We start from the raw sequence: 72,089 nt of genomic DNA, 5'->3' as shown, positions 1-72,089 counted from the left end.
ACAAATGTTGCGATCGTTTAAAGTGGTCACAAATACGAAAAATATATAAAACAACAAAAGTTGCGACCGTCTAAGGCGGTCGCAAATACGAAAAAAATATATATAGTTTATGGCTTACAAATCGGTATCAAAATTAAGGTTTAAATATCGGTCTGAAAAAATATTAAAAAGATATATAGTTTATGGTTTGCATATCCATATTAAATTATAAAGTAATTTATTTATTTTTATTAACTTTTTTTTAATTTTAATAAAGCAACATACAACTTAATTTATATGAATTTACTAATAACATTTTTACTTTAGTGAATAACTCATTTTCCATTTCCACTACCACCACCAAATCTCGCGCCTTCCCCACCAAAAATACCCCGCCCGTTCTAATATAACATCGCAAAACACCACATTTTCCCCCAAATTCTTATCTAGGGTTCCATCTCCATCTCTCGCTCTATCTTTGTGAATCCATCGGTGATTCTCACAACCGGAGGCTCTCACACCGGCGACTTTCACAACCGACGGCTCCCATTGGCGACTCTCACAACCGGCGAATTCTTCTCACAACCATGATTCTTACAACCATAGGCTCTCACAAACGACAGATTCTTCAGGAATTGAAAAGCGGTGAGTGTTTTTATTGTTTAATTGTGTTTTCTATGGTTTAAGTGAGGTTATTGAGTTTAATTTTAGGTTAAAATTAGAATTGTGAGTATATTTTATGTTTGTTAGTTATATACATCATTACACAAGGATTAATTAGGGTTTACTGTCAATTTAATGTTTTATAAACTCTTATTTCGAACTATATGAGTATATGTTACGTTTTATGGTGAATTGATAGGCTAAAAATCATTTTAAACAGATTCTGGTTAATCGATGGCCGCTTCAACCTCCACTCCTCCGCTCACAACGCAAATTTTGGTTAATTGATTACTCCGCTCACGATGCAGATTCTGGTTAATTGATGGCAGATTTTGGTACAAATTCGGTATAAACTTTGTCTATCTCGTTGATACAAATTTAGCTGAAGGAAGAGATTAATCGTCACCAAACAACTAGAAAACCACATTATAGGATTCATGCTAGTATCCGAGCAATAGCTTGTTTTGTTTCATGATATTCGAACTTTTGATTAAAGTATTGAACATGCTTACAACTGTGATATATGGGTTGTTGATGCCAAGTTGATTATGGAGCATTTTTGGCTTCTTCGTTATATATGCCTTCTTAAATCTTTTTTTATTAAAATAATCAGATTATATTATATGGGAAGTTTTACGGGGAGCTGTGTCTGAGGCAACAAGCGATGTCTTACGGGGAGCAATGAAACGACTGACATCAACACCTTTTTATGGGTACATCATGTTTCACAAAATGGTTACTTGGTATTTTAGTCTTTTGCTATCACATGCTAACTTTTCACTTACATTTAGGTGCTCGTATAAATTTTTGATAACAGTTTCGACACGAGAGGTAATTCTTATTTGAATTGCCACATGTTTCCTTCCTCCCTAACTGTTTATTTTTTGGGATTTTGTATATACTTCTTATTTTTATGATTTTGTATCTATGTACAGATTAAAACAGCTAGCTTGAATAATGGAACTAGATATTATATTATGGTGTTTACTCCAACAGGCTTTATTCACTTACTGTCATGTCTCCAAAGGATTCGAATGTTAGAGCAAAAATATTCATCATGACATTAAACCATCCGGCCATCGGTGATCTGTTAAACTGATCCGAGCCTCTTTCCTAGAACTAATTGTAAGTTTATTTTATTTGTTATTGTTGCTGCTCATTTACCTTCTTTAGTTAAAGTTGTTGATGTAATTGCAACCAAGTTTTTATGTGTAGGTACATTTTGGTTACCTTTACCTGGTTCGTTTTTAAGTATTTTTGTCACATGTAGAGGGATTTAGGTATTTGCACGATTTTGAGCTTGTATTTGTAAGTTTTCCGCCTTTTTTAGGGAAAAAGAGGGCAATAGTTACCCTATTGCTGTTTATGAATAGGCGTTACCGCTTTTGACGTTTAATGGCTGAGTGCCTTCATTGATTATTTGCAATAGGTTAGAAACAAGTTGCATAAGTTAGTGATTGGGCGTGCTTTTGCTTTTTCAAGATGTGATAATTAGATAATGGTTGCCTAAAGGGTATTTTTGAAGAATAATAAAATGCAGTGTTTGTTGTTCTTCCTTTCTTTCCTGTTGTGGATTTGATCAATCTAGTGGAGAATTGTTTTTTGTTGTTCTAATAAAGCACTTTTTTCTTTATTCTTTAGCTATAAAAGTTCAACGCAGTCGTCAAGGAAATCATGAAAAACAAGAAGAGAAAGGAAGATTGAACAAAAGAAAACGAAAAGGCAGAGAAAGATATTATGCTCAAAAGGATCACAAACATTGAAGACTGTCTCAAACCATACTTTATTTTGAATTGTTAAGTTAGAATAACTCTAGTATTTGACATTATGATTTGTAATTTTAACTGGAATGTTTTATACAATTTGAAATTTACATACGTGTTTGAATTAAATGTATAGCAGGTTTAAATAAAAAAAAAAAATAACCGAAACCAAATAAATGCTATCAAGGTAGTCGCAAAAACGTCGCAAGTCTATAAAAAGCTAGCAATCGCAAATTGGTCGCAAATTTGCAGTCGCAAAACGGTTGCAAGTTTGCGGTCGTAATACAGTCGCAAAAAAATCTAGAAACTAGCAGCGGTCGCAATATTTGCGATGATTTTTATGGTCGCATAATGTGATTGCAAAAATATAGTTGCGGTTGCAAAACCATCGCAACTGGGCAATTGCGAACAGTGTTTTTCCAACCGCGTGATCAGTTGCAAAACAGTCGCAATAGGGCAATTGCGACCATTTTGCAACAGGAAATGCGGTCGCAAAAACCCATTTTTCTAGTAGTGAGATCCATCTCCACTAGACATAATGCTTATACACCAATTTAGGAGAAAACTCAATAAATATGAGAAAATTCAGGGAATCGAACTAAGAACCTATTGATCCAAAAACTTTATCCTACTGTTCAAAATGAAACTAGGCTATAAAGGTATGGGATTGTAAATTGTTTGTTGGCTTGTTGCTGCATGGGACAATAATGTCACTTTATGGGAAAGGGGTCGTTGGAGAATGGACAACTATGAAACGTATCTTAGGAAATTGGGAATAATTTATTATGAGATTTATTTTGGGTGTTAAAAAATATATAAAATATTGGTATAGTCATGAAAAATATATTAAAAATGGTTTAGATAGCTTGGGGCTGCCTAATCCTATGGTTGTCTGGATTGTTTTGGGTGTTCTTTTGCTAGTGACCCGCTAGCGTTTATATGATTAGTTTCATTATTGTTGTTACAAAAATGGCATAATCAAAGGATGTAATTAAAAAACAAAATTGATGATCTCATCAATTAATATTGCTATGAATTGATAGATTGTCACTTGATCCGGAATTGATATCATTAATCTTCTTATTCGTTAGAAAAAAATGTCTGAATAGTCCTTTTAATTTGGTGAAATTTCATCTATAGTCTCCATCTTTCTAAAATTATACGTATAGTCCCCAAAATGATGGACTAACAGTTGTTACTAATAAAAAAATGGTGGACTAATAGTTGTTGCTAATGAGAAAAATGAACTCATTCCATCTAGAACGGTGACAAGATGGTGTGTGTACAAATTATAGAAAATTGAATGATACCACACAAAAAGATCATTTCTCATTACCTTTTATTGACTAAATGCTTGAGCGTCTAGCTGAAAAGCAATACTATTGTTTCTTGGATGGTTTTTCGGGATACTTTCACATTCCTATTCCTTCTAAAGACCAACACAAGACGACGTTTACTTGCCCGTTTGGAACTTTTGCTTATCGACGCGTGCCGCTTGAGTTGTGTAATGCGTCAGACACATTCCAAAGGTGCATGATGACAATATTCCATGACATGATTGAAGATTCTATAGAAGTTTTCATGAATTATTTCTCTATTTTCGAAGATTCTTTTGATTGCTATCTAAAGAATTTAGAACGAATGCTAATTTGTTGCAAGGAAACCAAGCTGAGATTAAACTAGGAAAAATGTCATTTTATGTTACTGAAGGCATTGTTTTGGCACGCAAGATTTCTAAGATTGTTTTGGAGATAGATAGAGCTAAGATGCACATTATTTCTAAGCTTCCATCTCCCACATCTAAGATTTTTCAAAGTTTGTGTGACCTATGGCACAACTTTTGGAAAAAGACGCCACTTTTGTCTTTAGCCCAGAGTGTGTCTCGAGGCCTTTAAGATGATAAAACAAAAATTAATTGAAGCCCCGATTGTCGCAACCTTCGACCCCTCCCCTGCCCCGGGAGGCGGGCGGTTGCGGCCTACTCAGATTTGGTGGTATCGGTGTTTATTAATTTGGCAACGGAATTTACATCAGAACCGTAGTTAGAAAATATTTTATGTAAAACACCACTTTTTTATAATAATAAATGTATTGGAATAAACCCAAGTTTCCATTACAAACATGTTTATAGGGATAAACCCTAATTTATTGAAATAAAACTTCTTTATTTAGGTAACTTTTATAGCCACTTTTCCAAGCTTTCAGTGTTGTCCAGCTGGCTTCTATTTGGCTTTCACATTTTGTTACCTGAAACGCGTTTAAAAACATTTTATTAGCAAGAAATACTGGCAAGTGAATCACAGTTTAATCAAAACAGGTTTTATCATTTTACAGTATTGAGGGCAATCCATCAATTACATTTGTTTATCTCTACTTTAATTACCACCCACGGTACTGTCAATCCTGACTGGTGGTAATGTTAGTACTCACAGTGTAGTAACAAAATTTGTATATAAAACCCAACATACCGACGATCATTGTAGAATTACAAATACACAATTACTGTTAATCATAAGATAAAAACAATTGGGATTTTGTAAAAACAATCTGTGAAAAGAGGAATCACTCACATTGCTATTTTAGGTATTTCCCTGTGACTTCCTGGTTATAATCTATCAAAATTAAACAATGTACACGCGTTAGTATAATAACCCAAATTTACATTAGCTATACCCTCCCCGAGACAGAACTCCAACGAGAGAGTTAGGCAGAGGCTTGACATGCGTTACGGAGCACTAGATCAATCGTGCAGCGTATCTAATACGTAACCGGAGGTCATAATACTTACAACGAGGCAGAGCTTCGCTAATTAGGGGGGTATAATACCCGGGTATTACTTCTACTATAAAGAAATTAAGAGAGAGATTCGAGAACTGAGCGACGAACAAATAGGGATGGCAATGGGTCAGGTTCGGATCGGGTATTGGTAATCCCATACCCATACCCAGTTGTAAAATCGTGTCCCATACCCGACCCAATACCCGTTGGGTATATGTCGGGTAATTACCCGTCGGGTACCGGGTATACCCGCAGGTATCGGGTATACCCATTAGTTTGTTAAAAGATATACACTGGGATTTCCAAATACATTTTTTTACTATTTTAATTATTATCTAATTTTATTTATGCAACAACTATTATAAATTAAAATATACATTACACACATAAGTTTTATCATAAATTATTAATAACTTTATAATATTTATACAATTATATGTATAGGATGAGGATCATTACAGACATTAACTATTGCGAGAACAAAAAGAACAGCTCTAAAACACTAAATTTTGGGATTTAAGTTTCATGTTTTTTTAAATTTTATGTTTCTTACATTCATATGTGTATTCTATATTCATAAAAAACCATATTTTTTTACCTACACGTAGCTTACATACATGTTGGTAATTTAACCCACACATAACCTACATATGTGTAGGTTAAAGAAAAAGTGGAAATTTTTCATATTTTGTTTTGAATTCTAGTGTAATAAACAATAAATCTTACATTTTCATTTACTTTTTAGGTTTTTAGGATTGAAAAAATAGGTGATTCATTGTGTTCTGCGTGTTCTCGCAATATTTTGTGTTCTGTAGAGAACCTTCCCCTGTATGTATATACTTCAAAACATACAAAATATAAATACTATCGTCAAATACATATGCTAAAAGAAAAGTTTTTTTTTTTTTTTTTTCACATTATAAACATACTAAAATAAATCACTAATAGATAAGGGTTAATGGAAAATAAAAATATAAACTAAAAACTTCGCGTATATAGTTCGGGTAAACAGGTATGTGGTTTCGGGTAATCGGGTCGGGTATCACCTAATCCCATACCCGACCCATACCCGCGAAAATTTTTAAAACTAATCCCATACCCGGCCCAATACCCGTCGGGTATCGGGTATACCCGTCCCATTTGTGTTGGGTTTCGGGTATACCCGTCGGGCTTAGGTATTTTTGTCATCCCTACGAACAAATGAATCTCGAATTCGCTATTTATAGGACTGATCAGAGGGTCTCTGGCGCCCCGCGACAGACACACAGGGATGTGTCGCGCCCCGCGAGCTAGGTCCAGTCACGAGATAGCTTTGACACGAGTGTGGACACGTGTCAGCATAGGGTGCGGCCTGGTGTCAAGGGGGTCGCGGCCTGCGACAGCCTTCCTTGGCTCTGTCGCTCCGCGCGAGCGAGTATATATATTTTGGGCAAGACATTCTTTTATCCTTATCACTCTGTAAGTTCACCAAGTACATAACAAAAAAATGATAAATTTAACTAGGATTTCACATCACAACTCTTTGCTCCGGCATCATAGCTCTTTGCCAGAATATTTAGCCGGGGTTGTTAAATAATAATAGCGTTGTGAAAACGGTGCTAACCACAGTTCCATTTTGGCCAATCATCAAGAAAGGAACAAATTAAAATGTTTGAAAGAAATATAATATGTGAACGAATATGAAACTAGGCAAAAAAAAAAAAAAAAAAGAACAAAACAACAAAATAAGATTCACAAAGGGAAGCCGCCATGTTTGGACACAATCGACACAATATAGTTTATTAATATTAATTAAACTGCTCAGAGTACAATAGAAAATAAATTAAGCAGAAGAGAGGATTGATCGAGTTCTTTAATGTAGGAGGGGTTTTTTTTATAGTTTTAAAATATTTGTACACAAATAAATATATAAATTCATCTTCACACCTTCAAAACGTATTGTTCTATTTTGATCTTAAGGCTGGAGGGTGTGGGATGGAGCCCCTAGGGGTTTTATGAGGACACGTCAGCTAGGGGGCTTTATCACGCCCTCCTTTAACTTGCAGGGTATGGAATGGAGCCCCGTCATCTTTACCTAATTATTTTTTTAATTTAAAAATTTAAAAATTATTTAATTTTGATATATTAATTTATAACTCATAATTTAAATAATATAAATAAAATGCCATAATTGAAATAATATAAATACAATGGCATAATTAAAATAAAAAAAAAATACAAAGTCACTCGTCGTCTTCGTCGACTCCTCCTTGTTCACGATAAAACCATAGGTGCTCGGTCAGATCGGCTCGAATGTTATAATGTGTGTTTCTGGCTCGTACCTTCGATCAGATAGCTTCTTTTTCAGCGTATGTTAGTATTGGGTTCGTCGGTTGGTTACTTTCATCATAACTTTCTCCACAAAACGCTATACCCGAGTCCTCCAATATCATGTTATGCGAAATGATGCACATATACATGACGTTTCTCATTTTACTTTTTTCAAGTATCCTCGACGGCTGGGCGATGATAGACCATCTCTTTTTTAACACACCGAAAGCCCGCTTGATATCTTTTCTTGCTGACTCTTGTTTTTCTTGAAATACAATCTTTTTTCGTCATCTGGACAAGAAAGAATTTTTACCAACGTCGCCCACTCGGGATAAATACCGTCTGTGAGATAGTACCCATACTTATACTCTACGTCGTTTGCATAGAATGAAGTATCTAATGCAACACCGTCTATGACATCGTCGAAAAGATTCGAGGACATTAAAACTGCGATGTCATTGTTCGCACCGGTCATGCCAAAGTACGCATGCCAAATCCATAAATCTTGAGAAGCGAGCGCTTGTAATATTAGGGTAGGATCATCGTGGTCACCACGATGATGTTGCCATTTCCAAGCGGTTGGACATGCCGTCCAATCCCGGTACGTGCAATCAAGACTACCCAACATCCCAGGAAACCCGTGTATGCGCTGATGGGCCTCGTATAGAAGTGGAACGTCGGCGACGGTTGGCATCCTCAAATATCGTCTCCCGTACAGAGAGATAACACCTAATAAAATAGTGTTAATAAAAAAAATAATAACAATGTAAATAAAAATAATAATAATAAGAATAAAGAGTAGTGTTAATAAAAATTACCTTCACAGAAATTTTCAAGAGAATCACGACACATTCTTGACGACATCCTTAAATATTCATTCCACGCATCACTCGATGTGTCTTACGCTAGTAGCCTAATTGTTGCTGTACACTTTTGTATTCCAGATAAACCAACTTTGTGACTTGCACTTCTCTTTGCGTGAAAAAAGGGAATTCGTCCGCAAGATCATTAAAAATTTTAACGAAAAGAAGACGGCTCATACGAAACCTACGCTTAAACTGACCATCATCGTACGACGGATTTCCGCAAAAATAATCTTGCACTAGACGTTCATGAGCACCTAACCGATCCCGTTCAAGAGCCGGTTGTCTGGTACACGATGTAAATAATTATCGCCTCCTGCGTAATTGCGATAACCATATCGTCAAGAACACCGTCGGATGAAGAGCTCGAAGAATCGGATGACATTTTTTAGTTGTGATTGCTGTGTGTTTGAGTTGTGATTGGTGTGTGTAGGATCGTTTTACCGACCAAACGAGTCTGTCAGAAGAGCTCTTATCAATTCAAGAGGCGGAAACTAATGAATTGACTTGGAAAACAGCTTGATTCACTTCTAATTGTCTTATTTTATTGATTTGACACGATTACAGATCAAACGACATGTCGGCAGCACTTCGGTACCAGAAACACAAAAGTTACAAATGATTTCGCACAAAGGGTATTTATAGAGTTGTAATTTCGCATGGAATTAGCAAGAAGTAATTTCGTGCGAAATTACCAGATGTAATTTCGTACGAAATTACCAAATGTGATTTCATGCGAAATTACCTCATCATACTCAAACCCTAATTTCTCGTACAACGTGCCCTGATCTAACAATTCTAATACAAGACTCGATACAAGACGAAGTCGACAGACGTATGCACCAACAGACTCCCCCTCGGATGTTGACGAGTCTTCAGTGTCGAGTCTTCACAGATCTTCAGCCTTAATCAGTCTTCGGGCTCTTTTCAAAGTATCTGACAGTGTAAGCATCCATCAAATTTTATCTTTTCTCTTCTATCTTCAGGATCTGGAGCTGACTCTATTCTTCTACAAACTCATCCTCAAGTTGTGCTGCCACTCTCTTTCACAGGATCAGGATCGAAACCTAGCTCTCACTCAGCTTAAAATTCTGACTATCCTGCACATCCTCTACCTCACAATAAGATTTACAAATTAAACAATTTGACAAATTTTATTCTTTGCTTACCACTTGTAGAAATAAACCTCAGAATGATTTAACATTTTAAAATTTTCTGATGACCTCTTGTAGGAAAACATCTTTTTCAAACAAACTCTTCCCAAACCTGTTCGTCATATTTAGCTCTTGGAATTTTGAAAATCAGCTTTTCATCATCAGTTGTCGAAAATCTTTTTGTATTTTCAAAACTTTATGCTAAAACACACTAAAATTCTTTTTGGATTTTTTATAATGAAATGCAGTACAGAAATATTTACAGACACTATTTTTGTGAGTTTGTGTAAGAGGATCATATCAGTTTATGAGACAAATCACTAACCCCGTTAAGCTTTAAACATTTTAAGTTCTAAACGATTCACTTAGATTGTCAGTATATTGGTCCACTTAAATTTCCACACAAAGTTCAATTGTTCCAAGATACGAGATTAATGTTTTAAGCACTTAAACTTATTCGCGTGTCCCATCTCAGAATATACTCCCGTATCCAGATCCCAATATTCAGTCTTACAGGTGAGTATACCTAGATGATATCTGTAAAAGGGTAAATGCGAAGCCATGAGAGCTCAAGGTTAGAACTTCCGTTCGTACAGAGAGATGATGGCTCGACTTTTGGTGTGTTCCCTTTAGAGAATCTTTTCTTCAACAACACATGATTAGCATTTTGCAATGTTTCATCATTTTTATGCTGAGGGTGGTGCTTTTATTTCAAGCAAGCGAAAAGTATTATACGGGGACTAGGCCATTGCTTCCGCAAAATCAGAAGTCCCGGGATAATACCCCAGATATCACTAAGCATAAAAACCTAGTATCTCAGAAAGAGGGATCTTTCAAACAAGATTTCGGGGGTTACCCATATATCCGAGAGATGTTCCCCACGAGATAAGTAAGCATTTGATTTTATGTTTATATCTCGAAAACAATCTACTGAATGTGCAAAAACCTACTGACACATCCTTAGTGAGACCGTTTATCACATTTTAACTTTCCAATTCTTTAGCGTGTTGTGATAGTCCACTGATGTACTATCATTTCCTCTTTTCTACAACAAAACTCAATTTTTGATTTTATCATGTTTTTGGCTTTTTCAAATTTCTAATGTTTTTGGATTTTCTGAAATTTTCTTACTCCTCCTAAAATTCAAAATCATCTAACGAAAATTTGAAAACAAACTATACAAGTAAAGTGACAACTGTTGAGAATTGCTTCAATTCACCATCCTCTTGGCATAAACAATCAGAACTCCCCCTTACAACAAACTATTTTCTCATTATGATTTCAAAACACTTAAGTTTGTTTTAATCAAAATGGTTTTTCCGGAAAATAAGTTTTGTTGAATTACCACTTGTAAGTTGGGGATTACTTCATCACTTTGTTTTATTCAACCTATTGAAAATTTACCAATTTTAAGTTCTTCCAACAAATACCATTAGTAGAAAATCAAGTACAACTTAATGTCCGTGATTAACCACTTGAAGATCGAAATATCACATTTACCAATCTGTGAATTTCTCAAGAAATGTGCCGATTCCTGCTCCACTCTTACCAACCTGGGAGCTCCGGCAAGTCAGGATTTCAAGTAGAAAATGCTGTCACCCAAGCCTGACCAGCCCTGGGTGATTTTGCCTCACATCTATCCCACCATATTTTCGATTCATAAAATTCTTTGGCACCTTTAACTTTTCCATCAACCATCTTCTCGAAAATATGTTTAATATTTCCATTAAACACCTTTTCAGCATCAAATTCTTTCTTACCAACAAAGAATTGATCTGAAATCTCAAATCTACCTTTTGATTTCAGATTTTCTTCCCGCAAAGGTGGAAAGTTAGCATCATCCAATGGCGGAACAGAATTTTCAACATTTTTCTCAACAGATTGCACCTCTGATTTTATAGAATCAGATTCATCGCTAGAACTTTCATCTGAACTTTTGACAACCCATTTTTGTTTGTTTAAATCGACTTTTCTTTTGTAAAAACGTTTTGAAGTTTCACCAACTTCAAAAGTTGAATTTTGAAACATCTTAGATTTCTCAGTTGGTTGTTTCTTTTCATCAACACATTTTTCTCTCAATTTTGAGTTAAAAGTAACTCCCTTGTGACATTTGAAGCATTTTCTTCTCTCAACTCACTGTTCAGATCTCATCATCATATTCTTTCTCTTCTCAGCAAGAAACTCTCGATTTGACTGTTTCCAAAACGGTTTCTTCTCCTCTTCTTCAGAACTTGTTCCTGAAACAAATTTAGTTTTTGGTTTATAAGTTTTCTCATTTTTATAATTTTCTGGGGAAATGAACCCTAAACCATTCTTTTTGTAGTTTCCGTTATGGTTTGGTTTCTTTTGAGGTCTATAACCAGAATTGTAACCCATTTTCTTGTTCAATCTTTGTTGAATTCTTGAAGTGTACTTTTTATATTTTTCAGAAAGATTTAGATATTTTATTTCAAAAATATTAATTTCTGTCAATTTGAAAACCTGTTTAATCTGTTCAGTTTTGACACTTCTTATTGGGAATTCCTCATCAGAATATAATTTGTCTGAATCATTCAAAGTATAAGCTACTTTGATTGGTCCATCATTCAAATTAGATTTTGATAACAAGAATTCTTTATTGTAAACCCGCTTAACTGATGAACTCGGACTCTTTTCTGACGAACTCGGACTTTCAGATTTAGACTCCGAATTTGACTCTTCATCCATATCCAACACCTGATCGACCACTTTCTTTAACAACTCAGACTCATGATCAGTGTCAGACGCTGTGAATGTGACATCAATGTTATCTGGTAACTCATCAATGGTTTCAGACTTTAACTTGATGTTGAGAGCCTTACTTAAACGTTCCTCATTTGGCTTTCTGGGAGAATAACTTTAATAGATCGGGGGCGGACACTTGTTATACTTGACACTTTGTTTCTTACCAGTATCCGTTTCTTCTTTCTTTTGTTCTTGAAAAGCTTCAAGACCTGCAACAGTAGGATAAACTCTGTCAATCAAATAATCACATGTTGTATAACTCAACAACAAATGTTTGATTCTTTCACTCTCAATCTTTTCAAGTTCCAAATCCTTCTTTAGCTTTGCACAGTCTTCAATATACTCATTGATGACTTTCTGCTTTGTCATTAAAGTTGATCTCATCATTGTCATAGCAGCATCAACTTCTCGATTTGTTTTGTTCAATCCATCAACCGTCCTGTTTAAAACATCATACGATTCCTTCACATACTTCACATCAGACAATAATTTTTCCTTCAAATCTTCAAGTTCACTAATCTTCTTGTCCTTCTCCTCACAGTCTTTGCATGATTCCAGACATTTCAGAAAAGGTTTCGTTACCTCAATTTTCTTTTCAACCTCGATAATCTTCTCAATTTCAACAATTTTTTCTACCTCGACGACTTTCTCAACTTCAACAAATTTTTCAACTTCGACTATTTTTTCGACCTCGACAATTTTCTCTACCACTTTCTCTACTTCAACGATTTTTTCTATCACTTTCTCAGTCACTGGTTCAACATTTGTTTTTTCAGCTTCCATCTTTGCCTTTTCATCAGTTATTCTTATTGCTTCCAGTTCTCTCTTCAATCTGGCAATCTTCTTCTCATTCAGCATCTTAACTTTATCTGTAAAAAACAAATTAAAACCATCAGGATCTATACCTTTTCTAGCTTTGTTAATGTATTCTTCTTCATCATCAGTATCTACATCACTTCCAAAATCTGGAAAAATTGGTATTTTTTTCGGACTAGATTTGACTTCATCTTCTTCTAGAATTCTAGCAACAAGACCTGAACCAGGTGGAATATATTTATCCCAGCTAAATCCCTCTGCAACATTTTCTCGTCTTGGTCAATTATACTATAACAAGCTCTTTTCTCTTTTTCTTCAATGGCACGTGCATGTGCAGTTTGTGGTTGTTGAGCAATCTGATGAAAAATTGATTTTTGATAATAATTGTTGTTTCCAGATGAGTTTTGGCTTTCAGTTGCTTCTTTGTTTTTGCACTCTCATTTAAAATGACCTTTTTCTTTGCAACGAAAACACGTAACCTTTTATTTGTCAAACCCTATCGGAGATTTAGCTAATTCACCAAACTCATCTCTACCAGTGATTTGTTGAAACTTTTCTGCTCTTCTAACAGCACTGGCTAAACACCATTTCACATCCATCAACTCAAGTTCCTCCGCATCAATTTGGTCATAATCCTCTTTGGTAAGCATCAGATTTCCAATTCTACCAGCAATCAAACTTTCATATGATTCCAACATAGCAACGAGCGATGCCATGTGTTGCTTAGCTATTTCCGGAGACAGATTTTAACCATTTTGAATGTTCAATGTAACATTGCATTGTGGATTCGTAGAATTCTGTCGTTGAGGACTTGGTGTTATAAAATTTGGATCAAAGCTTGAATACGAAGACGAAGGTCCACCACTTTGAGTCACATTACTACCCTTTGTTCCAGAAGAACTATCAGCACTGAAACCAGTTTGGATCTTTGGGAGTAACTTCAAACTTGTTTCCTCTGTAGTATAAACTGACATCTTGTTGAGCATTAGGATTCTTCATAATTGCTGTTTTCTGGATATCCAACTCATGCTCTTCAATCTTCTGAATAAACTGTGCCAGATTCATATTTTCAAATTTTCTCATGTGTTTAAGAATTAACAAATAAGTTCCCCATTTCTGCTGTGGTAATGCATCAGCAAGTTTATCAACCCATTCATCGTTGTCTTTCTTTATGTCCAATCTTCCCATTTCCAAAACAAGATGACAATATCTATCAATTGTCATTTTTCTCGTTTCATGATCAAAAGCTACAAACATGTCAAATGATTTCTTCAATAACGCCTTTTTGTTCTTGATCATATCTGCACTTCCTTTAAACTTTTGAATTAACGATGTCCATATCCATCTAGCAGTACCCTCATGTTGGAGTAAAACAAATATATCTTCTTTAATCGCTTGTTGAAGAATACTGATCATCATTTTTTCACTTGTATATTTCAATTTATCACTCTATGAAAAATCACTAAAAGCCTTTTCAAGCCCACGTTCATTTTTCGGTTTCTCGTAATCTTTCTCTAATGAACACCATGCGTCAAATTTATAAGCTTGCACCCAATTCTCAAACCGATTCTGCCATCCTTTAAAATCTTCAATATACATAAGCTTTGGCGGTTTCTGGTAAGTTCCTGTCTCATTCTCATTGTACAATGTTTCAGCAGCTGTAACTGGTGCAACTGGTGTAGCAAACGCATTGTAGAATTCCTCTTCCATGATTCAGTAATCTGTATCACAAAGTCAACAAAGTTCAAACAACAATGAAAGATCACAAAAACTGAAATTTCAAAATGAAACGAAATCAGATATGATGCGAAATAACCAATTTCACACGAAATACAACTTTTGGTGCGAAATAACTTCTTTCAAACGAAATTGCTATTTCGTGCAGAACTAGTCACGTGAAATTACAATTTGGTGCGAAATTATGTAATTTTATGTGGAACTCTCAAACGAAATTACACTTTGATGCGAAATTATCTATTTCGAGCGAAATTAGGTAATTTCATGTGAAATCAAGCAGGTAATTCCGTACGAAATAGTGCTGACGTCATCATGTTCGATCTGATTTTCAAGCGAAATTACAAATTTTATCAATTTTAGATCAAACTTAAGTCCAATTCTTTCAAGGATTCATTAAAACACTGTTTCGCATGACATGTATGAAATTCAATCCATTTTGACCGTGAAATCTTGTGAATTTTGTAAAAGAAGGTGTAAAAGTCAGATTTTATGGCTGTTTTGGCAAGAACTCTTCCTCCTGAGCTCTGATACCACTTGTAGGATCGTTTTACCGACCAAACGAGTCTGTCAGAAGAGCTCTTATCAATTTTAGAGGCGGAAAACTAATGAATTGACTTGGAAAACAACTTGATTCACTTCTAATTGTTTTGTTTTATTGATTTGACACGATTACAGATCAAACGACACGTCGGCAGCACTTCGGTACCGGAAACACAAAAGTTACAAATGATTTCGCACAAAGGGTATTTATAGAGTTGTAATTTCGCATGGAATTAGCAAGAAGTAATTTCGTGCGAAATTACCAGATGTAATTTCGTACAAAATTACCAAATGTGATTTCATGCGAAATTACCTCATCATACTCAAACCCTAATTTCTCGTACAACGTGCCCTGATCTTACAATTCTAATACAAGACTCGATACAAGACGAAGTCAACAGAAGTATGCACCAATAGTGTGTGTTTTAGTTGTGACTGGTGTGATATTTAGTTTGGGATATGTTTATATTTATATTTGAATAAAAAAAGACTTTTTTTTTTAAATCAAGCGTTTGGCAACGGCTACATTTGACCACCAACCTCGATCCTCTCAATTTCATCCTGTTAACATCCTGGCGAGGACACTATAGCGCCCCTTCTTAAATCCGTGGGTGTGGATGTATGGCGCCGGGGGTGCTATAGAGGGTGAGGTGGCCTTGGTGACACCTCCATACCCTCCTCACACCTTCAAAACGTACTATTCACTTTTGATATTAAGAGTCCATGAATAATATATATTAATTTGAAACATTGTGATTAATAGTGATTATCTTCTCTTTTAGTTTATTTAGTCTTTATTGCAAACTTTTATTTGAGCATTCTATGGTTTAATTATTCTATTTTTTTTTCAATTTACTTTACTGTTTCTAAACTTTAATAAATTTATCACAGAGTCTTTAAACTTTGATAAAGTTGTTGGTTAATTCGATTCCGTCTACGTTTTATGTTACTTGAGTCATTGATGTTAGAAATTAGTGTTATTGTTTTATGCTTTTTCCCAGTTTTTGCCGTCATTCGGTTCGCACTGGTTTCACGCTCCTCCAATGCTTGTAGCATGGTTTTACGTCCCACGCCCCACAACACAAGTGGTTTAAACTAGTTATCATTATTATTCTATAACAACTTAAAACACAAAGTCGGTGGGTGGACTTTGTGTTTTAAGTCCTCAACATTTAAAAAAAATACACATTTAGTCCTTTTGTGTATTAAGTCCTCAACATTTACAAAAAAATACATATTTAGCCCTTGAACATTTATGTTCTTTCAATTTTCATATATTATAATTCTAACTCCAATACTTTTACTTTCTAACCTCTTATACTTTTAATTTTTTCACTTCACACTTTCAAATTAAGTAAGTTACACATTCACTTCTAACTTTTGGTAATTGACAACTTTGATCCGCCAACTTTTTTCTACTTAATAACTTGACGTCTAATTTTGTATGAATTGCTTTTACGACTTTAGACCATAGCGTCACACATTATTATACTATTTTTTATCTATGTATAACCATGTTAATTTCTAAATTACTGTTACGACTTGACACGATTGTCTAAAATATTGTTACAACTTTACACCGCAATAATCGAGCCATACTATATATATATATATATATATATATATATAGTGGAGAGTTCAAATTAGAAGAAACTTTATTTAAGAAAAAAAAAGAAGAAATTTCAACCAATAAAAATGCTTCATTTTACTTCATTTAATATAAGTATTTAATGTTACTATAAGGGTAATATGGTAAACCTACAAAGATCATTAATTAGTAGTATTCCTCTTTAATAGCTAACTACATTAAAAGTTGTAACTTATCTTCAAAATATATATTTTTTCAAAAAAATACAATAAAATAATTTAGAGTGTAGGATAAATTACAATGTGTAATATGATAAATTACGGGTTGTGGAGGATAAATTTCAACATGTGTAGGGTAAATTTTGAAAGGTGTAGGGTAACTTTTGATATGTGTAGTCAAAAAAACATTAGTGTGAAGGATGATAGTTTTTATGATTAATTAATTAGTCAAAGATGATAATAAATGAGATAAATGAAAAACTATTTAATGTTTTACAATTATACCCTTTGTTCTTTTTCTTCTCAAATGAACATTCCGCTATATATATATATATATATATATATATATATATATATATATATATATATATATATATATATATATATATATATATATAGGGTAGGGATATGGTAAAAAGTGTTTAAAATGTAAGAAGGGTAAGAAGTGTTTTAAACCATTGGATATTTGATCTAATGGTTGAGATCAATATGGTATAAAAATGTAAATTGTGTTTTAATTAGAGGGACCTTATGTAAAATTGAAGGGCAATAGTGTCTTTTTCAATGTTTGAGATATGGTAACTGTAACCTACACAACCAAAAACACCTACATTCACTCCTTTTTCCTTAAATATCGGAATTAATGATTCACCTTAATTGTAGGAGGTCTTTGGTTGCATATTCTTCATACGTTATCATAAAGAGATCTATAATCAGATTCATGGCGTGGTGCTTTAAAACAACTGGATAAATTGACTATGATTCAAGTCATGGTGTTTTATCTGGAGACATTGTTCATGGCGTGGTGTTTTAAACATCTATGATTCAAGTCATGGTGTTTTATCTGGAGACATTGTTCATGGCGTGGTGTTTTATCAATACAAAACATTCCCAGATTTTAAAACACCATGACTATGATTCAAGTCATGGTGTTTTATCTGGAGACATTGTTCATGGTGTGGTGTTTTAAACATCTATGATTCAAGTCATGGTGTTTTATACGGAGACATTGTATAATCAGATTCATGGCGTGGTGTTTTAAAACAACTGGATAAATTGACTATGATTCAAGTCATGGTGTTTTATCTGGAATCCAGAAAACATTGTATTGTGATTACATCCATGGTGTTTTAACATCTGGACAATCAATACAAAACATTCCTAGATTTTAAAACACTATGACTATGATTCAAGTCATGGTGTTTTATCTGGAATCCAAAAAACATTAAAACACCAATTCAAGATCGAAGCTTTATGTATATAACCCTTTAATATTATAAAACCTCACGAGTATACTTGCATCACCACGATCCGTTGTGTGTATTCCAAGAATTAAATAAAACTTGAGAATTGCAGTGATCCAAATCCTTACGTTCATCAATTAAATAATGGTGTCGATTTTATGATGAGAATTACGATCAAGTATATATGAGATCATGTATAAACCAAAAAGATATGTATCTCCTAAATTAACTCCAAAACCGTTACACACAATTAATTGATAAGAAAAGGTAAATTACTAATGTACCCTTTTGAATTAATTAAGATAAAGGACACTTGTCATCCCCAAATTATTTCTTACACTTCTCACAAAAGTAGGACTTTTTACAGGATCCTCTACCTATATATATATATATATATATATATATATATAGGATTAGGTTCAAACGTGAACATTTTCTCCAGCGTGAACTGCGTGAACTTATCTGGGCCCTTGATTTTTATGATCTTGAGATTTTTAGTGAATGGCAAGATGGTAATTATTTGGTTATTTGTTACTATATAATTAAGTGAATAAGGGTATATGTGTAATTTACTTTTTAACTTGATTGCATAAATATCGTTTATCTCCATATTTAGTTTTCAAAATCCCACGAAAATCTCTCTCTCACATTTCATTGACATAAAGAAAAGCAGAGGAGACCATCGATCCCTAAACAAAAAACAAACCCTAAATCGATCCTCGTCGTTTGCCTCCCACCGCCACCACCGCCTCTCGTCGTCGCCCTTCCATCCTATCGACATCAAACATCACCGCTCCTTCGACGATTATTCTCCTTCCGATTTGGTACTCAATCGATTTTCACTCGCACACAATAACCAATCAGGTACAACTGAAGGCGAGGCATGGCTTAATTTTGATGATGTTAGGGTAGGTTTGGTCATGGACCAATTGACATATGGAAATCTCAATCTTCAAAGTTTTATTACGGATGCAGTGAAAGAGGCCCTCATTATGCGCGTAAGTTACTTGTCTTGTTTGTTAACGTAGGTTCAGGGCACCGTGGGTGGGTTAGCCTGTCGCCTAGGTGCAAGTCCCGTCTAGCCCATTTTTAGCTGTTTCCGGCCAGTGTAGATTGGTTTAGACTGGATTTTTTGGCTGGTTGGTCGGTTCAGACAGGTTTTTGGCGGGTTCAGATAAGTTTTTTTTTTCCGGTTCAGTGCGCCTTGCTGCACTCAAGGCAGTTTTGCTGAACCGAGTTGAGCCTGGGCGCCTGCCTTGTGCGACTTTAACTCCATAGTTTTTAACAACTGAGACAGACTGCAGGAATGTTTTATGACATAATTTATTATTTTTCTGTTTTAATGCTAAATTTTTAGATATTTATTAGACTTTGCTAGTTCCCATATTGAACTTTGCTTCATTAATCATGATGGTTATAAGCTGGTGAAGAATGTCGATATATACTCTGTTTGCTTCATCGTTGAATTAATATGTTTTAAGAACCTATTTATCAACTCACATATATGTTGTCTTGGGTCAGTATTGGGCTTGAGATTTTTCAAGATTCTTAATATTGAATTTGAATTTCATATCTATTGCTTAGAGGTCTACACACTAAATGAATTCTTACACAGCTCCTGTTCATGAGTCACTATCAGATGGCTATCTGCTTATTGCTGCTAGTGGAGGGCTGATTCAACAAAGAACTGGAGTAAGCATTCGTCTGTTCTCTTTTGTAGTTTCTAGTCATTTGTATGAGTTAAATGCCATTTAGTCCTTGTGGTTTGGGCCATTTTGCCAGTTTAGTCCAAAGGTTTCATTTTTAACCTGTGGGTCCAAAAAGGTTCCACAGTTGCCATTTTAGTCCACTGGGTTAACTTCATCCATTTTTTCTGTTAACGAGAAGGCCAATTTGGTCATTTTATATGGCTGAATTGCCCTTTTAGTTAACAGAATTACATACGAAATGACCGAATTGACCTTCTCGTTAACAGAAAAAATGGATGAAGTTAACTAAGTGGACTAAAATGGCAATTATGAAACCTTTTTGGACCCAGAGGTTAAAAATGAAACCTTTGGACTAAACTGGCAAAATGGCCCAAACCACAGGGACTAAAATGGCATTTTACTCCATTTGTATTTTACTGAATCATTATTTTTCTTTGCACACAAATAATTGATGCTTAAGTGGCGGTTGGAAGGGATTTTCATTATAATCTGTGTTTTGGCTTTAATGATTTGTTTTACAATTATAATCCGGCTTTAATGTTTTTGATCTGTTTTTAATTCGATGTACACTTGTGTATTATGATTTTCCTCTGTTTTTAACGCGATGTACACATGTGTATTCTGATTTTGCTCTGTTTTTAAGGCGCTGTACATATGTGTATTCTGGCTTTGCTATGTTTTTAATGCAATGTACACATGTGTATAGCGTCTGTTTTTGTGATATCTCATATTTTTTTTGTGTATTGAATGTGTAAAGTTGATGTACACTTGTGAATTATGTGAAGTACTAATTGCTGAGTTTTTTGTGTTATTATAGGAGACGTCGTAAACGAGGAAAGTGGAGATGGAAGGTCGATAAGGATGATTCACGTATGAGGTCGATAAGGATGATTCACGTATGTTTGTTTGCTTGGTCGATAAGGATGATTCAGCATACAACGCGACGAATAGTTGTAAAAGACTATGTCTTTTTTATTTTTCCGATTATGTTGCGTTTATTGTTTTCACGAAACTGGAACTTGTAATTGTATTTTTTTTTGGTTTGGCAAACATTATGGAAATTGTTATTTGCTTAATATAAAATAGGTTTACAAGTTTTGTTTATATGTTGTATTATGTAGCTAATTACACATATGTACCATGCTGAGTACACATGTGTACTGTTCAATTCATATCAAAGTACACATGTGTATACCGTTGAAATATGAAGGTTACGTGAATCTTAAAAATCATAATCCGAATTCTGGTGGTGAAATCTAAAAAATAAAAATGAAATAAAAGATAATGTGGATAATGAATTTAAAATAGGAAAGATGTAACTTAATTCAAATATTAAAATAATGATTTAAATCTAATTTTTATATAATTACAATCATATCCTTAACAACTAAAAAGGAAATCAATGGTCCAGATTAGTTCACGCAGTTCACGCATGGGATTAGGTTCACGCTGGAACCCTACCCTATATATATATATATATATATATATATATATATATATATATATATATATATATATATAGGTAGAGGATCCTGTAAAAAGTGCTCAAAGTGTGAGAAGTGTATTATAACACGATATATAATACTATATAACACCATATAAACACCGTATAACAATATGTAACACCATATAATACCATATAACACTATGTAACACTATATATCATTATATAACAAATATAACACTATAGGTTGTCTGATAGCATGTCTATGATAGATGTATAGTGTTATATTTGTTATATAATGATATATAGTGTTACTGTTGATGCACGGAATGTCTGTTGACTGCGTCTACAAAAAGTCTGAAGTCAAGATTGGTCAACAGGGGGTCAAAGTGTAAATATTGTGTTAAATAGGTGTTGGTCCGCTTATTAGTCAATGTATCATCTTGGACCGCTTATATGTCAATGTCTGGACCGCTTATTTGTCAAGTGTTCTGGATCGCTTATATGGCCTGTCACATAAGCGACCCAGGAACTCTATAAATAGGGTATGAGCGGTTCATTTGAAAGTGTATGTATGTGTGTGCTTGGGAGCCGAAACTCTGTCAAAATTTCATCAGAAAGCAATAAAAAGATAGGAATTGAAAGGATATGCTGTTGTAACTTCATATATGTTGATTCCGCCTTCATACATGAAGATGAGCTACTCTGACTGACTTTTCGGGTCAAACAATGGTCCAACAAGTGGTATCAGAGCTCAGGACGAGGAGTTCATACTACTACAGCATAGATCTGCAGAAATCTCTCTTTTCTACTCACTTTCTCTCATACTTTTTCAGTTTCTAGTGGTTCCAACGGTCGAAATCGTCTGAAATTTGAGTATAACGTGTAAAACACACTAATAACAAACCCTAGAAAGTTTTAGAGTGAAATTCGGACTAAAAATGGGTAAAACAGGCTAAAAACTAAGGATCGCGTTTTCGAACATTCAGGACCGCTCGAAAGAATTTGTTTGAACCGCTCAAAATATCTGTTTGGACTACCTGGACCGCTCGAACGATCATATCCTGGACCGCTCGAACGATCATATTCTGAACCGCTCGAACGGACACTACGTGGTCCGCTCGAACGATCATTCTCTGGACCGCTCATACGAATTTTGTTGGTCCGCTCAAACGGACACAATTGACTCGCTTATTTGGTCCGCTTATTCGGACATAGTTGGATTCGCTTTTTAGTACATCTTATTGGTCTGGTCCGCTTGAGAGAACATTGTTTGGTTCGCCTATTTGGATCAAACAGTTCTGTTTATTTGTCAATCTTACAGATAAATCCGCTTTTGTGGTTCTGTTTTTCAAAAATCTCGAAAATTTTTCTAAGTGTTGTTTGATTTTGCAGGTACGATCAAAATGGATGATATTTTCATGAATCCGTTCAGCGATATGTATGCATTCACGGGTAGTTCGGGAAACAACGATACATCTTCGAACAATACAAATGAGAATCAATCAAAGGAGAAAAAGAAGGAAGCTTGGGAGTCTGAGAGTGCATTCGGTACATTCAACAAACCTCCGAAGCTTATGGCAATCGAGGAATATAGCCGTTGGTCGAGAAAATTTGAGGATTGGTTGATGGCTTTTGCGTATGCAAGTTGGAAGAGTTTGAAAAATGGATATGATCATGGAGACAAAAGTGGAGAAACTTTATCATCAGCTGACGAAATTGAATCTTTTGTGGCAGAACAAAAGTGTGTGGCTTTATTGTTTCAGTCGGTGCGGGAAGACATCATTTCGTTGATAGACTACTCCAATGCTATAGACTTATGGGAAAAACTCAAGAAAAAGTGTCTAGGGAGTAATGAGATTGTAAAAAAAATAAGACGAAATTGCTTAGAAAAGAATTTGATATGTTTGGTTGTCTTAAAAATGAATCGGTTTGTAAAATGATTGAAAGGTTCGGTCATCTGAAGCTGGAACTTGCACGACATAAGATTACGTATTCTCCGGAAGAACTTGTTGACAAATTGTTCGATTCCTTACCAGATGAAGTGGATTGGAGATATTACGCATTAATGTTGAAGAACACTATTTCTCCTGAAAATTTGACTCTAGATTTGGTGATTGAGAGACTTGAAAGTCATGAGCTTGAATTGAAGAAAACTTACAAAGTCAATCACTCATCCTATCAGCAAAACTTGGATCTTTATTATCCGAAAAGCTTGATGCCGAAAGCTACTTCTCCGAAAACTGCATTTTCTGCTGAGAATGTTTCTTCAGCAAACAAAGAAAGTCAAAGCAGTTCAAGCAGTGGAAGCCACAGTGGTTATCACGGCGGATCTTCGTCTTCTGACAAACGTTCTGATGCAAAGTTTTCGTGCAACATCGTGATAGATCTGAAGAACGCACAAAATTTTGATGAAGAGTCGGCCAAGCAACAAATGGTTTTTCTGGTGTCTGTGTTGGAGTCCTATGAAGGTTTGGTGGCCGGAAAGATCGGGAACACAAATCTGACAAAAGAAGACTACGATCAGATAGACCCCGAAGAAATGGAGCTGATCGACATCCGTTGGGCAATGGCAAGTGCAGTTCGACGTGCACAACGCTTCATGGAGATTACTGGGAGAAAAACGATCGGTGGTCCGTCTACAAAGTTGGGGTTTGATAAATCAAAGGTGACGTGCTTTAAGTGTAAGCAGAAGGGTCATTTCAAGAGGGAATGCAGGAATGCATATGCTGATGAATCGGAGAATCCATTTCGAGACGACTATTACAAGAAGGCAATCTACCATCAGAATAAATCCGAGCCACCGAGATTGAAGCAACAGGAAGAGAACAGAGACAAATCGAGGGCTCTAGCTGTGATTTATGATGATGAGGGTTACGATTGGAGCAAAGAGGTTTTGCCGAAAGAAGATGCTATTGGTTATGCTTTCATGGCAAAGAATGAGCCTATTCCATGGAAAGATAATCGAACAGAGGAACAGAAGTATAAATACCGGAAGATGGTTGCTAAAAACAAGATTATCAGACTTTCTGGTGTATATCTAGAGGCAAAAAGAGCGAATAGATGGGATCCAGACAGAGAGTGCTATCTTGATAAGTATGGCAACATTGCAATTGATGACAAAACGCTTGATATCGAGGCCATCATCAAGGAGTATAAAGCAGAAGATGAATATTGGCAGCACAAGTGGTGGGGAACACCAACATCAAAGATGATTGAAGAAGAGAAAGAGAAAGAAAAAGAGGAGAAAGAAAAGAAAGAAGAAGAGATTGATGAAGTGAAAAAGATTGATACAGGTTTGATCGATGTTACGCAGGAGTTGACAGCTGAAAATCTGGGAAAGATGGCTGACAAAGTGCTAGCTGCAAAAGCACTTGAGGTAGATCCTAATTCTGTTTCTGAGTCTAAGGATCAGGTCAGTCAAAATGTGTCAGCTAATGCGTCAGGTAAGAAGATTGATGGAAACATTGACTGCATAAATTGCACAAAAGAATGCAATTTCTGTAGTACTGTCACGTACCTCAACAATGAGAAAATTAAAAACCTGACAGCCAAGGTCAGCAGTGTTGAGGATCAAATACTCGGTCGTGACAAAACTGTAAGAGCTTCAACTGAACGGATCAAAGAGTTAACTTCTCAAATGGAAAAAGATAAAATTGATCGTGAAAAGGTTAAAACTGAAAATGAAAAGTTAATTCTTGAAAATCGTAAAATTTCTGAAAAATTTGAAAAACTCAAAGCCACAGTTAAAGAAAGTGATGAACGAAATGGTAAAACGTTTAAAGAAAATGAACATCTGCGAGCTGTGGTGAGAATAAAAGAAGAATCAATTAATAAACAACTGGATGAGATTGCTAAATTGAAACTTAAAGTTCAAGAAGCTGAAATAGAGAATGAGCGAACTCAGTTGAAACTTAACAGTTATAACTCTGCAAGCTTTGTGTTGCAGCATATTGTTCCTAAACCTATAGGAAAAAACAAAGCTGGCGAGGATGTGTTTTTAGATGGTACCGGTGTAGGGTTTCACAAAGTTCCACCGCCGATTTTGCACAATTACACTAAAAAGGAATCTGGGTTGGTTGAACTTGAGGAAGAAAGTGATGTTACACTTCTTGAAAACATTGATGTCACGTTCACGTCTTCCAATGACGAGGGTGTCCAAAGTGATGTGGTGAAAAGTGTGGTAGACAATGTGCTTAAACCGGATTGTGACACTTCTGAGGAGGATGGGTGTTTTCTAGACAGATACATTCCGAAACAAAAGTCCAAGAACAACTTAGATGAAGAATCAAACCTTGTCATGTACAAGATGATGGGTTCGGATAAGTTGTTTTCGGATTCTGAGTTTCCATTAGAGAATGTTAACATGAACAAATTGACAAATGTTTTCAAACTTGTTGAAGTCGAGTTGTCAGTAGTGAACAATTTGAATCGAAAGAAAGAGAGGGTTTACAACAAGAAAACTGGTTATCCACCGCGTTTTTACAATAACAATAGAAACAATTGGTCGGGTGGTTATCAGGGGGGTAAATCGTTTCAGAAAAAGAATGTTTCACACAAGAGGTTTGTCGAAAAGAAAAAAATTGTGAACAGTTCAAGTTCACTTGCTGATGAAGAAAAAGAAATTTTTTCAAAATCAAACAATGAATTTTTTGAGAAGAGAGCTTCGCAGGCTCAGTCTGAAGGCACGAGTCGGGTAGCTGATACTCGTACTTGTTTTAGATGTGAACAAGTTGGTCATATTGCACGAAATGTACATATGTGAAGCCTAGGACTGAAGCTGTGAAGGTTCAACAAAAGAAGGTTGATGTGAAGGGTAAAGCACCAATGTATGTTGAGAAGAAAGTGGTTGAGAAGAAAAACGTTAAAATCGACAACGTAAAAGCAAAAACTGAACCCGTAAAGAAATTGGTAACTCAAAATAATAAATTTTATAAAAGGGTGGCAGAAACTCAACAGGTGTGGAAACCAAAAATTGAATCAAAATTTGAGAAGAAAGTTACAAATTCTGAAGAGAAAAAGGATGAAGAGCCAATTATTGTTGATTATGATGCAAATTTTCCGCCACTTAAGGTTGAAAATTTCAAAATTCAAATTGCGAGAGTCAAGGTTGCACCTAAGGCTGATGAGGCCTGGGTGGACTCAATGTTTGACTAAACAGTTTGAATTGCCGGAGCTTCCTAGATCGCGAAGCATGAATCAGCATCTTTCTTGAAGTTGTTTAAGTGATGATTTGTTATGTGCAGGATCTTCCAAAACTTGTATCCAGGTGGATAATGGATAGTGGAGCGTCAAGGCATATGACAGGGAAGACCGCATTGCTGTATGATGTGAATAGCATTAACGGTGGTTATGTGGGTTTTGCGGGTAATCAAGGAGGAAGGATCATAGGTGAAGGAACATTGTCAAATGGCATTATAAAGTTTGAAAGAGTTAACTACATCGCTGAGCTGGAGAACAACCTGCTAAGTATCTCCCAGATCTGTGACAGGATGTATACTACTCATTTCACCGACAAAGAATGTTTGATCTTGAAACCGGGATTTGTGATACCTGAAGAGTGGATCATCATGAGGGCACCAAGAGTCAACGATCTGTATGTGTTGGACATGAGCGTTGCTACTACAACCACGGGTCAGGCTCATTGTTTTGTGTCCAGAGCAACGGAAAAAGAGTCAAGGTTATGGCACCGAAAGATGGGGCATATTCACCTAAGGAAAATGAATCACTTAGTGCATAACGACTTGGTCACTGGAGTGAATATTAAAGGGTTTCATCTGGAAGGGGAGTGCATAAGTTGTGTCAAAGGCAAACAGAAGAAAAAGTCACACCCTACAAAGCAAGTCAATTCAGTTTCAAGATCTTTGGAACGACTTCACATGGATTTGTTTGGTCCAGTGAATGTCAAGAGTATAACAGGAGATTCCTACTGTTTGGTCGTGACTGATGATTATTCCAGATTTTCTTGGGTGATGTTTTTGAAATCAAAAGATGAGACTTTTGATAGTTTGATGGCATTGTTTAAGAAAATTGAGAATCTGTACCAGAGGCCGATCTGTAGAATTCGCAGTGATAATGGTACTGAATTCAAAAACAGTAAAATGGAAGAATTTTGTGATGAAAGAGGTATACTGCATGAGTTTAGTGCTCCGTACACTCCGCAGCAGAATGGAGTTGCCGAACGCAAAAACCGGACGCTAATCGAGACAGCCAGAATGATGCTTGCAGACTCTAAGTTACCAATTAATTTCTGGGCTGAAGCTGTTTCTGCTGCATGTTATACTCTCAATAGAGTTCTTACTGTAAAGAAGTTCAACAAGACGTGTTTTGAGCTACTCAATAAACGCAAGCCGAATTTGAAGTATCTAGAACCGTTTGGGTCACCCTGTACGGTGATAGAGCCTAAAGGAAAGTTTGGTCCGAAGAGCGTTGAGGGAATCTTTGTGGGTTATTCAAGTCCTTTGCGACGCGTTTTCATTCCAAGCGACAAGCAGATTATTGAGGCAGCAAATGTTGAATGTCAAGGTTACACTATGCCGCCACAGAATCCTGGTGATTCATGGCGTTATCATTATGACAAACTTTGGGATTCGTTTGACAAGAAAGAAGAATCAGAGGAAGAAGAAGATTTCTTTGATGAGCTGGATATTTTGCGAGAGTATGAGTCGCAGCTCAGGTTTCCAGCAGAGTATTCTAGAAGAGCTCGGGAAACTTCAAATGACAATGAAGCAGGTCCTAGTAATGCTGGTGAACATGATGATGAAGTTGCTCCTGGTAATCAGTCGGAGGTGAATGATGATCAAGAAGTTGAAAATATGCCAGTTTTTGACCATGGTGATTCAGACCTTGAGGGGGAGCAGATCCAGTTATCAAGTCAAACAAACTAAGTTGGTGAACAAGATGCAGAGCAGAATGTTACTAATCTGGAGGGAAATGTAGAAGTTCCAAGCGATGTGATGCCGCGAACTCTTTCTTATCATCCAGAGGATTTGATAATAGGAGAATTGCAATCGGGCGTTCGCACGAGACGTCAAATTGATCAGGGCTTAACGTGTTTTTATTACAGTAGCACCTTTACAAACTGAATTTTCATTAAGTTGTTTTATCTCGCAGGTCGAACCGAGAACTTACAAAGAGGCGCTTACTGAAGACTCTTGGGTCATAGCGATGCAAGAAGAATTAAGTCAGTTTGAAAAGTTGGGGGTGTGGAAGTTAGTTGATTTGCCGGATGGTCAAAGGAAAATCAATACAAAATGGGTTTTCAAATGTAAGAAGGACGATAGAGGAGTGGTTGTAAGGAACAAAGCTCGACTCGTTGTTCAGGGCTTTAGTCAACAGGAGGGGATTGATTTTACCGAAGTCTATGCTCCTGTTGCACGACTAGAGGCTATCAGAATTTTCCTAGCATTTGCGTCTTGGAAGAATTTCAAAGTATTTCAGTTAGATGTTAAATCAGCGTTTCTTTATGGGAAGGTCAAAGAGGAGGTGTATGTTGGTCAGCCGCCGGGCTTTACTGACCCAATCCACAAAAACAAAGTTTATTTGCTGGACAAAGCGTTGTATGGTCTACATCAGGCGCCGAGAGCCTGGTACGAGACTTTGTCTCAACACCTACTCGCTAACCAGTTCATACGTGGAAAAGTGGATGCCACTCTCTTCACTAAAGTCGTTGATGGTCATCTTCTGATAGTACAAATTTATGTGGACGATATAATTTTTGGGTCAACAAATGAGAAATTATGCAAAGATTTCGAACAGGTGATGAAGCAGAAATTTGAAATGTCTTCAATGGGGGAGATGAAATTCTTTCTGGGATTACAAGTTGAACAACTTCCTGAGGGAATTTTCATTCATCAAACGAAGTACGTGCATGATATTCTGGAGAAATTTGGAATGTCAAGTTCTACTCCAGCTGCTACCCCACTTGCGACTAATCATGGGATTCACCCAGATCTCACCGGAGACAGGGTTGATGAGACACTTTATCGATCCATGATAGGTTCTTTGATGTACCTAACTGCTTCACGTCCTGACATCATGTACCCAACATGCCTCGCAGCAAGATTTCAGTCTAACCCGAGAGAATCGCACATGATTATCGTCAAAAGGATATTACGTTACCTGAAAGGTACTCCGTCATTGGGGTTATGGTATCCTAGAAAAGGCGATTTTACACTCGAAGGGTATTCCGATTCAGATTTCGGATGCTGCAAAGTTAACACGAAATCAACAACAGCAGGATGCCAGTTCTTTGGTCCGAGATTGGTTACCTGGCAGTGTAAGAAACAAACGTCTATGGCGTTATCTACATGTGAAACGGAGTATGTTTCTGCTAGCAGTTGCTGCTCTCAGATCCTGTGGATACAGCAACAGATGCGCGACTACGGTTTGCAGTTTCTTAACACACCTCTGTTTGTTGATAATGAGGCCGCAATTAATATAACTAAAAATCCAGTACATCACGCTAAAACTAAATATATTGAGATTCGTCATCACTTTATTCGCGATTGCTTCGAGAAAAAGTTGATACGAATTGAGAAAATCCACACTGACGAACAAAAAGTTGATTTGCATACCAAAGCTTTTGATAAAAATCGATTTCAATATTTGTTAAAACTCAATGGTATGAAATTGCTTTCGGTGTCGGATGGGGTTGTGAGCGTTGATGAGAGTACTGTTGCGGATGAAGATGAGAAACAATCTGCGATGGTTTGTCGCTTTTTTACTTGTTTTGGTATTTAGGGGGAGATAGATAGTTGTACATAGTTTATTTTGAGAAAAATACAAAAACAGTAAAAAATGAAAAATACAAAAACATGATAAAATTGAAAAAGAGCTTGTGTATATAGGGAAAATGATAGTACATCAGCTAGACAATTACAGTATGCTAAAGATTTGGAAAGACAAAATGAGTTAAACAGTCTCACTAACGATGTGTCGATAGGTTTTCGTACATTTAGTAGATTTATTCGGGATATAAATCTAAAATTTCAAACTGGTGAAATTCGTGGGGAATACTACTTGGATATATAGGTAACCCCTGAAATCTCGTTTGAAAGGTCTCGTATTCTGATATACTAGGTGTTTATACTCTATGATGTCTGGGGTATTATTCCGGGACTTCTGCTGAACGGTAGTTCTGACCTAGTCCTTGGCTAATACTTTATCCAAAATGCTTGAAATATAGCATGAAGCCCTCAGCTGATTAGACAATAAAATTGATAATCAGTTGTTGTAGCTGAAAAGATCCTCTAAAGGGGACACACTGCTAAGTCGAAGCTGATATCTCTCTGCTGAACGGAAGTTCTGACCTGAGATCCCTCAGTTCTCGCATTTAACCCCTAATTTATGTACAGACATCATTGTAGTATTCTTGCCTGTAAGACTGAATATTGGGATTCTGGATACGGGAGTATATTCAAGAGGTGGGACACATGAATTGATCTAAGTTCTTAAAACACTTAAACGGTATCCTGAATAGATTGAAGTTTGTGTGAGAATTTAAGATGGATCAGTATATCGACAATCGATGTGAATTGTTTAAGTCTGAGTATGTAATGTAGCTTAACGGTACTTGTAATCTGTCTGAAAAGCTGATATGATTCCCTGACACGCTCACCAAAAATAAGTTGTAAATAGTTTATTTTCTGCAATTTAAGTTTTCTGTTATTTCATTTCTTAGTTTAGATCATTTTAAAATCCAAAAAGATTTTATTTCTGCTTTATTTTAGACAAACCAGAGTAGAAAGTTGATTGTCGGATTTTAGAAAGATGAAGCAGATGCAGGAGATTCTGAGCTAAAGATTGAGGAGAGCTTACATTGTTGGAAATGTGTTTGTTTTCAAAGTTAAAACAAGTTCATTAAGTTGATACTTGTTATTTTTCAGAAGAAACTGAAAATTGTTTTACTAAATCAGTTTGATTCGTCAAAAGATCAACCAGGGTCATTAAATTGAACTTGGTAGATTAATTAAGTATTCAGGGTCATTCACTTGAACTTGGAAACTTGAGTGGATTTCTAAAGCTGATTGAATTAGTGTTTATTGCTAGAAAAAGATTAGATTGTAATGATTATTGGTTGAGAAACAGGTTTGGACATTATTTCCCAACGGAGGCAAATTGTCAAAGCTTGAACCAGATATCTCAAGATTCCAGCATACTGAGAGGGGGAGTCTGTGAAAGGGGGAGTCTGGATTGACAATCATTGGGAAGTTGATGTTAGAGTCAGGTGTTAATGCTGAAACCTGTGAAGAATGCTTGAGAGGATAGACAGAGTTGGTGAAAAGACAAAGACTGAAGACTACGGATCTGAAGATGCTAAAAGACTACGTCAACATCCAAGGGGGAGTCTGTTGATGCACGGAATGTCTGTTGACTGCGTCTACAAAAAGTCTGAAGTCAAGATTGGTCAACAGGGGGTCAAAGTGTAAATATTGTGTTAAATAGGTGTTGGTCCGCTTATTAGTCAATGTATCATCTTGGACCGCTTATATGTCAATGTCTGGACCGCTTATTTGTCAAGTGTTCTGGATCGCTTATATGGCCTGTCACATAAGCGACCCAGGAACTCTATAAATAGGGTATGAGCGGTTCATTTGAAAGTGTATGTATGTGTGTGCTTGGGAGCCGAAACTCTGTCAAAATTTCATCAGAAAGCAATAAAAAGATAGGAATTGAAAGGATATGCTGTTGAAACTTCATATATGTTGATTCCGCCTTCATACATGAAGATGAGCTACTCTGACTGACTTTTCGGGTCAAACAACGGTCCAACAGTTACATAGTGTTATATGGTATTATATGGTGTTACATATTGTTATACGGTGTTTATATGGTGTTATATAGTTTTATATATAGTGTTATAATACACTTCTCACACTTTAGGCCCTTTTTACACTATCCTTACCCTATATATATATATATACTAGCCTATAAACCCGTATATTATACGGGTTGAATATCGGAAAAGATATAAATAACAAATTTGTATATAATATTTATAAGTGAAATGATTTGTTGTGTTATAAAATAAAATAATAAAAGAAACTGAAAATTTATATTTTCTACTATCCCATTTTTTTATTAAAGTTTTTACCTCTCTTTTAAGTCACTACACGTCATCTTATTATTTAGGGCTATAAAAGAGTAACACGAAAATATAAAAATAATGATAAGACTGTACGTATTTTTAAAAATACACTGTAAGTGATATGTTTGTGGCAAATGAATTATAATAAAATTCTAATTTGTATATTAATGATATGATAAGCACTGTTTTTTAAAGAAAAAAATAATAATATGATATACGAATATCATCCACAAATAGTATAGAAAATATGACAAATAAAAAACTTAGGTACTTTTTTTCTTCTGCAGGAAACAGTAACAACAACCGATCATTAACCACAACTGAACATGTTAGCCGCCACAGATACCAAGACCCTAAGTAAGGCTCCAATTTTATACTTTGGCTACCAAAACATTGATTATTTATGCATAATCCAATTTATAATATTGGTAGTAAAGGGTATATGTTTAAAAGTTTTCATTTGATCCCTTCATTCTAAACATATTTCTTGATTTTGTAGTGTATGTCCATGTATATATACACTGCCTTAAATATATTTAATTAAAGAATAGACTTTTACATATAGTAATGTGAATCAAGACATCGTGGAAAAAGAAACATTTTAATATTAATGAAATCATACTTTCATTATATATTCGGATCTTATATATGTAACCTGTAGAATTTATAATAATAATAATAATAATAATAATAATAATAATAATAATAATAATAATAATAATAATAATAATAATATTAGCAGCAGCAGCATTTATTAGGTTGAAGGAGAAAATGCCACATGACATTTATTGGAGTCTTTTATTAGAATTTAGATCTAATGGTGTTAATGTCATGAACGTACCGTGTGTAACAAAGTAAAAAACGTGTAATGTCACGTGCGTGCATCAAACGTTATTGTCATCATTGTACGTTGTAACCACAAATGCCTATATAGGTTACACTGAGTTTGATCGGATACATCAAACAGGTGTTTATATGGTCAACGCATCGCATAATGTGTCGGCCGCTATAAACAACTAAGGTTCCGTCGGCGAAATGCGTTGTGTATCGCAGTTTTAACGTACCTTTCATTTTAAATTCACGTTTTGACGTAAACTTTTTTCTCAAGTGAGTCAGGTAAAAAAATAATTCGTTTTATACTTATTTTATGTACGTTCGTAAACTGTATTCGAAAGCGAGTTGGTCAAATATAATACGTTTTCATTCGATGGCGACGTAATTTTTTTCAGTAAAGATTATGGTTAAATATAAAGTATAAATACGAGTGACTTTAACTTTTGACGCCGCCGCAACACGCGGCGGGTCAAAATCCTAGTTATTACTGTATATACAAATACGTATCACTTTTTAAGATTTAACTTTGACGTGACGTGATCACTCTTTGTTGTATTGAAATGTTTGTATTCATTATTTGTCATATCTATATGATTCCATTTTTTAGTAATACAATCTAAGATGTAGGTAGACTAAAAGTGACATGCTGTGAAGATGAAAATGACAGCATAAGAACCGTGACATGAATGTTTCTCAAGATGGCAACGTTGCTTTCTCTTATTTTTTTTTAACGGCGGCTGGCAACATTACGTGTTGGAGTGTTTGTTGAAAGCGAGATGCAAACGAATGGTTGAGCGGCGTCGTGATACAATAGTCAAGATATACTTCACTAATTGATTGTGTTGCTAATCCTTAATGATGTGTAATTGTTATCAACACCAAACACACGCTTTTGAACTGTACGTTCTTGTTTTGTGAAGATAAGAGAGAATTGAGAATTCAAATGTTGCAATTCATTATACAAAAAATAACACGTATCATCATGATTACACTTTCTATCTACTGTCACGAGAATCAAGTTAAATAGTTTCTATTGTTATGGAAACTGGTTTAATTGCAAATAACGCGAGAACAACAATATCCAAATACAAAGATATAATTTTAATACCTAAACTTTTAATAAATGGTAAATTGGATATAAGCTTAAAAGATAGGTATAGTATGAAAGACAAGTACATGTAAAAGGTAAACAAAAGATGCATAGCAATGCCCACAAAGGAAAAAATGGTAATTTTCTCACAAGTCACAACGCCAACCTAATCTGAAAAGTGGGCATGTTCAACCTCATCATTCTCACCATCCACACCTTCACTCTAGAAAGAGAGAGAGAGAATCCATGAAAATGAAACCTAGATTCAACGGGTGGGGTTGTGTATTTCACCTTGAGGATTCACGTTATTAAGTCGGTTTCTCCATCTGGGAATCTGGGATCAAAGGCAGCAGTTCATCTCATCCTTTAACTGGTTTTGAAGTTCACGGGTCGGTTTTAGGGTTCTTGCGTGGAAGAGGTGAGAGTCACACAAAGGTTTACATATTTTTATTGTATGAGGCTTACAATGATGTTATGCATCAATTCTAATGCATTTCCAACAATAAAGTTAGGATCTTTATGTGGAACGGAGTCAAATCTAATCGCAACCGCCATTGTTGCGACCTAGGGTTTTCAAGTTTTTTTCCTTTGCACCCTTCCAAAGAAATACATCAGTTCAACGAAACGCCAATGTTCAGCGAAATGTTTATGTTAAGAGAAATGGTAATACGAACGAAAATTATCCCCCATGAAAAGTAGGCATAATGAAATGTTCTGATGACTGAAATGTTATGGCCAACGAAATGTTTATGTACTGAAAAGTAAGATGGGAACAAAACGTTTATCAACTAAAATGATACATTTCACTGACATCTTCACTAACGAAAAGTCTTACATTTCTTTAAGGTTTATGGAATGAAATTTAATGTGATTTCATATAAATCTTTGACCAGTTGACTAAGTGTCCAAGGGTCAGATCGTACATTACCACTGGTAGAAAGTTAACTCTCATGTGAGTTCTAGATGCCATCTTTTTATTATTTTGGATTGATAGGCATACTACCTTAAATGTTTATTCTATTTGGTAATTGTTAGTTATTACGTTTTTTATTCAAATGTTATATGTTTGATTTTATTTATCAAAGCTAAATGTTAAATGATTGATGATTGACGGTAAATGATTGATGGTTAGCATTTGTTTCTGGGGTTATTGATGGAACCTGTTAGCGTGACGGCGTAGCAGGTATAAACAAAGTCTTATGCTTGTATAAGCTTGTTTGACTTAGATTGACATTGATGTTGAAGTTCATTTCACACCTTGATGCTTAAACTGACGATTGATGCCGGGGTGCTTTATTGATGTTTAAAATGTTTTTTTTATGGTTATCAAATGTTTTACTCAAGATGTTTGCTTACTGTTTTAGTGTAAACTATAACTCATTCAAGGTAGTTGACTTTTAGCATGCATGTATGGTTAAAGGGGTGTTGATGCTTGATAGGAGGGCCTCGTCATGGATTACAGGATACCATGCCCGCAAAGAGTGGTATCTTATTGACATCGATAACTTATTAAGAAATTGTTTGTTTTGTTAAAACTTTTGTGATTAGTTGTATTTAACGTTTTTTATATTTTCCGCTGCATTGCGTGACATTTATTAGTATAAGAATTACGTTTTATGGTAATGATCTAACTTTGAGGACTTATGAGGTTGGGTGTTTACAGATACGCATCACGTTAGCTAATAAAAAGTTGTAGTTATTTTTCTACTTGAACTTCTTCCAACTACTTTCAAGCATGATTCCTACAGATTGTTGGCAGGAATGTCCTTTGACAATAACACCTGTCGGTAGCTGTTGTGTTTAACCTTGGCATCAAATCTCTCTCGATAATTAATCATGTGTAACAACCTTGTCTTCAAATGTTTCAACCCCGGTATTTCTTTTTGGTAAATTTCTTCGGTACTTAATTGCTTTTTTTATGGTTACCTCTTTACTTACATGTATAGTCTTGTATTATCATTTCTTTTAGAGTATTCCTAACATAAATGGACACACACATTTATACGAATGGTTCCTAATTAAATAGTTTCCCCTTTTCCAATGAAAGGTTGCTTTTTCATCTTTATAGATTAGCACGTTTCACGTAGATCATATGATTCACAATGGGAAAAAAAACAAAGCCAAAATTCTCTCATAGGAAATCAACATTCACATAGTGGTATAGTACAACAAATTTCCATTAATCAAAACCCTTATCAATTAGAAGATTGTACAAACAAAGTTGCATTAATTTTATCATACTAACAAATGGGTAATGAATTGTACATTGGCATCCCGTGATAATTACCCTTATTTGTTTGACTTGTATTTTATTTAAGCTTCCTCACTATTTATGGATGAAGGCGTGAGAATGGTTTGGTTCAAGCGAAAGAATTATTGGAGTTGTTCTCTGGATGGTCATGTTGTTGGGGACCAAAACTTGTTAACAGGCGCTCTCTTGATTCGAACTTCGTTGGTAAGTGGTGACGGTATCTTGATACAAGGACGTTATTTCTGTAAAATTTTATCTAGCTTAATCTGAATGGTGGGGATGCTAGCAAGGACAAAATTTTTGACATCCTGAAAGCAGCCTTGTTCTTTCATGTTCGATATTTTTCCTTTAAACAGATTTTAAACAGATACACTGGACGAGATGAACAAAGGTGACCAACTTTAATTGTTGACCCTTGGTTTATTGGTAGCTTGCTTGATGCATCTTTTGCTCCTCATCGTCTTGCTTCATTTGACTAGGTTGTTTAATAAATAATAGAGTGGAGAAACACTTGACGGGTGGTCCTTGGGACAACCCTTAAGCATGTTAAGATATGAAATAATCCTCCATTTAACCGCGTAATTATCTTGAATTAGATAACTACGATGCTTATGTTTCAGGTGCGAATTAGGAGATAAGAGATGGATAAAAGGCAGCTTATGGATGCTTTGGTGGAAAACGGGTTGAGAGAAGAACACAAGACAAAACATAGGAGTCAAGGATGCTGAGTACCGTAAATTACGGTTCTACCGTAATTTACGGTAGACTTGATTCTTGTTGATTCCTGCACCGTAACACAGGCTTGATTCACCGTAACAATCTGATGGCCACCGTAAATTACGGTGGAGCCGTAATTTACGGTGGTGCCTGAACGTGAAATGTGTAACTGCCACAATATACTCGTTTTTTGTGTGTCTTTTGGTATTATCTCATCATTGACGGTTCTTGGAGACTTTGGGAGCGAATTTGGAGTACTTGCTTGGTTTGTGAACATTTCTAAACATTCGGTTTGTGTTTTTAATCTTTATGAACATTAGATTGATGTTGATGATGATTCACCGAGCCATGTCCGGCTAAACTCTTCGGTGATCATCCTAGGTGAATGTTTCTAAGACTTTTGTGTGTTAAATTTCTGCATTTCTAGAATGATATCTTGCGTTGCTTGAATGTCATGGTGTATGTTTGATTGATTGTAGCGTGTTAATCCATATTACAATTTCTAGTCTCGATCGTACGTTCTTGGTGCCGTTGGCAACCGAGATATCACGGGAAGGGTTAGGGTTGGTTATTGGTTAATAGGTCATCGGGAAACAACCTCGCATTATCTAATCCGAGTACTTTGTTCCCTTTTATCACTTCAATCACACATACACGAGTTATGTCTATGTAACTCTTTCTAGTGAAATTGCACACAACTGTTCGAAGAAACTGAATCCTAGGGTGATCACTGTTCTCTCCTAATTGTTTACAACCTACTTTGATTTGAATTAGTTCTTAATTTAGTTTTCCAAAACAACAATCCACAATCTTGAATTTTAATTTTCTGCAAGTTAGTTTAATTTTAGTATAAATACAAAGCTACACAATCAACACATTTTCCACATACTCCCTGAGTTCGATACCCTACTACCGCTAACTACAGTTGTTTAGGGATTAAATTTGCGTGACCCACGACATCACGTCAAATTTTGGCGCCGTTGCCGGGGAGTAGTGCGCAACGTGTGTTAATTTCATAGTTTTGTTTGTTATTTTCGGGTTTACGCTGGTTGTGTTTAGTGTGCAGGTACTTGAGGTGTATGCATACTAGAGGCTCTCACAGGTCATCACCGCTATCGTTTGATCCGGAAATTGAAAGAACGTTACGACAAAACCGAGTTTTAGTGCGAGAAAACAAAATTATTGGTTCACCTACTTCACCCATTACACCGAGAAACATCATGGCTGATTCTCAGATTCCACTTACAACCAGTCAAACAACCTCATCCTTTATACCTACTTCCACCCAACCATCACCAAACACTACCTTACCTAATACCACCGCTGGATTTACACCAACCAATTCCACTCAACCAATCACCACTCAAAATGAGCCTACCATCACTTACGATCCATCCACCACAATCCCACCATTATCCCACTTCTTTCCCCCAACTACGGGTCAATCATCATCTACCTTCACAATTGCACCCAATTCAACTATTGTGCATACTACCCCATCCTTTAGACCACAACAATCGGGTTTTCAGTATTCAAACATTCCATTTGGGCAAACCTCGGGAATGCAAGGGGGTGATTATGATGAGGGATTTGAAGACTTTGAGGGGTATGAAGATGATGGGTACGGTTATGGAGATTATGGTGATCAAGGGGATTTTGGGTATGTTCAAAGTCAATCTCAAGGGATGGCGAGTGTTGGTGGAATGCAACATCAACAACTTATACCACAACACATTCGGCCAAGACCACAAGGGCCACCAATGCCACAACCGATTCCATTGCAACAGGTCCGGCCACAACATGTACACCAACAACCATTTCAAAGACCGCCTCAGCGCCCACCGATGCGACCACAACAGTTTCAACAACCGATCGCACCACAAGGGCAAGTACCAAGACCGAATGGGCCGATTATTCCGAGAGGTAGGTATGGTGTGCCACGAAGACATCTTAGAGAACAAGCAAGGGGAATAGAGGCACATTTCAGGCCAATCATTACTCAAAACCCCTCACCGGTGGTTATCCCTCACAACAACCAAGGGAGAACTTTTGAAGTAAGAACAAACTCGTTGCAAAGTTTACCGAAGTATAAAGGGTTAGCAACGGAGGAGCCGTATTTCCATCTAGAGGCCTATGACTCAATTTGCAACACTTTTGGGAGTCAAGGTTTTTCGGCCGATGAAGTCAAGTTAGTCTTATTTCAGTTTTCGTTGGAAGAGAAAGCTAAGAAATGGTTCTATACATTACCTTCAGCATCAATTTATACATGGGGGGAGATGCAACAAACCTTTTTGGATGAATTCTACACCGCCCAAAAGACTAATGATGCGCGGAAGGGGTTGAGAAGCTTTCAACAACAACACGGTGAGATGTTCCATGAGGCGTTTGAGCGTTTTAACATGATGATTAAAAACTGCCCTCATCATGGGATTGAGTTATGGGAGTTAATGAACGCTTTTCATGAGGGGTTAAGTGCCGAAGATGCACGGGATTTAATGTCTATCACCGGAGGGACATTTGGAACGAATTATGAGAATGAAGATTGGGAGTTTTTGGAGAATATGGCAACTACATCAAAAAGGAAAGCCCAAGCTTCGAGGAGAGCCCGACCGACAACTAACCGACCACAAGTGCATGCCATAGATGAAGGTAATGTTCAAACTACTAATCAAATTTATGATGTGTGTGCTTTGTGTAATGAAATAGGTCACGCGGCTGAAAATTGCCAAGGAATGTTGGAAGGGCAATATGAGGAAGTTCATGCGGTCCAAGGTCAAGGCCAAGGAGGAGGTGGTAGGAACTATAACAACATGAATTCTAATACCTACCACCCCGGGTTGAGGAATCATCCGAATTTTAGATATGGGAACCCGTCAAATCAAGCGAACCCAAATTTTCAAGGTAGCCAAGGTAATTTTGGTTCACGGCCATCTTATAATAACCAAGGTGGGTACCGGGGCGGAAATAACCAAGGGTATCAAAAACAATACCAAACGGGTCAAGATCAAAGGGGATCTTCGGGTGGAAATGAGGTGATGGAGATGCTTAAAAGCATGCAATTGGAAATGCAAAAGCGGAATCAACTTGATGAAGTGCGGATGCAAAAAGATGAGGTTCGCGATAAAAGCATCCAGTCACTAACGACTCAAATGGGGCAATTAGCAACCGATGTGGCGGAACTAAAGAAAGGTAAGGGTCAACTTCCAAGCGATACAAAGGTAAACCCTTCACATGGTTCGTCACGAGGTAATGTTAATATTAACCATGTTAGTGTGTTAAGAAGTGGGAAAGAGTTTAAGGCCAATTTGTCACCCGAATTGGTCGAGGGGGTGGTTGAGGACATTACGGGAATGGAAAGTGATGATGAACTTGCACCGGTTAAACCACAAGAAACAACTATTAAAAAACCGGGGTTGGGTGAAAGTGAAAAAAGTAAAAATGAAAAGAATGAAAAAATAGAGGGTGAACCGAGTCAAGTTCCATTCCCATCGGCTTTACTTGACCCGGGAAAGAAAAATGTTATTGTGTCAAGGGGTCCTCAAAAAGAGGAAATGTGGGATATGTTCAAACAAGTTAAAATAAATCTCCCACTTCTTGATGCAATAAAACAAGTTCCCGCTTATGCAAAATTTTTAAAAGAATTATGCACACAAAAGAGGCAAAACAAGAAAAAAGTGCCTAAGCGGGTAGATTTGACCGGGCAAGTGAGTGCGGTGTTGAATGGGGAGCTTCCTCCTAAGCTCCAAGATCCAGGCACGCCATTGATTAATGTACAAGTTGGTAATTTTCAAATGGCTAAGGCGTTGCTAGATCTTGGAGCCGGAGTTAGCATTTTACCGGGGGGATTATACGACCAATATGACTTTGGTCCATTAGCAAGGGTGGAGACGACGGTTGTTTTGGCCGATTTGTCTCATAAGTTGCCCCGGGGTATGGTTCAAAATGTTATTGTTAAAATTGATGAGTTTTACTACCCGGTGGACTTTTTGGTTTTGGACTACTCATCGGCGGACCCTAAACAACAACAGAACATAATTTTGGGTCGGCCATTTTTAAGCACCGCACATGCTATTATCGATTGTAGATTTGGTACGGTTGATATGGCATTCGGAAATCGAAAAATGCGTTTGAATGTTTTCACTAACAATTCTAATGCTAATGGTGTTGATGAGTGTTTTATGGCAGACATAGTAGATGGATGCAACCCGCATGAGTATGAGGAGGATGGTTTGGATATTTGCCTGTGTGATTTTTCTGAACAGGTACATGCTTATGCATTACGGGTTGAAGAGGAGGCACAAGATGTGATGGCGATGAAAGAAGGTAGACCACCATGGACCCATCAATTTGAGGGTCTACCGGTGGAAATCGATTCGGGTACAAAACCATCGTTGGAGGAACCACCAAAGTTAGAGCTCAAGGATTTGCCGGGCCACTTGAAGTATGTATTTTTAGGGGATAATGACACTTTGCCGGTCATTATTGCCTCTAATTTGGAAGTGGCACAGGAGCAAGCCTTGATGGAGGTGTTAAAAGCAAACAAGGGTGCTATTGGATGGACGATTGCCGATCTTAAAGGAATTAGTCCATCTATCGTCATGCACAAAATTATCACAACCGAAGATGCCAAACCGACACGAGAAGCTCAAAGGCGGTTGAACCCGAACCTAAGGGAGGTAGTAAAAAAGGAGGTAATTAAATGGTTGGATGCGGGAATTATCTATCCGATTTCGGATAGTGCTTGGGTGAGTCCCACCCAAGTTGTGCCTAAGAAGGCCGGCATTCAAGTAGTCAAGGACGAAAGTGGTGAACAAATTGCCACCCGACCGGTTACCGGATGGCGGGTGTGTATTGACTACCGAAAACTGAATGCCGCCACTTCTAAGGACCATTTCCCGCTACCTTTTATTGACCAAATTATTGAAAAATTGTCGGGTCAAAAATATTATTGCTTCTTAGATGGGTATTCGGGTTATAATCAAATTGCCATACACCCGGATGACCAACACAAGACCACCTTCACATGCCCATACGGCACCTTTGCCTTTAGGCGAATGCCGTTTGGGTTGTGTAATGATCCAGCAACTTTTCAACGATGTATGATGAGTATTTTCTCGGACATGGTTGGAGAGTCGCTCGAAGTGTTCATGGATGATTTTTCCATTTTTGGCACCACTTTTGATGCTTGTCTCAACGAATTGCAAAAGGTTTTAAAAAGGTGCGTTGAGAAAAATTTGGTGCTAAGTTGGGAGAAAAGTCACTTCATGGTGCAAGAGGGCATTGTGTTGGGACATGTGATTTCGGAAAGGGGGATGGAGGTGGATAAGGCAAAGATACGGGTAATTTCATCATTGCCACCTCCTAAAAATGTTAAGGGTGTACGGTCATTCTTGGGACACGCGGGTTTTTATCGACGTTTCATCAAGGGTTTTAGTGTTATTACCAAACCCTTGTGCAATTTGTTATTAAAAGATGTCCCGTTTGACTTTACTAATGAATGTATGCAAGCGTTTACTGTTTTGAAGGAACATTTGGTCAAGGCACCTATCTTGCAACCACCTGATTGGTCAAAGCCGTTCGAGATAATGTGTGATGCAAGCGATACCACTATTGGTGCAGTTTTGGGTCAACGGGTTGACAAGAAGCCGGTGGTTATTTACTATGCAAGCAAAACTTTATCCGAAGCGCAACTTAATTACACCACAATCGAGAAGGAGTTACTAGCGGTGGTGTATGCTTTGGATAAGTTTCGCTCGTATATTTGGGGAAGCAAGGTAGTGGTTTACTCGGATCATAGTGCGGTTCGGTACTTGATGGAGAAAAAGGATGCAAAGCCGCGGTTGATTCGGTGGGTCTTATTGTTACAAGAGTTTGATCTTGAGATCCGAGACAAAAAGGGATGTGAGAATGTTGTCGCGGATCATTTGTCCCGAATCCCGTTGGAAGGTGTAGATGATGCAAGTGAAATCAATGAACGGTTCCCCGATGAACAATTGTTGGCCGTTTCTACTTATGTTGCCCCTTGGTATGCTCATTATGTTAACTATTTGGCCAAGGGTGCGATTCCAAATCATTGGACTAAGAAGAGACGACAACAGTTTTCTAGTCAAGTGAAGCAATATATATGGGATGAACCCGACTTGTTCAAAATCGGGGCTGATCAAGTGATAAGAAGATGTGTTCCCGAAACTGAAGTTTTAGAGATATTGACCCATGCTCATTCATCCGCATGTGGGGGCCATTTTAGTGGGAATAAGACAGGCTATCGGGTGTTATCGAGTGGGTTTTATTGGCCCACGATTTTCAAGGATGCTCGTGAGTATGCCCGAAATTGCATCAATTGTCAAAGAATGGGAAGCATTTCGAAACGTGATGAAATGCCGTTGCAACCAATTTTGGTAGTGGAGGTATTTGATGTTTGGGGAATAGACTTCATGGGTCCTTTCCCAAACTCAAATGGGTTTTTATACATATTGGTTGCGGTTGATTATGTGTCGAAATGGATTGAAGCTATTGCCACAAGGACCAACGATCATTCCGTTGTATGTAAGTTTGTGCAATCCAACATTTTTTCTCGTTTCGGTGTACCTCGGGTGATAATAAGTGATGGTGGTTCACATTTCAAAAATTTCAATTTTGGAAAGTTGTTGAAGAGATATAGTGTGAATCACCGTGTGGCTACACCGTACCACCCACAAACGAGTGGTCAAGTGGAGGTATCTAACCGCCAAATCAAAGAAATTCTAATGAAGACGGTTAGAACGGATAGGAAAGATTGGTCAACCAAGCTTGATGACGCATTGTGGGCGTATCGCACGGCTTTCAAAACCCCACTTGATACCACTCCGTATCGAATGGTTTACGGGAAAGGATGTCATTTGCCTATGGAGTTGGCACATAGGGCATATTGGGCAATTAAAACAGTGAATGCGGACTATGATGAAGCGGGTCGGGCGAGGAAGCTTCAACTGAATGAAATTGAAGAGATAAGGGACCAAGCGTATGAGTGTGCATCCGCATACAAAGACAAACTGAAAAAGGTTCATGATGCGAAGATAAAGAAGAAGAATTTTGAAGTGGGTCAAAAAGTTTGGTTATACAATTCAAGGTTGAAAATGTTCGCGGGGAAACTCAAGAGCAAGTGGATGGGCCCTTATGTTGTCCGACGAGTGGGAAGGTTCGGAGATGTTGATATTCAAGACGAGCGAACATTGAAACAACAAACGGTGAACGGTCACCGGTTAAAGCCGTATTTAGATGGCAATGACATCAATAACTTGGAGCTTGACAAAGCGGGCTACATCCTACGCCCGGTTGAGGAGGAACAATCTTAAGAGGCCCAGGTTTGGTGGTAGTGTACATAGTAGTTTCATTTTGTTTTGTTTTGTATTTTTGCACAATTGCCATAGCTTTTCGAAGTCCGTGTTCGAAACAAGTGTGGGGAAATTCGGGTCGCGAATTGCTCTTACATCGTGTTGAGGACAACACGAGATTTTTGAGGGGGTAGGGTGATTTTTCCAAGTTTTTGAAATACTTAAAAAAAAAAAAAAAAAAAAAAACATAAAAAAATCGAAAAAAAAATTTTTTGGTCACATAAACCTCAAGTTTTGCCGAAATGCACATGCCCAGTGTTCACCGTAAATTACGGTGGAGCCGTAATTTACGGTGGTTGTTAAAAATTTTTTGAGTTTTATGGTGAAAACCCTCTGTGTTACGGTGAAAATTGAGGCCTGCAGGTTACCGTAAATTATGGTATTGCCGTAATTTACGGTGGTGAAAAAATGGTTGGAGTTTACGGTGGAAACAACCTGAATTACGGTGAATATTTGACATCCAGGTCTCACCGTAATTTACGGTGAGACCGTAAATTACGGTACGCGATGAAATGGTTTCCGTCGGTTCGGTTCCGTATGTATATATAAAAAAAAAAAACAATAAAAAAAAAACGAAAACAAACAGGCTTTCACGTGCATTAACCCCATCCACTCATTCATTCTTCACTTTCCACCAACTTCTTCTTCTCCAAGAACCCACATCCTCCTTCTTCTTCTTCCACCTTCTTTTCTTCATAAAACCTTCAATCCTTGCCCAAATCAAGTGAGATTTTGGTCTAAATCGACTAATTTTTCACAAGCTTCGTGATTGTGAGGAGGAATTCCAGAGAAAACGCGGTTTTGGGGTCGAAGTTTGAAACCCTAGGTTGAGATAATTTGGGGGTTTTGGGATTTTTAGTTTCACAAGCATCCTCTCATCTTGAAACAAGGTATGAACACTTATTTTACTCTATTATGGAGATGCATTGTGAAAAACAAGGTGATTTAGGTTATATGTTCTTGCCCACTTGCTTGTTGCTAGGATATGAGTATGGAATTGTTATTGAACATGGTTGATGGTTGTAGATGTAGGAATTATGGTTAAAGTAGTGAACTTTTGGGATGTTCTACATTGTAGAGACACCATGCCCAATTTTTGAAAAATCCTTGATACATTTTGGGTTCACTAACATCTACAACCATGGCAACAAGCAAGTGTGGGGATGATTTGTGAAAAGAATGTTAATTTTTGTGTTATTTTGTTGTTTCTTCATGTGTGTAGGAATGGCAAAGACAAAGGAAAAGCCGGGTTCAAGTTCATCCTCGTCAAGAGGCAAAGGCAAGGAGAAGGAGCAGCCATCGAAGAAGAGGCAATATCTTGGTAGGGTTAGTGAAAGCGAAAGCGAGGAAGAAGAAGAGATGCAGTTAGACCCAAGAGATAAACCGGTGTGGAATTCGGGGTCATTGGATGACCAACCCGAAATTTGGCAGCCAACTTTGTATAACGATTGCATGAACAAGTTAAAGAATAAAGCGGCCGCATTCATCTGTGAAAGAGATGTTGATGAGCCTCAGTTGGGCCAGTTCGGGGTGTATGACAAGTTCCGTGCTTTGGGTTGGGAAGGAGCACTCAAGTGTTGGGATAAGGATAAGAGCAATTTGTTTTTGACTGAGATTCAGGAGTGGATGGCAACGCTTAAATGTCACAACTTCCACAGGCCATCACAAATGAAGTTGGTTGGGACGGTACATGGGGTACCAGTTGAAATGTCATTCGATACGTTGAAGAAGTTGGGAAAATATGATAGCCTTCCAACTAGGGAGTACATGATTCCCACGCTTGATGATTTATTGCTCAAACCTGAGAAGCACGTGACATGGAACAGTATGTTGGCTGATTTGTTTTTGCCCGGTAGGTATGGTGGCGTGTTATACCGAAAAAATCTGAAAATAGAAGCCAAGCTCTTGCATACGATCTGTTTACTTAATGTCATCCCAAGGAGAGGGGATAAAGAACAGGTGAGGTTTCCAGAGATACCTGTTCTGTACTCATTGATGCACGGGTCCCCACGGTTTCCAATCCGCTACCTGATCATGCACCATTTGTGGATATGCCGGAACAAATACGGGAGAGACATTGTCCCGTACTGCCGCATCATAACGGGCTTAATGAAACAGCAGAAGGCACTCACATCTGAAGACCGCGGTTTAACGAAAAGGCACTTGCCTTTTACTTTGGATAGGTTGGGAAACGTTTGGACGTACACTTCGTCTGAACGTTATCACAAGCTGAAATCGGAGGGTCAACGGTGGAGAGCGTTGAAATTAGGTGCAAGGGAGTTGTTACCGGGAGAACCGGATGAACCTGAAAGCGATGAAGAGTTAATTCCGAGTGGGGATGATGATTACGCAGACGAGCCAACGGGTGGTGCAAATGTTGGTTTTGGGGCTTTTCATGGTGGTCATGGTGGCACATTTTACGACTATGCGCAGCAACCATATGAGCCGGGGTGGGCTTATAGTGGTTCAATGCAGGAGGTGATCGAGAGCCAACGCCCGCCGGCGGCCATCTTTGATACTTGGTCGGGTTCGGAGAGGTCGTTATTTGATCAAGGCACGCGGAATAGCGCTAGTATTGAGCGGGCGCTTAAACATAGCTTCGACCGCAATGAATTATGGCACCGGACCCACGCATATTCGCAGGAGGTGGAAATGAATAACCGATATCACGATGATCAGATGAGGCGGATGCATGCGGATTGGCATGCCGGAAGGCCGGTGGCTGAGGATCCACAACATGTGGATTATGCCTCATTGCCACCGTATGATGGCAGCGTTTCGTATCCGACTCCACAACTCCACCATTCTCAGTGGCTTGATCCAAGAAGGCAAGAGGGAATCAGTAGCGGATCGTTCGGGTTTGGAGAATGGAGCGATATGATGTCGTCCATTTTTGGGCCCCCAGGACCGCGTTATTATTGATCAGGTGGTATTCTCTCTCTTGTATAGTTTGTATATATTTGTTGGTTTATGTTGATTATGGTGGGAGGATGGGTGGTGATTGATCATATGATTGATTGTTGGGTTTGGTTGGTTGGTGGTGTTGTGTTTAAAATGAAAAACATAAAAAAAAATTATAAAATGAAAAAAAATACAAAAAAAGAAATTTGGGGTTTGAGATGAGAAGCTTCTTGTGGATGTTGATTGAAGTAGTGATCAAAACCTCCCAGACCATACATTGGGGACAATGTATCCCAAGTGTGGGGATGGGGGGAATTTTTTGAAGATTTTTGAAAAAAAATTTTAAGCCGAGCAAAACAATGAGAAATCTTGTCGCCCCAATTTATCCCCAAGTCAATACACCGGCAACCCTTATTACCCTTTTCATTCTTGGTAAGAGTTGTAGCCACACGTGTATATAAATAATCTTTGATGAGAGTGGCTACGGGTGGGGGTGTGTTAGAACTTGTGCTTGAATGCAATTTGAATCTTTGTTAGACATGAATGTAGAAAGGATAAGGGCATTAGGTAGCCTCGTCGGTTGTGTGAGTGAGTGTGGGATTTGGGGGGTTGGACCTCATAAGTTATATATATGAGCATGGTAGTGAGAGGGGCGGGGGTTTGGTCATTTAGTTGCCCAATTTTGTGCCTAAAGCCTATCATTTGTTTCCCCTAGCTATTTACTTGAAAATGTACCCAAATTTGACCCGGTCTTATAGCATTAGTGATATAATTAGTAGTTTATGAGTTTGAAATAGTCATGGTTAGTGTATTATCGTATTGTGTGCTTGAATCAAAAAAAAAAAAATGAAAAGAAAAAAAAAAGGAAGGTTTCATTGTCTTGTATATAGTAGTATGCATTGTTAGTTGTTTTTGGTAGTTGTAATAAAAAGACCGGGTCGAATTTTCGCTACTCATATATATTCCATTTCCTACCCATACACCTAGCCACATTACAACCTTTAAGCCCCTTTTGATTTGCATTCATGTTTGACCCGTTATAGGAGGATAGTTGATTCAGGTACAAGCTTATGATTGCGCAACCACCCGTTTGCCTAGTGTGTGTCTAGCTTATCTTTGCTAGTTTCCACTTGTAGCCGAGAGGAGAGAAATTGTGAGGGGTGTATTGCTTGGGGCATTAAAAAAAGGGGTTGGTAAAGAAATTGCATGATTTGTTTGGCTGATTTGATCACTTGTTTCGAAGCTATGTTGATGAGTTGCTTGGGACAAGCAACGGTTAAGTGTGGGGATGTGACGGGTGGTCCTTGGGACAACCCTTAAGCATGTTAAGATATGAAATAATCCTCCATTTAACCGCGTAATTATCTTGAATTAGATAACTACGATGCTTATGTTTCAGGTGCGAATTAGGAGATAAGAGATGGATAAAAGGCAGCTTATGGATGCTTTGGTGGAAAACGGGTTGAGAGAAGAACACAAGACAAAACATAGGAGTCAAGGATGCTGAGTACCGTAAATTACGGTTCTACCGTAATTTACGGTAGACTTGATTCTTGTTGATTCCTGCACCGTAACACAGGCTTGATTCACCGTAACAATCTGATGGCCACCGTAAATTACGGTGGAGCCGTAATTTACGGTGGTGCCTGAACGTGAAATGTGTAACTGCCACAATATACTCGTTTTTTGTGTGTCTTTTGGTATTATCTCATCATTGACGGTTCTTGGAGACTTTGGGAGCGAATTTGGAGTACTTGCTTGGTTTGTGAACATTTCTAAACATTCGGTTTGTGTTTTTAATCTTTATGAACATTAGATTGATGTTGATGATGATTCACCGAGCCATGTCCGGCTAAACTCTTCGGTGATCATCCTAGGTGAATGTTTCTAAGACTTTTGTGTGTTAAATTTCTGCATTTCTAGAATGATATCTTGCGTTGCTTGAATGTCATGGTGTATGTTTGATTGATTGTAGCGTGTTAATCCATATTACAATTTCTAGTCTCGATCGTACGTTCTTGGTGCCGTTGGCAACCGAGATATCACGGGAAGGGTTAGGGTTGGTTATTGGTTAATAGGTCATCGGGAAACAACCTCGCATTATCTAATCCGAGTACTTTGTTCCCTTTTATCACTTCAATCACACATACACGAGTTATGTCTATGTAACTCTTTCTAGTGAAATTGCACACAACTGTTCGAAGAAACTGAATCCTAGGGTGATCACTGTTCTCTCCTAATTGTTTACAACCTACTTTGATTTGAATTAGTTCTTAATTTAGTTTTCCAAAACAACAATCCACAATCTTGAATTTTAATTTTCTGCAAGTTAGTTTAATTTTAGTATAAATACAAAGCTACACAATCAACACATTTTCCACATACTCCCTGAGTTCGATACCCTACTACCGCTAACTACAGTTGTTTAGGGATTAAATTTGCGTGACCCACGACATCACGTCAACACTCAATCGTTGCTTTCCAATGCGCAAACATAATGCTTTAGTATGTTCACCTGAAATTAGATATCAAGCCCGACATAAAATCAGATAGAGGAAACATATAGTATCGAAACTCTTCAAACACATTTGTTTAATTATTTTTGTATTCTTTAAATTAAAAATTTATAGATAAAAGGTTAAAAAAACAAAATTATAATATGTGGTCAAATTTGAAGTAAATATAACAAGATACATGCTTATGTTGAATTGTTGATGTAAATTCGTTTCATTTCATAAAAACAATGATAAGTCAGCTTACCACTTTAGAGACAAGTTCTGGTACAAATAGAGTAAAGGTACGAAGCTTACCAAGTGAAGAAAAGGTAAAAAAAAAAAAAAAAAAAAGAGGTGGTGACATAACTGTAAATATTGTCAACTTTATACAACTAGAGTAATTATCGTAATTAATCTAGATATATGCAATATAGTAATTTTGTGTATAAATAGAGTAATGTTTGCTTTATTGTATTTCCTCTTCTGTCATTGAATTACTCTATTATACGAAGTAACTAGTCTAAGTACCCGTGTGTTACACGGGTGGCTTCCCAATAAAATTTATTATTTAACAGTGTTGATATAAACGTTCAAAGTACTAACATAAATATTATATTACACTGAATTGAAATAAATAAGTACGAAAAAATAACAACTCGTTAAAGATTTTTTATACACCACATTTGTTGTTTTATGTGTAGGTTTGCTGTCCTTGTCTAATATCAGTAGTTTGACTCTATCTTTGGTTTTTACTCTTGACAAAACGACATACAACTAACCATGTTGCGTCTTTAATGTATTCATTAAACCTTAAACGTTGATAAGTTCTTTGAAAACAAAAAGTCATTAATTTCAACAAAAAGGCGTATGCATGCTTGATTTCATATTGAACAAAAGCATATTTGAAAAAGATAATCAAACATGGACTTGTAAAGTAATACATTTAACATGTCTACCTTCAAGATTTCATACAGCCATAGCTCTTACATACGGAAAGTTTTCAATAACTGCATCAGCTAGATCTATAAAGGACGCCGCATCATCCTAGTGCGATAACCCAACCCCACTCCTCTTATATCGGATTCTAACCGCCTTCTTCCATTTCCGAGACCCGCTGATATACCAGCGAGTGTCTACCAGGTCTTTGGCTGAAAACACAAATAATGATATACCTTACACCAAGATATAACAGAGTCCCATACCTTTTGAACGAAATTACACGAGACAAAACGGTGGTCAACAGATTCATCTTCGTCTCCACAAAAAGCACAGCGGGTAGAATCGATATACACATTCCTTCTAACCAATTCCAGCCTTGTTGGAACCCGATTCCTGGACACCCGCCAAGCCAAAAAGTTTACTTTGATAGGCGACCACGTACCATTCAAACCTGAAACCAGTATCCCGCACACCAAAACTTCTCAGCTTCGTTCGTATACTTTTTACGGTAAACATGCCGGATGTATCGTTTAAACGATGTTTGACTAAAACAATAAACAACTCAAGAAATCATTTAAATAAAGTCTCATTATAAAAAAAAAGAACATTAAAAAATTAATTACATCAATATGTAAGAAGTTTTTAGGGTAAAATATACAAACTTAAGGGGAATAAAGTACCTGCAGCAACATCCAGTGGCCAGAAAACATCCAGATATGCTTCACCACCATCTCGCCATCCTTTAGTTTCTAATAAAATACAAAAATCTGATCAATCAATTGAAAATAAACTTACAATTGATTCAAAGATACTAACCCTCATGAACCAAAACAACCCACATAACAAAATGCTTTGTAGTGCATATGATAAAAAAAATATTACATATTTCTAATCTAATTAAACCAAGTTAGTGAATTCAGAAACTTCTATTGTCATTGATCTCAGTTATCAAATTTAAGAATCAAAATGCTTGAACAAAAAGATTTATATAAAGAATAATGAGTAAAATTAACTCTCCTAGACAATAATATGCAACAATGCCTTTGGTCCGAACTCGCTGGAAACCGCGTTTTCCGACTTCGCAACATCATAAAATCGATCTCAAAACCCCAAATAATGTGAAAATTGCAGATTTACATATCCATTCTCAGTTTCACATAAACATAGAAGCTTTGAAATAATAATATACATGTTAAAAATTTCAGAAACATGATTCGACAATTTAAAAATTTCCGGAAGGTCATCAGCACTCGGTCTCACATTCTGTCAAGCAAAATATGATAATGAGGATAATCATATTGTTTATATTCACATTATGATCAACGGATTATAAAGAATGTTAGTTTTTAATGCAATTAACTGTTTCTAAAAGAGGGTTGGTTGTATTGTAGCACAAGGGGCCCATATCTGATCAGTAAAACATGGGCCGGGCCCACACATTGACTATATCAATGATGTTATTGGCCCATTTTCATGTGGTCATCATCATGGAAGGCAGTTTTAGTCGGCTGAAATGTTTTCCGAATTCGAATTCAACATTTTTTGTATAAATATATTCTAATTCAATGATTATATATGATGAGTGAGTTTTATGTCACAACCCTAATTTCCACGTGTCACCGGTGGGCCCGGTGGGGGAGTATCGTGACGTAGTTGATATCATCATAGTCAAACAACACAAACTATAATGCACAGCGGAAGCAAAAAGATAGATTTATTTGAACCAAACAAACTGTAATATCCAAGTATCACAATGTAGTTGAAATAGATCCACATGCGGATCAAAATAAAAAGGAGAACTGTTCAACAGATAAATGGCATCCAAGCTTGCGAGACTCTAACGATGCTAAGGAGTAGCCAGCCTATTACGTGTAGAACCTGCACTTAATCTTTTTGGTGAAAATACGTCAGTTTGCACTGGTAAATACAATTTAACTGGCTCATTTTGAAAACATATTAAAAATTGATTTAAATGCACATGGCATAAAACTTTTTATAACTTGGGATAATTAATCAATTTTAAACTTGTAAAAGAATTACATGTTTGTTATGCGTTTAGTCGCCCGGTTTGTGCCGGGTTTAAGATTAATAGACACACCACATAGTATAAATCCGCGGCGGGAAACCAACGGTTATACCTTAATAATATGGACACATTGTCGGGTGTACGCCTACACCCGCGTGTCAAGGTCGTGGCCATTTCATGAATGATGCCAAGGATATTCGGGACATGGTCATTAAACTCCCAAAGGCGTAAAACAAACAAAATTTTTTTTTAAACGGGTCACATTGATAATACTCAACTACTAATGAGTTAAGGTCAATTTCCCGACCAAGCGGTATTTTATATACCGTACCCCAAGCCCGTATAAGGGAAAATAAGTTAAAAGTATTTACCTGAGCAAGTATAAACCACAACAAGCAAGTGCACGTTTCTTTTACTGGATCTCCTATTCTGGAACGAAGGTTTACAATAACCTATTAGAATCCTAACGGGTCCTTTACTTAGCCTAAGCTTAGACCGGTTAGTTTTAAAGAATAATTACGGTTTAATCGCATGAGAGGCGAAAACCAGTTTAGAATGTGGTTTTTGACCCGACAAGCTTGCATACTTGTTTAATATGGGTAACTAAATCACATTCTGGGTTTTGAGACAAAGATGATATGGTTTGACCTGTTTCGGCTAAAATGTGTAAACTAATTACATAAGCTGATCCGAACGCGAAAGTGCGTAACGAGTAACCATAATAATTATATACAAGTTTCCTGAGTTAATATGCACTAAATATGTTGTTATATCAGTAAGATAGGTCCCATTATGCCCAAAGTGGTTTTTAACTCAAACTATGCCCCGAAAGGGTATTTTAGTCATTTTAAAGGGTCTAAAAGAGTTAAGCTAGTAACCTGAGTTACATATCTGAATAAATCAGTAATTATACTTAATTTATTACTTTATAACAGTAGGGTATCATATATATGTGAATTTTATTAATTATAACCATCCTATGCACCGAAAGGGCACTTTGGTAATTTCATATAGGCCTAAAAGGTCAAAACTGGAAACCTGAGTTTAAAACTTTAGTTTACTGTTATAATATAGAAATTTACTGAATATATCAGTAGGTATCAACTCTTATATATGTAAACTAGTTTTGATATATACTACGTCGTAAAAATGCTTAAAAAGGCGATTTGGAGCCATTTCCGGGTTTTGAAAGAAAAGCTGATATTTTTATAATTCCAGAAAGCTCAAAATAATATATTTAACATAATAAATCAGTAGAAAAAGGTTTGAGGTCAAAAGGATTTATAAAACTCATGTTATAGCCTAAAAGGGCATAACCGGCAATAACCGAAATAAGCTTAGAATTCTAAGTTATGCTCAGACTAAAAATAAATAAAAATCTCTAAAAATCCCAAAATATTGTTATATATCAGTGGGTATAAAGCTTGATATAAAAATTTGGGTTTAGATAGGCTACATGCTAATTATGCTAATTAATTACTAAGAAAGCTTCTAATTACGCTAATGAGCATAACTCTTAATCTAGACCTCAAACTGATGTCAAATTTTAGGTACAAGTTTATAATTCAGTAACTAAGATGTCTACCCTTTCATATTTTCAAAAAAATCATATTTTATGGTCATTTGGGCATAATGGTCAACATATGGGCATTTAACGGAAACTTGCATAATAATTAGACAACTAGTGAACCAAGCCGTATAATCACAGAGGGTTATACTAACATGTAACTAGGTCCAAAAGAAGCTCTAAGGCAATTCTAAACTTGACTAAAACGGGTCAGAACTGAAAGTCAAAGCGAAAGTCAAACTATGCGACTTTCGGTTCCAATCCGGGTCTAAACAGAAAATGTTGGGACATATTCTTACATTAGTTACCAAGTTATATTAATGATCAAACAGGTTGTATGTATCCTACATTGCTAATTATGAGTTAAATTGGATTTAAGCATTCTGTTGACTTTTTAAGGTAAGCTTTGACTCGACAATTATCATGGTTAGAGTGGGAATCTGGAAACACCCTTTCAAGGGTTTGTTACCCACATAATTACCTACTTATAGGTATTTTTAATTCGAGATATTACTGAGTAATTATTGACTAATCTCGAAGTCAAACTTTAATTACGATGGTTTGACTTTTAGCTAATTAACTAAGCTAAAATGGATTAAAGAGGATTAAGGACACTTACAAGAGTCCTAAGGATGTTTATGGAGCCTAAGAGAAAATGATTGCTGTCCAGGAGCTCCAGAGATGTCTTGAACAAAAGTTCCAAGTGAGCAAGTGAAATGGTTACAACTTCATGCTCTTATATAGTGAACCTTATTGTCCAAGATCATGCCAAGATAGTCTAGGATAGTTACAAGATCATCCCAGGTGCCCCTATGTGGCTAAATACTGCCTAGTGAGTCCCTGATTTCAAAAACCATTCATGAAAGGCGGTGGAACTAGCTGAACAGGCAGCTGTCCATTTTCTGCTGCCAGCGACAGTCTTACGGACCGTAAGCCTAAGCTTTTGCGATCTGTATGCTACTCTTGCGGACCGTATGCTTGAACTGTTGTGGTCTGTAACCGACCTTTGCTGAAATAGCCCAGGTATGCACCTTACGGACCGTAAGCCTAGGGCCATACGGTCCGTAACCGCTAACCAGAACCAAAAATCTTGCAAACTTCCAAGCATTGACCATGCATCTCCACAATTCCGAATGTCAAGCCATGCTTTTCAGTTGTGGGACCTATTTGCTCAGCCATTGCATGCTTGCATGCCCCTTACATGTTTTTGGATCTTGTGGGAAGATTTAAAGTGACGGAAATTACAAGAATTGATCTTGGATTCTCATAAAGGTTGAACAAACTTATTTAAACTATTTCCAATTCCCTTTATACTAGGATTTAAATCAGGATTCTAGTAGTAATATTCCTAATGACCCAATTTCCATATAAAAGATGGAATTTTTATTTATTTAGAAACAACCGGTTAATATATCAGATATTTATCAAACGATTTAAGGATCTTGGGATTTATAATTTGGGTCGCTCAGAGGTGTTTTAATAACATGTCGCCCTTGGGTCGTTCAGAGGTATTTTAATAACATGACGCCCTTTTTAAAATCCTACCATACATCTTTTATTTGATCCAGGTTTCTGACACGTTTGTCTCACATGACACGTTTCTTTATTTTATTGGACAAGAATTTCCGAGGTGTTACATTTTAAGATTTGAAATTTGAGTGAGGTTGCTTATATTCCTTCTATCAATGAGTAACAAAATTGTATTTTAGTTGCAGTCGTTTTCAAACGAAGGTAAAGTATTGCAAAAGAAATTGTCAAAAAAGTAAATTGAAGACATGTGAAGATCGGCCAATAGGAAACATGTCAAACGGTTTAAAAGTCGCTTCAAGTATACTCAATCTGACCTGACCCATTTTGACCCGTTACTGAAGGTGTCTGACCTATCCAATTTTCGAGAGGAAAAATACCTTGAAAGCGGCTGCATAGGCAGCCTGTAGGTTTGATATCCCTTCGAATGGTAACTTGTTGTGTATGATCTCCCACAATACAATTTCAAAGCTGAACGCGTCGACTTTGTGGTTATAATGCTTTTTTTCTCCTTGCCTGAGTGTTACCGTGCTGTAAAGCTTCATAAACACCGTTACTTTTTTTAGTTTCTAATGCAGAATTTCAACTCATTTGACCAAAAATGAGTGCGTTTTGGGTTATATTTTTATAATTTATCTTGAATAGGATAAACTGGTAAATAAAAAAGTAGCTAAATATGATACGTGTCAAATTAATTGAACGTGTTAAAAATCGACCAAAATGTATATAAATTCTTACATATTGTTTGATTTTAAAAATATTCTTATACATTTTTCCGCTATAGCTTCTACAATCATAGTTAGTACATAACCCATTTATATAAGTCTATAAGAAAAATACGAAAAAAATGTTTCGGGGCCAACCTAATTGTAACACCTCGAATTTTTGTGTCCAATGATGTGTTAACACGTGTCATTTGATTACACGTGGCATCTATATTAAATAAAGGACTAAATTTGACAAACCTTGAAAGTATGTAAATTCGAGGGTTATAAATGTCAACAAAGGTAAATATACTGTATAGTAACCCTAAATAATGCTTGTACCTTCAAACGAATAAATCATAGATCGTACGGAAGCGAAACGCGGAAGAAAGTGAGAGATTACAAACCACAGGGGTTAACTGCGTCAACATGTTTAATTATACCTCTGAGTGACCCTTTAACATTCCCGAGGCTTTGTAGCAGTATAATACACTCACTAGAATGCAATATATAAATTTCGCGAAGTTCCGTTTTAAAACGAGAAAGTTACGGTCGAATTCGTGTGAGAAGGGTTAAAAGCGTCAATAATATAATTTAAGGCTTTCCGGATAATAAATAAATTAATCGGGGGCTTAACAATACGGGTAAATAGCGCGAGGTCCTTAACTGTAATTAATCAAGGGCCATATCGCAAAGTTACCCCTTCAAACCCGAAAGGTCAGGTAATTAATTACCTAGATTTTATAATCATTGCTAAAAGATTTAAAAAGATTTATTGTTAACCCCTTACGGACCGTAAAGGGTAGGCCTTACGGACCGTAAGGAGGGGGAATGATTGCTGATGATCCGCCTATGGCTTACGGACCGCAAGGCCGAAGCCATACGGTCCGTAAGCAACGCCCAGCGACAGATTGTTGGCTGTTGGCTGTTTTAAGCGGCAAAACATGAATTTATGGGTTTCTCAGGGTCATGGGCGCCCCCTACTCGACCCATAACTCTCTAGGACACATGCCATCCATCCATGATCAGTTGTAGAGTGTTGTGTAATGATCTAAGGGCTTGTCTTTGACTATAAATAAGCACCTTGTGCTCATAAGTTTCATCACAACCCAACAACACTTCTCTGGTCATTCTAAGAGCTCTCAAGCACTCTTCTTTGTTCTATAAGCAAGTCTCAACTTCTGTAAGTCGTTTAGATCTTTTGTAGTTCAATTTATACTTAGTAATGTAGCTAAAAACCAAACCGTCGTAAATACGGTTTGACTTCAAAATAAGTCCGTAATGGCTCAGGCTTATGACGGATCAAAAGTAGTTATGAGCTGGTATTTATGTGGGTAATAAACCTCTAAAAGGGTTCCCTCTGATCACCACTCTAACTAGTTCAAATGTCGAATCAAACGAATGCTTAAAAAGTCAACAGAAAGCTATTTTAGCGATTCTTGTATAATCTGTAATATAAACGATATGCAACCTGTTTAGACACTCATAAAACATGATATTAAGTATAAAAACTTGTTTACGCTCGTTTGAATCGACCATTTGCTATATTGACCCGGTTCGGAGCCGAATGTCGCAAAAGTTTGACTTTTGCTTTGACTTCAGTTTTGACCTGTTTTAGTAAGGTATAGATATGCCTTAGGACTCTCTTAGGACTAGGTTACATGATGGTATAACCCTCTGTGACCGGTTCATGATTTGTCCGAGTCTTTTACGCATTTCCGTTAATCGCCTAAAAGTTGACCGTAACGGCCTTTTTAAAATAAAACGAGTATTTCGGACGCGTGAACGGACCATAACCTTGCTTACTAAATTATAAGCATGTCCTTAAAGTTTCACGTCAATCCGAGGTCTAGAATGAGAGTTATGCTAAAAAGCGCAATTAAAGTAAACTTTTGTAATAAACGGCGCAATTAGCATAACGCCTATCTAAACCAAGTTTTCGTCACCAAAACTTTTACCCACTGTTATAAAATAATATTTTTGAAATTTTAAAGATTTTTAATAATTTTTACCTCGCTCATAACCTGCGGTTATGGCTACGGTTCGGTAAATACCGAATATGCCCTTTTTGGCCAAAACTTGAGTTCTACAAGGTCTTTTGACCCGATTCCAGTTGCTACTGATTTTATATAATAAATAAAGTATTTTAGACTTTATATACTGTTCGAGAAACTTAGATTTCCTGTAGAACTCGAAAAGCTCTTTAAAAGTCTTTAAAATGACCGAAAAACCCCTACGGGGCGATATATTAAATAAAACTCGTTACGGGCATCACGGAAGGTATCCTACTGACACCACAACCTCTTTAAGGCATATTAACTTAGGAAATAAGCGTAAGACTCTCATGGTTAACCGTTTCGCCTATTGCGCGCACGGTTCGGCTTATGAAACTAGTTTTCATAAAATAGCCGATACGGGTCAAATTATATTATATGGACCCCAAAATCCAGAGTGTGAACCTTAAACCCATCTAAAACAAGTCTCTGAACTTGTTGGGTCAGAATCATACTCCATTCTCGGTTTTCGCCTTTTCGCGCGATTAAACCGTATTCACATATCGGAACCAACCGGTCTAGGCTACGGCCAATATAAAGACTCGTTAGGATTCTAATAGGTTAATTAAAACCTTCGTTCCAGAATAGGAGCCCCAGTAAAAGCTATCGGTGATTTAATCAAATTAAGGATAATACTTGCAAAGGTAAATACTTTTAACTTATTTTCCCTTATACGGGCTTGGGTTACGGTATATTAATACCGCTTGATTGAGCATCATATCTTCCATCGCTTAGGTGGTTAATTGAATAATGTGATCGGCTCATTTAAACAGTCTTGTTTCTTAAAAGCCTTTGGGGGGTTAATGACCGTTGTCCCGGATATCCTTGGCATCATTTTACGAAATGGCCACGACCTCGACATCCCGGTGTAGGCGTACACCCGGTATATTATGTCGACATTATTATTTAAAAGACGTAGCCGTTGGTTTTTATACTACGGTTTTACGCAATGTGGTGTGTCTATTAATCTTTAACCCGGACAGGATCCCGGGCTACTGAACGCATAAAAGGACATGTAATACGTTCACAAGATTTTAATAATTTTCCCAAGTTATAAAAGAATTTGTGCCTTGTGCATTCAAATCAATTTTAATAAACATTTTCAAATGTGTCAGTTGAACGTATTTACCAGTGTAAACTGACGTATTTTTCCCCAAAAGATTAAGTGCAGGTACTATACGAAATGGGCTGGTAATAGCTTCCTAAGCATCACGAATAGTCTCGCAAACTCGATGCTGTATCTGAATGAACAATATTTTATCATTATTTTGATCCGCTGTGGATACATTCGACTTCTGTAATACATTTGATATTACAACCAGAGGTTGAAGTATATATTTATCTTTAAGCTTCCGCTGTGTATTTATATAATTGTGTGGTTTGACTATATTGTTGCCAACTACGTCACGGTAATCCCCCACCGGGCCCACCGGTGATACACGTGGAAATCGGGGTGTGACAGGTTGGTATCAGAGCCAACATTGAGTGAATTAAACACATTAGGCATTGTGTTTAATCTCAATGACACAATTGCACATACTTGAGTCTAGACAAGAACTTAGGACAAATTCGAATTGTTATTCAAATTTTGTCTTTTTCTTTTATCATTGGTATTTAAAGTTTTATAAAGCAGGAAACATGCCGCCAGTGATATTCCGAGGAAGAGGAAGAGGAAGAAGAGGCAGAGGAGAGATCGTTACTCATCACGATCACGAAGCCGGACCTTCAGGTACGCGAGCTCCTTCGACTACAAGGAGTGAAGAACCGCAGAGGCAAAGAGACCTTTACGAACCTGCGAGGCATTCCACCTCGCACAGCTCGATGCCATCGTACCGGCACTCATTCGGGCCAAATTCCGAGAATGACCCCAACAACCCGTAACCCTCCTTCATACCTCTACAACGTTCGGTATCGCACTGAAATTACGACGACCCTACTCCATACTTCAGAGGTCAGTTTAATCCAGCTGACTACATCCAGGAACCTACAGGCTTTGTTCCATTAGGACCACAAGATCACTTCTCCGAAGATCATATGGACGAAGATACTGATCCGACAGAACCTGCTCGTGGTACGCCCACGCATCCGATAGAAGTCTCTGATGGGTCATCCTTCCATGGCACACCCTATCAGAGACCAGATAGTTTCCAAGCGTTGTTTGACCGACATGAGTGGTACTACACGCCACCTCAACAGACATCACAACAACCGCGACATCCGCAGGATCCCTCTGAGGATTCACGCTTCGTGGCAGTTACGCCACCACCTCCGCCACCGGTACAGCCAGTAGTGCCTGATCCGCCTAGGCGTAGGAGGACAAATGCTCGTATGTCCACACGAGGGGGAGGGGATTTCCACTTCAGCACCCCTCGACACTCTAGTAGTAGCCACTATCCGCCACTACAAGAAGAAGGACCTTCAAGTCCTGTACAGGAGGCGAACTCCGCACCAGCTGCACCAAATTCGCCACCATTTGGGTATGACCAACCCATACCTGCTTACACGGGTCCAACGGCTTACAACCCGTTCGAACCGTCATCACAAGCACATTACAACTACAATTATGAGCGCGACCCATATGTGGTGTCGGCTAGATATAATGCACGCTATCCTGACGGAGCTCATGGGAACATGGGAGCACCGGACTACTCAGCTCATGGGTATCCAATACCTCCCAGACCTCCAGTTCCGCAACAAGCGCCACAACCACGTTTCTCTCCTCCTGAACAGGAAGAGATACTCCATCGACTAGATCGTGTGGAGAGAGAGTTCGAGGAAGAGAAAAAGAGCCACCGAGGATTTCTCAAAGGCTTGGCGAACCTGCTAAAGGGCAAAAAGAAGAAACGTGACCACTAGCCCTTAATAGTTGTACTAATGTAATTTCCTACTTTGAAATAAGTCCCTGCGAGGACATTTATCGTATTTCAGTCCCTACGTGGACTTATCTTTTAGTCCGTGCATGGACACTCATCTTATATTAGTCCCTGCGTGGACTTGTCACTTATTTTAAAACCTCTATGGAGGTATGTACTATTTAAAAGACCCGTTTAGGGCAATATGTGATTGTATTTGAGATTATGGAATGTATGTTATGAGTTTTGTTTTAATATGTATGAAATAAATCAAAACCATTCCTTTTAAATTGATCTGCCTAAATAAAGAATCTTAAGAGTGAAACCTAGCCTGGTGTCTTTTAAGATCCGGCCAAGATGGTATGACCTGATTAAAAGATTCAGATTCCCTGTTAACCTCTGCAAGCATGTTGACAATCATGGCAGATGTGATTCGTTAAAATCACACACGTCATTCTTATACAATAATCCTTTAAGGGATTTCAAAGACCCAACTGAATGAATTATAAATCATGGGTTAAATCACCAATAAAGGTGATCAAATTATTAAAACATCCATTTGTGATGTAGTGTCTACGGGCCAACCATATTAAAACATCCACTAGTGATGTAATGCCTATGGGCCGTAATAATTGTCTTATAACGACAAAAGACAGCGGTGGTCTATGACTCCCTGTCAGAAAGAGATGAAAGAACTACGGTTCAAACCTCTATGCCTTTGATTCTCTGTAATCTCGGCTAATATTATAAAACATCCTCGTGATTAGGCGTTATGCCGCCAATATTATTGTTATAACTAAAATAGGATATATTCAAATCCTAAAACTAGTGAGTAATAAGTTAATCAGATATGGTCTCTGTTACCATGATTAACAAAATTGACATAAAAGACAACTCCATAATAAACTCCTGAATAAAATTTTGTTATCTTCTGTAACAGATTCAAGTTACAATGGCGGATCCCAACGGAGAAAACAGCCATACAAACGAAGATGACTATGATAATGCGCAGGTGCATTTGACAGGCGCACAGCTAAAGGCTCTGATTGACAACGCTGTTCAGGCAGCTCTTGATCGTCAATACACTGGGTCTCACAGCAGAACCGTATCAAAACCACCCTCCAAACCAAAATCACACTCCAAACCACCCTCCCAACCCAAGAAAGATGACGACAATCACTCGTCAGCTGAGAATAGTATCCGTCGTGAACGAGAATACACTGATGCATCCGGTGCCAAGGGTTGCACCTACAAGTATTTCGTATCTTGTAAGCCCCGGGAATTCACAGGGAAGAAGGGTGCTGTGGATTGTATCACCTGGCTGGATGAGATGGACACTATTGTGGACATCAGTGGGTGTGCGGAGAAGGATGTGGTGAAATTTGTGTCACAATCATTTAAGGGCGAGGCCCTAGCATGGTGGAGAGCGTTGGTACAAGCATCGGGTAAGTCTGCTCTATACAAGATGACATGGGAGGAATTTATTGCTCTCATTAAGGAAAACTACTGTCCTCAGCATGAGGTAGAGAAGATCGAGTCTGACTTTGTGTCACTGGTGATGACAAACCTGGACTGCCAGGCCTATTTGACGAGCTTCAATACGATGTCTCGCCTGGTCCCGTACCTTGTGACACCAGAGTCCAGAAGAATCGCCCGTTTCATTGGGGGCTTAGAGCCTGCGATAAAGGCTAGTGTGAAGGCCTCTCGGCCGACGACCTTCAGGTCAGTAACTGACCTCTCCTTGTCTCTCACTTTAGATGTTATCCGTCTGAGGACGCTAAGGAGCAAGGAGGCGGAAAAGAGGAAACGTGAGGACGACACCTCACGTAGGTCAGGAAAGAAACACCGTGGAAACGGTGAAGGCAAGAGAGGAACTGAAGCAAAGAAAGATGGGCAAGCTGGAGAAAGGCCCAAATGCAAAATCTGCCAGAAACCCCATTCTGGAAAATGTAGGTTTGGGTCGAACTCATAGTCCCAGCCAAAGTCTTTTGCCTGTGGACTGTGCAAGTCCAGGGACCATAAGACTGTGGACTGTAAAAAGATCAAGGACGCAACCTGCTATGGTTGCAATGAAAAGGGGCATATCAAGAGCAACTGCCCTAAGAATGCCAGGAAACCGGAAGAGAACAAGAAGACGAATGCGAGAGTCTTCCGCATGGATGCAAAGGAGGCAGTGCTGAACGACAATGTGCTTATAGGTACTTTTCTCGTAAATAATATATTTGCAAGAGTACTTTTCGATTCTGGCGCTGATAAGTCCTTTGTAGACCAAAAATTTTGCGAACTATTGAATATGCCTATCGAAACCCTAGACGTAAAATACGAAGTAGAGTTAGCAGACGGTACGATAGAAACCGTCTCCACTGTTCTAGAGGGATGTGAAATGTCCATTAAGAACCACTCTTTTCCTCTATCTCTACTTCCCTTCAAATTAGCGGGTTTCGACATTGTTCTAGGCATGGACTGGTTATCCCGTAATCAGGCCCAAATCATTTGCAACAGAAGGCATATTGTGCTAAAGACTCCGAGTGGTGAATCGCTTACCATTCGAGGAGACACGCAGTATGGATTACCCGAGGACGTATCTATGCTCAAAGCTTCTAGATGTTTGAAGAGAGGCTGTGTCATTTACATGGCTCAAGTGATAATTGAAGAGCCCAAGCCAAAGATAGAGAATCTTTCCTGTTATTTCTGAATATTCCGAAGTTTTCCCCGAAGAACTACCTGGTTTACCACCAGATAGACAAGTGGAATTCAGAATAGATATCATACCTGGAGCAGCTCCTATAGCTAGAGCGCCTTACAGGCTTGCTCCGACGGAAATGAAGGAATTAAGGACCCAGTTGGATGAACTATTGGCAAAAGGTTTTATCAGACCTAGTTCGTCTCCCTGGGGAGCACCTGTCCTATTTGTAAAGAAAAAGGACGGATCGATGCGGTTGTGCATCGATTACCGTGAGCTGAACAAAGTTACCATCAAGAATAGATATCCTTTACCAAGGATCGACGATCTGTTCGATCAGCTGCAAGGAGCGAGCTACTTCTCGAAGATCGACTTAAGGTCGGGCTATCATCAGCTAAAGGTCAAAGATGAAGATGTGCATAAGACAGCATTTAGGACTCGCTACGGTCATTATGAGTTCCTAGTGATGCCTTTTAGGCTCACGAATGCACCGGCTGCGTTCATGGATCTCATGAATCGCGTCTGCAAGCCGTACTTGGACAAATTTGTCATAGTCTTCATCGACGATATCCTCATATATTCAAAGAACCAAGCTGACCACGAGAAACACCTCCATTGTATTCTCGAATTGCTACAGCGTGAGAAACTCTACGCCAAATTCTCTAAATGCGAATTTTGGCTACGAGAGGTTCAATTTTTGGGTCACGTTGTAAGTAAGCGTGGTATCCAGGTGGATCCCGCTAAGGTAGAGGCGGTCATGAATTGGCAAGAGCCAAAGACGCCCACAGAGATCCGTAGTTTCCTGGGATTGGCAGGATACTACCGGAGATTCATTGAGAATTTTTCAAGGATTGCTGCGCCCTTGACTTCCCTAACCAAGAAGAAAGAAAAGTTCATTTGGGGCCCAAAGCAGCAAGAATCCTTCGAAATCCTGAAGCAAAAGCTGAGCAACGCACCTGTGTTGACCTTACCTGAGGGTACAGAAGAATTCGTAGTTTACTGCGATGCATCACACACATGCATGGGGTGTGTGCTTATGCAGAAGGGCAAGGTTATTGCCTACGCTTCACGACAATTAAAGGTGCACGAAAAGAATTACACCACCCACGACTTGGAACTGGGTGCCGTTGTATTTGCACTGAAATTGTGGAGGCATTACCTTTATGGTATAAAATTCATGATTTATTCTGATCACAAAAGCCTCCAGCACCTGTTCAATCAGAAAGAGTTGAACATGAGGCAGCGCCGTTGGATGGAGACCTTGAATGACTATGATTGTGAGATCAGGTACCATCCCGGCAAAGCGAATGTAGTCGCTGATGCCCTGAGCCGAAAGGAAAGGGTGAAACCTATTCGGATCAATGCCAAGAGCATTGAAGTCAGGAATAACTTGATTGAAAGGATCTTAGCTGCACAGCGAGAGGCTGTGTTGGAAGCTAATTATCCTAAGGAAAAGTTAGGAGTAACTGAAGAGCAGTTAACTCTTAGCAAGGATGGAATCCTTAGACTGAACGGACGAATATGGGTTCCGATTTATGGAGGGCTACGAGATGTTATCCTCCAGGAAGCCCATAGTTCCAAATATTCGGTCCATCCTGGAGCAGATAAAATGTATCAAGACTTAAAGGAAAACTATTGGTGGATAGGCTTGAAAAAGTCTGTAGCCGCCCATGTAGCAAAGTGCTTGACTTGTGCTCAAGTCAAAGCCGAGCACCAAAAGCCGTCTGGCTTGCTACAACAGCCTGAACTTCCCGACTGGAAGTGGGAATGCGTAACTATGGACTTCATAACCAAGTTACCCAAAACCAGGAAAGGAAACGATACAATATGGGTTATAGTCGATAGGCTGACTAAATCAGCTCATTTCTTACCCATCAAGGAGACGTATAGCTCCGATATGTTAGCCCAACTTTATGTTGATAAGATTGTAGCTTTACACGGCATACCTGTGACTATTATCTCCGACAGGGATACCAGGTACACGTCTCATTTCTGGAAGAGTTTCCAGCAATCTTTGGGCACGCGTTTGAACTTCAGTACGACTTACCATCCACAGACGGACGGTCAAAGTGAGCGTACAATCCAAACGCTAGAAGACATGCTTCGTGCATGTGCAATCGATTTAGGTGGTAACTGGGATAAGAACCTACCCCTAATCGAATTCTCCTACAATAACAACTACCATACCAGCATAAAGGCTGCGCCTTTCGAGGCATTATACGGTAGGAAGTGTAGATCGCCTGTGTGTTGGGCGGAAGTAGGAGAGGTCCAATTATCGGGACCGGAGATAGTTTTCCAGACAACGGACAAGATTGTCCAGATCCGGGAACGTCTCAAGGCTGCCCGCGATAGGCAGAAAAGCTACGCTGATCCGAAGCGTAAGGACCTTCACTTCGAAGTAGGTGAAAATGTGTTGCTTAAAGTGTCACCCTGGAAAGGGGTGATGCGTTTCGGCAAGAAGGGCAAACTGAGTCCGAGGTACATAGGACCTTTTGAGGTCATTGAACGTGTCGGGTCAGTTGCCTATGAGTTGAACTTGCCTGAAGAGCTCAATGGAATTCACAATGTGTTCCACATCTGCAATCTCAAGAAGTGCTTCGCCGATGAATCATTGGTGATTCCACACACAGATGTGCATATAGATGAGAGCTTAAAATTCGTAGAGAAACCGTTGTCGATTGAAGATCGACAGGTGAAAAAGCTTCGCAGAAAGCACGTACCGATTGTAAAAGTCAAATGGGATGCTCGTAGAGGTCCCGAATATACGTGGGAAGTTGAAGCCACAATGAAAGAAAAGTACCCCTATTTATTCGAGTAAATCTCGGGTCGAGATTTATTTTAAGGGGGTGAGGATGTAACACCTCGAATTTTTGTGTCCAATGATGTGTTAACACGTGTCATTTGATTACACGTGGCATCTATATTAAATAAAGGACTAAATTTGACAAACCTTGAAAGTATGTAAATTCGAGGGTTATAAATGTCAACAAAGGTAAATATACTGTATAGTAACCCTAAATAATGCTTGTACCTTCAAACGAATAAATCATAGATCGTACGGAAGCGAAACGCGGAAGAAAGTGAGAGATTACAAACCACAGGGGTTAACTGCGTCAACATGTTTAATTATACCTCTGAGTGACCCTTTAACGTTCCCGAGGCTTTGTAGCAGTATAATACACTCACTAGAATGCAATATATAAATTTCGCGAAGTTCCGTTTTAAAACGAGAAAGTTACGGTCGAATTCGTGTGAGAAGGGTTAAAAGCGTCAATAATATAATTTAAGGCTTTCCGGATAATAAATAAATTAATCGGGGGCTTAACAATACGGGTAAATAGCGCGAGGTCCTTAACTGTAATTAATCAAGGGCCATATCGCAAAGTTACCCCTTCAAACCCGAAAGGTCAGGTAATTAATTACCAAGATTTTATAATCATTGCTAAAAGATTTAAAAAGATTTATTTTTAACCCCTTACGGACCGTAAAGGGTAGGCCTTACGGACCGTAAGGAGGGGGAATGATTGCTGATGATCCGCCTATGGCTTACGGACCGCAAGGCCGAAGCCATACGGTCCGTAAGCAACGCCCAGCGACAGATTGTTGGCTGTTGGCTGTTTTAAGCGGCAAAACATGAATTTATGGGTTTCTCAGGGTCATGGGCGCCCCCTACTCGACCCATAACTCTCTAGGACACATGCCATCCATCCATGATCAGTTGTAGAGTGTTGTGTAATGATCTAAGGGCTTGTCTTTGACTATAAATAAGCACCTTGTGCTCATAAGTTTCATCACAACCCAACAACACTTCTCTGGTCATTCTAAGAGCTCTCAAGCACTCTTCTTTGTTCTATAAGCAAGTCTCAACTTCTGTAAGTCGTTTAGATCTTTTGTAGTTCAATTTATACTTAGTAATGTAGCTAAAAACCAAACCGTCGTAAATACGGTTTGACTTCAAAATAAGTCCGTAATGGCTCAGGCTTATGACGGATCAAAAGTAGTTATGAGCTGGTATTTATGTGGGTAATAAACCTCTAAAAGGGTTCCCTCTGATCACCACTCTAACTAGTTCAAATGTCGAGTCAAACGAATGCTTAAAAAGTCAACAGAAAGCTATTTTAGCGATTCTTGTATAATCTGTAATATAAATGATATGCAACCTGTTTAGACACTCATAAAACATGATATTAAGTATAAAAACTTGTTTACGCTCGTTTGAATCGACCATTTGCTATATTGACCCGGTTCGGAGCCGAATGTCGCAAAAGTTTGACTTTTGCTTTGACTTCAGTTCTGACCCGTTTTAGTAAGGTATAGATATGCCTTAGGACTCTCTTAGGACTAGGTTACATGATGGTATAACCCTCTGTGACCGGTTCATGATTTGTCCGAGTCTTTTACGCATTTCCGTTAATCGCCTAAAAGTTGACCGTAACGGCCTTTTTAAAATAAAACGAGTATTTCGGACGCGTGAACGGACCATAACCTTGCTTACTAAATTATAAGCATGTCCTTAAAGTTTCACGTCAATCCGAGGTCTAGAATGAGAGTTATGCTAAAAAGCGCAATTAAAGTAAACTTTTGTAATAAACGGCGCAATTAGCATAACGCCTATCTAAACCAAGTTTTCGTCACCAAAACTTTTACCCACTATTATAAAATAATATTTTTGGAATTTTAAAGATTTTTAATAACTTTTACCTCGCTCATAACCTGCGGTTATGGCTACGGTTCGGTAAATACCGAATATGCCCTTTTTGGCCAAAACTTGAGTTCTACAAGGTCTTTTGACCTGATTCCAGTTGCTACTGATTTTAAATAATAAATAAAGTATTTTAGACTTTATATACTATTCGGGAAACTCAGATTTCCTGTAGAACTCGAAAAGCTCTTTAAAAGTCTTTAAAATGACCGAAAAACCCCTACGGGGCGATATATTAAATAAAACTCGTTACGGGCATCACGGAAGGTATCCTACTGATACCACAACCTCTTTAAGGCATATTGACTTAGGAAATAAGCGTAAGACTCTCATGGTTAACCGTTTCGCCTATTGCGCGCACGGTTCGGCTTATGAAACTAGTTTTCATAAAATAGCCGATACGGGTCAAATTATATTATTTGGACCCCAATATCCAGAGTGTGAACCTTAAACCCATGTAAAACAAGTCTCTGAACTTGTTGGGTCAGAATCACACTCCATTCTCGGTTTTCGCCTTTTCGCGCGATTAAACCGTATTCACATATCGGAACCAACCGGTCTAGGCTACGGCCAATATAAAGACTCGTTAGGATTCTAATAGGTTAATTAAAACCTTCGTTCCAGAATAGGAGCCCCAGTAAAAGCTATCGGTGATTTAATCAAATTAAGGATAATACTTGCAAAGGTAAATACTTTTAACTTATTTTCCCTTATACGGGCTTGGGTTGCGGTATATTAATACCGCTTGATTGAGCATCATATCTTCCATCGCTTAGGTGGTTAATTGAATAATGTGATCGGCTCATTTAAACAGTCTTGTTTCTTAAAAGCCTTTGGGGGGTTAATGACCGTTGTCCCGGATATCCTTGGCATCATTTTATGAAATGGCCACGACCTCGACATCCCGGTGTAGGCGTACACCCGGTATATTATGTCGACATTATTATTTAAAAGACGTAGCCGTTGGTTTTTATACTACGGTTTTACGCAATGTGGTGTGTCTATTAATCTTTAACCCGGACAGGATCCCGGGCTACTGAACGCATAAAAGGACATGTAATACGTTCACAAGATTTTAATAATTTTCCCAAGTTATAAAAGAATTTGTGCCTTGTGCATTCAAATCAATTTTAATAAACATTTTCAAATGTGTCAGTTGAACGTATTTACCAGTGTAAACTGACGTATTTTTCCCCAAAAGATTAAGTGCAGGTACTATACGAAATGGGCTGGTAATAGCTTCCTAAGCATCACGAATAGTCTCGCAAACTCGATGCTGTATCTGAATGAACAATATTTTATCATTATTTTGATCCGCTGTGGATACATTCGACTTCTGTAATACATTTGATATTACAACCAGAGGTTGAAGTATATATTTATCTTTAAGCTTCCGCTGTGCATTTATATAATTGTGTGGTTTGACTATATTGTTGCCAACTACGTCACGGTAATCCCCCACCGGGCCCACCGGTTATACACGTGGAAATCGGGGTGTGACACTAATCGAACCCGTTTTGACCCAAACTTATTTTGACATGTCAACCGCAGTAACTAATTACCTCGGGAGCCATCCATCAATAGGTTCCGGTTTCTGCAGTCATTATCTCTGTTAATGATTCTTCTCTTGCCAAACCAAAATCAGCGAGTTTCACTGATTTGTGATCAGCTGTAAGCAGCAAGTTTTCTGAAAAAATAAGGCATCGTGAACGTATTGTAAATATTTATTTACATAATTAAAAACCGAAAATTTTCCTGGTTTTAAGTCCCGGTGAATTATTCCATGCGAGTGTAAACACTCCATTGCACGCGCAATATCAAGTGCAAACCCTATAGCAACATGTGTATCCAACCCGTTTGGCCTCATATTAACCAAGTATTTTCTTAAAGTTCCACCGGTAAGAAGCTCGGTTACTATGACCATCACAGGGTCCTTGCAGGCTCCAATAAACTGATATGAAAAAAATATATATAATTGTTCAGTATATGTTATAAAAGTGTACAACATTATCCATTTTATGATCAAAAACCAACCTTTACTAAATTCTTGGGTTGCACTTTCGATAACATTGCTACTTCTCGCACGAAACGCCCTTCTGTCTTCGCTATCTCCTCAGGCGTATCGCCTTTATTCACAAGTTTAATGGCAACAATCTTGTTTTATATCTGAATTAACGCAAACAATCAATAGAAACACAATTAATTTTTTGTAACGGAATAACTCAAATGTTTACACGAAAAAAGATCAAGAATTCCAAATAAGAACACAAAATTGAGATCCATTTCATCAATTAATCACAAACCAAAATAGGATTATTATTATTATTATTATTATTTATTTATTTATTTTTTATATCAAAACAATTATTTTTATGTAACTGAATAACTCAAATATTTCAGAAACGATTGGTGATTTTAACATTAAACACATCAGCACATATATCAACATCACAAACGATTTAAGATTTCAGATTTCAGATGAACATCAAAAGGTGATTTTGCAAACATCAATTGTTAAAATAAAAACCCTAAATATGAAGAACAAAAAGATTAAACATAAATCAAAGCTTAAAGATTAGAAGAAAACATACCTTTTGCTGGTTGCTTTAGACTGAGATCTAAGTTGTGATGGAACAGAGAGATACAACGATGTAACAGGCAGAGATATATGAAATTGAAATTAGGGTTTTAAGGATTGATTGGAGAGAGAGAGTTG

General features: G+C 37.6%; 3 protein-coding genes and 1 non-coding gene across 4 annotated transcripts; 1 reads left to right on the top strand and 3 right to left on the bottom strand.

Annotated features, from left to right (window-relative positions):
- Positions 1-7,707: 7,707 nt before the first annotated feature.
- On the bottom strand, positions 7,708-8,357 carry LOC110893108. Its single transcript, XM_022140228.1, has 2 exons — positions 8,312-8,357; positions 7,708-8,222 (listed from the first exon to the last, which is right to left on the bottom strand). Exons 1-2 carry the CDS (start codon positions 8,355-8,357, stop codon positions 7,708-7,710), a joined length of 561 nt encoding a protein of 186 aa, XP_021995920.1.
- A 31,518-nt stretch (positions 8,358-39,875) lies between these two features.
- Positions 39,876-39,981, bottom strand: LOC118485262. Its single transcript, XR_004875567.1, has one exon. It is a non-coding gene; the product is annotated as a small nucleolar RNA R71 (small nucleolar RNA).
- Positions 39,982-45,581: 5,600 nt separating this feature from the next.
- LOC110895328 lies at positions 45,582-48,361 on the top strand. The gene is made up of 2 exons (XM_022142622.2): positions 45,582-45,813; positions 46,146-48,361. The coding sequence occupies exon 2, from the start codon at positions 46,148-46,150 to the stop codon at positions 47,843-47,845; it is 1,698 nt and encodes a 565-aa protein (XP_021998314.1). The 5' UTR covers positions 45,582-45,813; positions 46,146-46,147; the 3' UTR covers positions 47,846-48,361.
- An 8,491-nt stretch (positions 48,362-56,852) lies between these two features.
- LOC110893107 (serine/threonine-protein kinase STY13-like) lies at positions 56,853-71,529 on the bottom strand. The gene is made up of 4 exons (XM_035980629.1): positions 71,408-71,529; positions 71,129-71,324; positions 70,936-71,060; positions 56,853-56,917 (listed from the first exon to the last, which is right to left on the bottom strand). The coding sequence occupies exons 1-3, from the start codon at positions 71,441-71,443 to the stop codon at positions 70,951-70,953; spliced, it is 342 nt and encodes a 113-aa protein (XP_035836522.1). The 5' UTR covers positions 71,444-71,529; the 3' UTR covers positions 56,853-56,917; positions 70,936-70,950.
- Positions 71,530-72,089: the final 560 nt, after the last annotated feature.

Source organism: Helianthus annuus, chromosome 12 (genome assembly GCF_002127325.2).
Source record: "Helianthus annuus cultivar XRQ/B chromosome 12, HanXRQr2.0-SUNRISE, whole genome shotgun sequence".
Taxonomy (NCBI): domain Eukaryota; kingdom Viridiplantae; phylum Streptophyta; class Magnoliopsida; order Asterales; family Asteraceae; genus Helianthus; species Helianthus annuus.
The sequence above is the reverse complement of the archived record's forward strand: the minus strand, read 5'-3'. Positions and strand labels throughout refer to the sequence as shown.

Coding starts and splice junctions, on each gene's coding strand:
- LOC110893108 (XM_022140228.1), bottom strand. CDS start 8,357: ATGTCGTCAAGAATGTGTCGTGATTCTCTTGAAAATTTCTGTGAAG. Junction 8,223..8,311: donor TCTTGAAAATTTCTGTGAAG/GTAATTTTTATT, acceptor CTATTTTATTAG/GTGTTATCTCTCTGTACGGG.
- LOC110895328 (XM_022142622.2), top strand. CDS start 46,148: ATGGCAAAGACAAAGGAAAAGCCGGGTTCAAGTTCATCCTCGTCAAGA.
- LOC110893107 (XM_035980629.1), bottom strand. CDS start 71,443: ATGTTATCGAAAGTGCAACCCAAGAATTTAGTAAAG. Junction 71,325..71,407: donor AACCCAAGAATTTAGTAAAG/GTTGGTTTTTGA, acceptor TTTTCATATCAG/TTTATTGGAGCCTGCAAGGA. Junction 71,061..71,128: donor TCACCGGGACTTAAAACCAG/GAAAATTTTCGG, acceptor TTATTTTTTCAG/AAAACTTGCTGCTTACAGCT.